The sequence below is a fragment of the Poecilia formosa genome, unplaced genomic scaffold (assembly GCF_000485575.1).
Source record: "Poecilia formosa unplaced genomic scaffold, Poecilia_formosa-5.1.2 Scaffold58, whole genome shotgun sequence".
Taxonomy (NCBI): domain Eukaryota; kingdom Metazoa; phylum Chordata; class Actinopteri; order Cyprinodontiformes; family Poeciliidae; genus Poecilia; species Poecilia formosa.
The window spans coordinates 782708-854063 of record NW_006799997.1 but is presented as its reverse complement, the minus strand read 5'-3'; the positions used below and the strand labels follow the sequence as shown (position 1 = coordinate 854063).

Genomic DNA, 71356 nt, shown 5'->3' with positions numbered 1-71356 from the left:
TTCATTTAGACTAATTACAGCTCTGATTGACTGGAGAGAGCAGCAATATGAAACACACTGGAGGGTGAAACACAGCCAACCTGCGTTAAAGCACAGTAGAGGTCCCGTGGTGATGCGGGCCTGCTTTGCTATCTCCAGTTTCCAGTGGAAAAAAATGTTTTAAAATGCAACAGGTAGGATTGTGTTTAATAACTCATCCAAAGTTATTAAAGTGGGATAAAGTTTACAAGTCTGCTTTGAAAAGGTTGTTTAAAGAGTATTAAAAGTTGAACTTTTTCTCAGATTTTTTTGGTGGAAATAATTTGTTTTTTTAACCCCTATCTACAGTTACATTTAAGTTTTTCTCCATAACTGGATGCTTGTCCAGGTTTTAATCAAGAAATTTGTATTTTATTATTTCTTACAGTAAGCAGCGTGGCTCCACAGCCAGCACTGACTTCAATAAACCTTTAGACGATTTAAATGTTTATGGGTGAAGCCCCTCAAAGTGTTTCTGAGCAGATTGCTGGTTGCCTGCAGGGCTAATAAAATGACGCAGCGTTTTAAAGGTCCTGCAGACAAAGTGGAGAATTATCCGCCCCTCGTGGGACAGAGGAGACCACAAAGAAATCTATAATTTATTTTTGGAGAGGCTGCGTTATCCCCCCTCCTCCCCCCGGTGTGGCAGGACTCCAGGTTTTCTCGTCATGCGAAGTGAACGGATGAGGAGACAGACGGTCGAACGTACCTGTTGAGAGATGGAGTAGCCGATGACCGTGTCACCCTGAGGGATGTTCCAGGTCACCATGGCTGAGTGCGCCCTCAGCTGGGTCACCGAGACGTTCACAGGTGCCGCTGGCACAGCTGTGGACACACACACAGACACACACACACACACACACACACGAGCTGTCAGGACGACAAGGAACAGGGACGCCGAGGCAACTTTTTATTGATGGGATTCATTGATGGAACACTCATGGTAAAAAGTCCTAAAGATGATAGATGAGGCAAAAGATTGGCTTTCAAAAGCAAGCAACAATTAAAAAAAAGCACTGAGAAAGACAAAAGCAAAAGTTAAAATGAATCAGTTATTATTTAAGCATGATTATTGATCTAGACTATTTTCAAACCAATGATATGCCTTACTTTATTTTCTAAGCAACAGTTACCCCTTAATTAAAGTGTACAGTTTGCATTTAAATGACTTCAAAAGTGTTGTGAAACAATGTTTGTCTCATGTAACTAAAATAATTGATAATTTAGTTTAACAAATTGAAGCCCCACTTGATTTTCAGGAATCATTAGCTAAACATTTAGTCTCTGTTAGGTACTCTTCTGAAAATGCAGTGATTTTCTCATGCTAACTTATGAAGTAGTGAATTCAAGTTCTTCCACATATTCCACATATGTCTGAACACCAGGTATTTCATAAATACACCAGAATGAGCACTAATAATAAGTATGATAATTCATTAACACACAAGTTTAACCTTAAAAGGTCAAAATATTAAGCCAATAAACCCTGAAGCTAAACTAGCAAAAATTTAACTAGCCAAAACGAGTAATGAATTTTTAGCGAAATACTCAAATCAACTAACAGAAGAAAGAGGAAATAATGAAGAATAACTTGGATAAATAACAGTAAAACATTAGAAAATAATAATATGGCCATATCACAATTCAGCATTGATATGTATGCGATGATAGCAAAGCTATCAAGGAATCAGCATTGCAAAATGGGAGGGGTGTATGCTAAGCTAAAGGCTAAAAGGATGGGAAAGTCAGAGACAGGAAAAAAAAAAATCCAAAAGGACAGAAGACGACACAAAGATTGTTTTGTACTTTTGGAAAATCATCTGTCCAAAGACAGAAAAGAAATAAAAATAAAAGCAAATACAAAACAGGGTGAAGCTATGAAAGAGCTTCCTCCCCATGTTGCCTAAGAGCACGGCCATGAATAAAGAATGAAAACATGCACTCCAACTGCAACTGCTTCTAAAAATCCTTAACGCTGAAATATCTGCAAAGTAACGACACAAATCATGATCTCAGTTCCTATGGCTGATTCCATATTTTCTGAAAACCCTCAATTATTTGACGCACCAACCACTTTGTTGCCAATTTCCAAACTCAGACCCGTCTTTGACCAATTTCTGCCAATTCAGTTTTTCTTAAGCGCTGTATTGTATGAAAACATTAAAACCATATCAAAAGAATATTATCTTTTATTAATTATTTATATAAAGAGCAGAGGCAACATCACACCTGATGAAGGACAAAAGTCACTGTAAAACTGTTTTTGCAAAAATGTTTTTTTTCTACTTTAAAAGAAGGAAATGATAATGGAATTGACATCTGTGACTGTATTTAGGATCTTAACGTACAAATTAGCGCAGTTAGCACAGCAGCTGTAACATCACTTAGTTTTTATTACGGGTCAATAATTACTGAATTGACATCTTTGACTGTTTTTAGCTTATTCAGTTACAAATTAGCACAGTTAGCATATCTGTTATAACATCTCATCACAAGACCAGTATTTACTTATTGACAATAAGTATTGAATTGATGTCTTTGATTATTTAGCATCCTAAATCACAAATTAGCACAGTTAGCATAGCAACTACAACATCTTATTTAGTTTTTACTATGGGTCAATAATTATTGAATTGACATTTGTATTTGGCTTCTTAAGTTACAAATTGACACAGTTAGCATAGGAATCAGTGATAACAGCAGTCTTATTCATCTTCTTGAGAGAGGAGATCCTTAGTTTTACTTTCAGATTTCCAGATGTTGCCAATTCCTACATAAGCACGATCTAAAACAGAAGTTTAAACCCAGTTAAGCCTTACTGTTATCAGCCTGTGCTTTGTTCTTTTAGCACAATGGTTCAAAGAGAAATAAAATTTAAAAACAGAGCATTATAAACCATTCAGATGATTTCTCCCCATCAGTGCACCCAACACATAAAACGTAACATTTAAGGCGAGATCCGACAGGAACAGAAAACACAAAAAATGAAAGCAAATACAAAAACAAAGGTGGACACAGGAGGAAAGCCTGCCGTTATGACAGGAAGGGCTGACTCTTCTTCAGTGACCTTCTTACTGCTATAAAAACTCATCACAGCATCAATCACTCGGTTTTTACAGAGGGTCAATACGTATCGATTGGTCCAGTTTATCCACTTCAGTTTCTTTTTCAGAGAGCGACGGGAACAGAATTGCATATTTCTCATTGGCTTCTCCAGCTGCAGAAGGCAATTAGTGAGTGCCTGATAGAAGTGTGTGTCCCTGTAATGTTTGTGTGTGAAGCAGAAGAAAGAGGCAGTCAAAGGGTCTGCGCTGCAGCCAATTAGGGCATCAACAGCAAAAAAACCCAATTAGTCAGGAAATTTGCATTGAGGTTAATTAGTGGAGAATGCTGCTCTTGGATTTTCTTTCCATCCATTTACCTCAAAATTCATTCAATAATTCATCTGTTTATCCATCCATCACTTGGGTTCTATGAAATTCCATTTTATTATTTTTTTCCCCAAAATTCCAGTTTTCGTTTTTCTGAATTCCATTTTAACTATATTTATTAACCCAAAACGGTAAGTAATTGTGGTGTGAATAAAAAAAAGAAAATCAATAGATAACTGGTCCACATTTCCTGTTATCACAAATGAAACGTAGTGCTGTGGTTCAACGGATCATTGGTTTTACTAAAATGTTAGAAGAAAATTTCTCTTTTTAAAATGATTGAGTTAAACACCAAATGCTTATCACATGAAAAACAAAAAACTCAATTCCACGATTCTGTTTTACACATTGTGACATTCATAAGACCCATTTCCTTCCTCAGTCCTTTTACATGACCATCCATTATGCCCAAATAGGATCATTACGGCTAAGTGCTTAAGGAAATGGAATGGTCGCCCCTTATTGCATCAGAATTATGTGTTTTTTTGTTTTTGTTTTGCTCCGAGAACAGATGAGTATGACTCATGTCCAGCCTGGCTAAGACACAAGTTCCACCACCCACACAAACTCACTAAATAGTCACACAGATCAGTTCAATTTAATTCCAAAGCTCCAAAACCCAACATGTCAGGCTAAGATCTCTGCCATCCTCTGCTCTCTGCATAAACCAGCTCCAGACTCATTAAAATAAAAAGCACGAGGTTCAACAGAAGTAAGTCCTAACCTCCGGGGGCTTCTAGTTCCTACAGATACTCCCAGAGCGCCGGCTGGCGGCTGACAGGAAAGGATTACCAAGTTCTCACGACCCGGATGTGCAGGTTGACTGAACGAAAGCGGGCCAGGAAGAAAGAAGAAAGCGGGCGGCCATTTTGAGGCCAACATTCTATTTTTCTGATATAGTGGAGGTAGAAATTGTGACATTTTCTCACTGTAAGACAATGCCTCTCTGGCTTATCATCTGGAGGATGAAACTTAACATCTTAGCAGCTTTCTTGTTGAGCCTATCTGTAAATGTTTTGGATCTGGGAGTGATTACATAACGCGTCGATGCAAAGACGTCAGATGGGAACAAGTGGTGATGCAAAAGGAGGCAAACGCACTTGCTGCGTCTACTGAAGGTTTTTTTTAATTGCACTCAAAAAATGAACCTTTGCTTAATTATTAATGAAGCAAACTTCAAAGCTGATTTATATTTACGACAAAAAGATGTGGCGAGCTGGAAACTTCTTCCTTCACAATCTTTTTTTCAAATTTCTCTGATCTTATACAAAAAATCCCACTTTTTTTTCTTTTTGTTAGCTTCAGAGCATGTTGTAGTCTTATCTCCTCATCACAAACACACCTGGAGTGTAGCTTTGATTCTTTCAGTCATGTTTGAGAAATCCTGTAGTCTCCTGTGGCAACCGTTAAAGTATGTAAAAACGCCTTGGCTCCTTCAGACTAGCTGGAAGCAATTAGCAAACACCATTTGGAGCTGCACATTATAGGAGCTACTTTTCAGTGCAACGAAAGAAGCCATGTTGTGATGACTTCCTGAAGGTGGCGTTTCAGGAAGAGCTGGAGTTTTTTTAAAGCGACAGAGACCCAATTTCGAGGCATTAAATTAGGAGTTATATTTGATATCTAGTCATATTTCTGTAGGAATCTGAACCAGAAGGTAGGATTTTGACCACATAGAAACTCCCAAACTGTTCCAAGTTTTTGTGTGTTTCTCACTCTGCCCACCATCGACCCTAGTAGAGGTCTCTGTTGTCATGTTAGCATGATTTAGCGTGGAGCACTTAAAAGCAGCAGATGACTAAACGTGTCCTTTAAAAGAAAATTAAAAATGGTTATAAATATGTAATTCAGACTAACAGAACAGAGAAGGACACACAGGAACAGAGTGTGCTCTGACGGCCATCTGAGCTGCTAGAAATCATCCCTCACATTCCTCTCCCTTTTTCTTTTCCCCACCAAGGTCCATTTGTCTGTCATCGCACTTTGCTCATCAAAACCAAAAAAGATTGAAAATCACCACCTCATCTACTGTGAATAATAGCTTTCTTTCCCTTTTTTCTGCCCTTCATTTGTTTCCCTTCCCATCATCTTCCGTCCACTTCCCTTTGTTCTCCATCTGTTTTTTCCTCCGTCTTACTGACTCCGTCTCAGCCTCTTCTCTCCTCGTGTGTGTCTGTATGTGTGTAATGTAATTGCAGAAGCCGATTCGGCGCTGCCAGATGAAAGGCGGTGGGCTGCAGCAACCGTAGCGTAGCGAGACTTCAGGGGGATCTCGTCTGTCGTTGGCAGGGAGCATGAAATGCGGCTCTGAGCGTGTAGGAGGAATGCCTTCTCGTCGCGCCTCTTTGCATTATGTGTACACATGTTTGTTTTTGTCAATCTCCGCATGTCCTCCATTTTCCTACAGAAATCTCCCCCTGGAGATGTAAAAATGTTAATGACACAAAGCCACTGTCGAAAGGCAGAGGCAGTCCTCTTTTGACCTTCATTTGTTTTCAGCTTGTACCAGTTTGGAGAAATTCCAGTACATGATGAGTTCAGCTGAAAGTTGCTTGGAGCAGGAGGAATTCAAAACTCCATTAAATCAACTCTGCTGCTCTGCGAATGCTATGCTTGGAGGCTCTAATTGGAAGGTGTTGATGTGCAATTCACAGCATCTTGTCCTTAGGATCACAACACAGCAGTAATGGTGTGTAAACACCATGCTAATGCTAGCAGCCCATTCAGGATGTCTGACTTGCCGACTATAAGAGTTTTTTTTACGTGACAAGTGCCGAGCTCTTGCTCTACTCAGGATGGAAAAGATGAGAATTTGAAAAATAAGATGACACCCCGTCCCATTGTCTTAGAGTTATGCATTTGTCGAAACTATTGATCCATCTGCCCATCTGAACTTTAATTTAATTTATTAATGAACTATAATAGATTCATTTTTTAAAATGATCTGAAAGGGCAGAAAATATGGAGGACCAAAATAGAAAGAATTAAGTGATTTATTAAACAAGTTAGTAGTATGTATTTTCCAGGCACATAATATAATTTTATAGCACAATCAAGTAATTGCTGCCTTATAAAAATGCTACATATATATCAAATATGACTTAAAAGACATTTGACTTTGCAATTTAGTGCTTTAAAATTGGGCCAATATCTCTTTAAGAAGCTCCTGCTCTTTCTAAAACTCTGCCTAGAGGAAGTCATTTCAACATGGCTCCTCTATTAACCCCATAGCAACATTTTTGCCAGCGTTGCACTAAGAAGTAGCTCCTATAATGAGCACAGCAGATGCGCAGTACAATCAGGTGATTGCTAATTGCTGCTGGCTAGTCTGAAGGAGCTGAGTGGAGGAGTCACAGGGGAAGAGCTGATCTGTGAGGTGGAAGCTTAGAAACTGCAGCTCCAAGGAGGAGCTTCGACCTTGAAGGCGGAGCTAAGTCCTACCGGGCGTTTTGCACAGCTGAATGGTTGCCATGGGAGATTAAGTTTTTTCAAACATGCATGACAGAATCAAAGCAATACTGAGGGAATAACATTATAACATGATGTAAAGCTAAAAAAAAGTCAATATTACATAATACTTCCCCTTTAAATTTACCAAAAAAAGTTGTATTGAAATGCAAATCAAACTTATAATAGCAGATGCAGATGATGCACATGATAATGTGTATTTTATTATGTTATGGTTTCTGTTCATTCCATTTCAGACAAATTGTTCAAGTTTGTGCTTACTGTATGTTTTTGTATAACACTGTTCCTTTAAAGTTATATGGTGCCACAAATAAATAAATAAATAAATAAATAAATAAATATATAAAATAAAATAAACAAGCCTGGTGGTGTTCCAAGAGACAAGTCCTTTTGCACTCTCAATATAAAGGACAACCAAAAACATTGCATAGGTGTGTGTGTGTGTGTGTGTGTGTGTGTGTGTGTGTGTGTGTTTTTAATAGTTGGATGGGCTTTAAATTATGTTTGTCAGATCTGGCAACCCTGCCAATTGGCGCCATGTTGTTTGTTACCTGCGAGAGCGAGGCGCATGCCGGATAGAGGGCGAGATACGGGAATATGAAACCAGCGTTCTGTAAAACTTCACACAGGTCAGCTGTACATCTTACCCACAAGCCCTACTGTTTAGCGTCTGTGTTTCCAAACGAAACCCAGCTTGAGATTTTCTGCTGCCCTCAACAACACTAAGGTGTTTAAACCCAAAATAAGCCTGGTGACAGCGGATGTTTACCTCTCCTCCCAGCGTAGAGTAATCTGTGACGTACAAGTGGAGTCAGACGATGGACTGTAGATCAGGTTGATGTAACAGTTGGCTAATAAACTTGGACAGCTTAATCTGGATAATGGCTTCCCACCATTTTCTGAAGATGGATGGATGTCTGCGCACGTGTTGGAGTCTGAGTGTCCATGCTGTACAACGTCCTGACAAACTATGAATACTGATGAAACACACTGATCCTGAGTGGATCATGAAAACATTCCAGCTCTCACAAGACACAAACTCCGTCCAAGTGTCTGCCGTCTGTTGAGTCAGTACTTTTTCAGTGACCGTCTGATGATCCCTTTTTTCTCTCGATGTTGTTAATTTCTGTAAATTTTGCATTTTATTAGTTTGTTTTAGCACATGTATCTTTTTATTGCCATTTTATTTTTAAGTTTGTCTTTTTGTGGCAATTTGGTATCGTCTGGTGGTCATTTTGCTTTAACATTTGGTTCCTCATTGTTCTGTTAGTTTTCACATTTGCCTCTTGCAATTGTTTTGCTTTCAAACCTCCATATTGGGGTCGTTTTCACATTTGTATATGTTGGTCAGTTGGCTTTCAAATGTGCCATTTGATGCAGATATATGCCTCTTAGTGGACTTTGTTCATCTAGAGTTGCTTTTTGTATTGCTACCACCTTCAGCTGCATTTCCATTACAAATGACGCAAAACTTGGTTAAGAATTAGAATCATATGTGAATAAGTTTGTTCACATGAGAAGTCATTAAAAAATATGCTGCACCATCATCCTCTGACTACTTCCTGTTGTCGTCTTCTTCGTCGTGGTTCAACAACTGGCAACGTGTCGGGTTGTTAAAAAAAAGGGTTTCCGTTAAAATTTTGCAAAATAAACCAATTTTGAAAAAAAGCAAAAAAGCATCTCATTCCAGCACCAAAGCATATCAAAAAATGTTTGTTTTTGTTTTTTTTCGCCCGAAATTTCCATGTTTCCATTAAGCGTTATGTGATCAATGGAAATGATTTGGTGCTTCTTTATTGCTTTTTTCATTAATAGTTTTTGTGCTCAATCAATGGCACATTTTCTACTGGATCATTTGTATTTTCTTCGTTATTTTGAAGCCTCCTTCCTCCCCCACATGCAGAACAAATTATGCACGTCAACTAAAATTTGCACTCATTTTATGCTTAATGGGCTTCTTCAGCACGTAACATTAACTCTGAAAATGCATTACTTTAAACGGAAATGAGCTGCAAAATCAACTTGACCTTGCAGTCAGGTGCACGTCCTAGAAGAGGCGAAGCAGTGATGCTGGCACAATTAACAAAAACACACAGGAGGGAAGGAGGATGCTCCAGCTTCTGGGTGTTACAGAGGAATAAAGATGGCGACAGCAACAGTGTGCAGAAGAGAGATTCAGAGCTCCACAGTGAGACAGAGAAACAAAAACCCTCTTCACCCTGCTGCGCATCAATACAACCCTCCTGCTTCCACAGCCGGTGCACATTTCTGATGTCTTCCCTTCTCCTTCCTAATGACATCTGCACAACAGCTTTCTCCTCATTTTAAGATTCTTCTGTGCCCTAGAAAACTGACTAACCAGATTTTTATAAATCCAGATATGTGTAATTGAACCACAACTATAAGGTAATACCTGGGAGTTTATTTAAATATTGGTGTTTTAGTTTACTGGTAACAGTTTGCTGAGTTTTTAGAATTCTGATTGTGACTTTTTTTTTCTTTTCCTCCAGAAGGCCACAGCCTGCGGGGTCGCTCCAAGCCCTTCCACAGCTTTAAATACACGCTTTTCATATTTCTAAAAAAAAACAACTCAATTCAGCTGTGTGCCGCTGCGTTCCAGCAGATGTTTGGGATTTATCGAACAGGGAAATAACACAGGTGGAAGAACACTTTTTTCTCTCTCTCTTTCCATTTGCACCAAAAGTGGTGGCGGGATGATAAGCCGCAGCAAGGTCGAGGCCTTTATCACGGCCCACGTGTGGGGAAAATGAAAAGCGCACTTTACTGCACAAATCGACGTGAAGTCTCATGAGCGTGATTGGCTTCGTCTTGTTCTGCCAAGACGAAGAGCGCTGATTTGGCATCGTCGTCCTAAAGTCTGATTAACAATGACCAACAAGCAGGAAGCCGGCCGCAGGTGATTAAAGCACACTACTGCTGCAGCTCATTAATCAGGGAAGAGGCCAGTCTGGACCACCTGATGGGCTGTTTGCTGTGGCCTTCACACTTTTCCCCAGATCACTTTGTCTGGTTGAAATATAAGGTGCAAACAGAAACTCCACTTGCATTAAAGCTGCAGGATGTGGCTTTTATAAAGAAAAAGATTATATCAAAGACTCCTGTTGTAAATGGTTTATGAATACATCCATCTTTAAAAAAAAATTGAATCCATTATTTTTAATAGAATTCTGCTGGTTTTCTCCTACGGTTGTATTCTTGAACCAGAATACTTAAAATGATCACAACTTCCTTTTTCTTCCTCCTAATCAGGTTTTTCTCGATTTCAAGACTAGAAAACAGAAAATAAAAAAATAAAGAAAAACTTACGCAACACACCGCCTAAGAAGATATTCAATTCTGAAAACATCACAACTACAAGTGAAGATATGAAAATGACCCAAAATTATGATACATTTGGATCATAAAGTTGCGACTGAAAGAAACTGATCACTTTTCTTTTGCACTCACATTTTCCTCAAGGGAAAGTCATTTTGAAGTCATATTTACCTCATTATATACAGTTGCCTCGTGGTTGAGGTTTTGAATTCACATTTGACTTCTAGTGGTCATTTTGTGCTTAGAGGCAAATGTGAACATCTAGGAAGCAGCAATCTGATCGTCAGTGATTTACATTTCTTTCCTTTAGTGTGTGGACTTTGAAAAAACAAAAACAAAAAAAACCTGGTTGAAAAATGTGTTAGTTAAAGTCTAAGAATATTTATTAACATTGGCACTTTTATTAATCCACCGAGGTGTTTTGTAAAACGTGTGACTAAAATAATAAAATCCTGGGTTTGGGTTAAGAAAAACAATATTTCGTACAAAAAACGAATAAAAACCCGGCCGACGGACTTGCTCCTCACAACCTAATAAATTCAGTCAAAACAGAAGAGAGACCATTCATCCGTGTGGCTCCGTGGTTTGTGCTTTGTGTTGGCTGAGGGTGGGTTGCTACAGTAGGGGAGAGCTGTTGCCTCGTGGGGGTTGGATTGGTTGTTAAAATCTGCATGTAGGTGGCAAGTGTCGGAATGAAATGCTTGCTAACGCCAGATGGATGCAGGTTCCCCCGGCGGAGTGTTAATAACTGCACCTGTAAGTGCTTCTGATTTCATTACACACAAGGGTGTCTACTGTTTAAATCTAGTTAAAGTCTTATATTAAAGTTCATTGCAGAACGTTGATGTTTGGAAAGATCTATGAGAGGAAAGTTTAGCGAGGAGAGCAGATAAAAGTTTGCTTTTGTTCATTTTATGTCTTTAATACCAGTTTCTAACCCTTTGCCAAGTTTATGAAACGCCACTAAATGAACAGAAGTTCTGTTCTGTAAAATTTCGATGCGGTCGTGACCAGCAGTTTCTGGACTTCTTCTGGTTTGTGATCTTTTTGATTTTAGAACTAATGTTTAGGAAATGTAAAGCTTAGTATTTCATGTAACTAAAAACAAGAAAACAGTAAAGAGAAGTTTTCATTCCACCCCAAGAATCAGAAGTGAAGGTGAGGAAACTTTGCTACTTGGCACCAAGAGTCGACAAGTGTGTCTGGTTAATATCCAGAGGAAAACAACAATTCATCCAATACGGCACGGATCTGCTCTGATTGCTCCGTTAGCGGTAAGGAGTCGCTGAGTCAAAATAAATTATTTGAGCATGTATTGTTATTATGCTTTAATGTCTGAAATATTCCTGTTTTCTCTGTTGATATCAGCGCTGTGCTCTCTTCCTTTTTATTACAACGGCTATGACAAGCTAAAGGACCGGTCTCACACAAAAAGACAAGTACAAAACTTCACAGCATCAGAACTTCTGGTCCTGCTCATGAAGTCCAGTTTGTCACAGCATGTGCAGTCATGCCACATGAACAAGTGTCACACTCACTCACAAATATCAGTGACTCAGTAGCGCCACTAATTTGAATTTAAAGCTGCACATAAAAGTGAACAGATAGAACATAAAAACATAAATATTGGATAGACGTTTCAGTGGTTGTCTTTTGATGCTTTGTGTGTTAAATTTTCATACATTTTCAGCCATAACACAAAATATGAAATATTGTACATGCCAATTTGTGACCTTAAAAGTCTGTAACTATCTTTGCACATTTAATGTTGCTTGTCAAGATGTTTGGGGTAAGAAAATAAAAGCTTACATGTGTCAATTTCTGCTCTGTTAAACTGAATAATATTTTCAACAACTACCAGAGCCTCAGCATTATTTTTTTTAGCCATTTCAATCTTGTAGGACTGTGGAAGTGCTGAGTTCTGTTTTATTTAACATTGGTAGTACTGAAAGCAAGATCGAGCTATGAGAATAACTTTATGTAGTTCAGTAAAAAACTTTTAAACGCACTCGGTACAATTTGCCATAACATGTAACGCTGTCAATGTCACACAAAGGAAATGTAGCATTTACATGTGCACAAAGTATGCACATCAAATGTAGATGTGCAAATGTATGCATTTCTCCATCTTAACAAAAAGAAGAAAAAAAAATCAGAATTATGTTAAAAACCACTTTTGTACTTCAGCACATGTAATTACTACCGATGTGACCATATTTACAATCACACAATGTTAATAAACAGAACTTGCTTAAATATGAAGTTGCAATTTAACTGGTATTATAATCTTGTTTTTCTTAGTCTTATTGAAATTTTCAGCAAAACGTACTTTAAAAAAATACATATCAAATTGAAATGATGTCAATATTATGTGTGCAACATCATTAGGTACCATAGATCAAAGTGAAGTTTTTATGTGAACTATTTAGTCACTTGGATGGTCTGTTTTGCTTTCATTTAATGTGGATCTTAGCAACCAAGATCAGACCAACAGAACAGAGCACCAGGCACATTGTGATGATGGAAAAGAAAAACTACAGAGAGAACAATGTGGGTTAAGAATCACAGCCATAAATCACATTATGTTTTCCTAATATTGTAAAACCCTACTGTGAGCTGAGAGGAAACTTTTTCTATCACACGTTTCCCACTTCCACTTAACTTTCCATTAATATATCTTGACTTACATCATTTTGCTAAGATGATAGCTATAATCTTCTAAAATTATTTAATTTTTTCTTTGCTTTAGCGATAATGGTATCGATGAAAACAAACACTTGAAACGTATGAGTTTAACATTTTGAATTAAATTAGTAAAAGAAATTAACTTTATGATATTCTGACTGAGCCTTTTTGTCGGTTAAAACAACAAATTCAACTGAATTAGGAATTAAAACCAGCTGCTACAGCGCGAACTATATTTGGAACAATGCATGATTCACAATTTTACGAAGACGAACTGACTTACTTCCACCGACCATCGCCGGTGTTCGCCAGCAGGCCAGCAGCAGCAGCAGCAGCCCGGGGTCCAGGTGATGAGACGCGGCCATCCCTGCTGCCTCCGCTCCGCCGCCTCCCTTTTGACTTCTGGCTCTGTTTCACTGGAGCTCTCCCCGCGGGGTCACCGCTGTGTCCACAACACCTTTCATCTCTTTAAAAACGCAGCCGCCTCAACGCTTTCACTCCCAACTAACACAAAGTAGGTCAGTAGGTATGTAGCACCAGCGGCGCCGTTCAGTGAATATCAGTCGGGGCGACACACGCTCGCGCAACCCCGGGGGAAGCAAACAGGTAGTCCCGCTCACCTCCGCTACGCCTGTGTCCACCGGGGGTAAAAATGCGCCTTTTCGCCGCTTCAGGTCAAGCTCACCGCTCGGGGAGCGAAGAAACGTCGGCTTTCGCTGAGAGAAATTACAGCAAATTGAGGCTGGGCTGTCTGTATCTACAGTGGGGATCCCTGAAGAGGAGAAAATGTCTGCAGGAGCTCTATTAACTCCTCCATTCAGCCTAAAAAAAAAAAAAAGAAGCACACAGCAGGTCTGCACTGAAATCCTGTCACCAAACACAGCATGGAGGATGAAGAGGATGAGGAGGAGCGAGAAAGAGGATGGACCAGTCGGTGTCACCTCCAGCCCCCCCACCCTCTCAAACAGCCAACTGTTGATTATATAATCAGGTGAATATGAAGATGCATTCAAACCTTTAGCAGGTCTGATGGCTTCTTCAGTATTTCTGAACATCGATGATTTATGATTCCATGGAACGTGACATCTTTTAGAAGGTGGGATGTAGAAGACGCTTACATAATTCAGATCAAAAAGTAAAAAATAAAATAAAAAACAAACTCATTTCACTATGCATTTATCCAGAGTGTTGTATTCAAGCAGTCCAACAGAAAGTTGATTGGTAGGAAAATCTGGCAGGAGAGCAGACAGGCATAACATGATGTAAACATACATAACACTGCCTATTTAATTTAATTTAATCTGATGAAATTTATCAACAAACAATCTTTGTTATGTTAATGATAAACATTTTTTTTACAATTAAGAAAAAAGTCAAAGGTTCCCTATGTCAAGATGTGATAATCTGTTTTTCACCAAAATGATGTCCTCTCCATGTGGCTGCCACAGAGCAATCCAATCAGTGGCCTCACAACAACCCCGCAGGGCTTCTTCAGCTTTCTCACAGGTTGTCTCTGAACACGATGTTTATACTTCAAGCACAGAAAAATCACCAGATATTTCCACAGATGCATTGAGGTGTCATGCCTGTAGCTTAGCAACAACTGACCTGATGACATCACTTGCATTGTCAGCAACAGCTGAGAGTGGAACGTAAGCAGCTGCCGAAATAACACAGCCAAACTTTATTCAGAAACTTACTGCTGAGAGTTTACTGGATTCCCTCGGTCTTGCTGAGTCCTTGGCGAGGCTTGAAGTTTGTCCAACTTGTTAGCTAATGATCTCACATTGTCCGTTGTGATCGATGGAAGAGATGGTTTGAAGTTCCTCCTTTCTTCCTGCTCTGTATCCATCATGTCGCCTTTTCAACTCCTCTGGCATTTGGAGCTTCAGCAGTGGTATTGTTTCAGCTTTTGCAGTGTTCATCACATGTCGTAAACCATTTTGTTGCTATGGTTATGCATAACAAATTTTAATGACAAAGTTTTAAAAAGAAAAAAACATCAAACCAGCTGCACAGCATTCAAAACTAGAAGGAACGTTTCCCCAAAACAGCTACAAAAAAAAGCTGGAAGATTTTTTTGGCCAGAAACAAAGGAATGAAAGTTTCACAAAAGAAACAAATCTGAATGAAAGTAGAGCTGCCTCCCTCCATGAGCGGTGCAAATTCTAGACAATGTTATTGATATTAAGTTACATTCTGATCTGGCAGCTGTGTAGCTGTGAAAAAGCGATCATCTTGACCTTGACTTTTATAATCTACTTTGAAAAGAAAGACATCCCCTGCTGCCTCCTGCAAAGCCCTTAACACCGTATTACATGGCATTTATCCAACATTTTTGTTTGGTGTCAAAGTAGAACACATGTTTCATAAGCTCCTCTCTCTGCATGCCTCCGTCTCTGGTTGAGGCGTTTGATTTCTTCTGATCTTTTTTCTTAAGCACTAGACATGGGAGACTTTAACATGACACCTTGAATCAAGATTGAAGAAGAGCGCGGAACTGAAACGGTGTACAATAGATCTTTCAGAAGGGAAAGATGTAAAAGATACCGCAAGATTGGTAAGAATTAAGATCTATAATGCCATTGGTACACCGAGAAAAGCTATTAGTTTAAATTTCATTTGTTTCTAAATGGTAACAATGATTAAAAACTCATGACAGAACTAAACTGTCATAAACAAGATGCTTTGTTTTCCCCAACACCTCCCCCCCGCCCCCAACAACTAAACATTGCATCAGCAAATAAATGTGCCTCATTATCGAGATATTGGGAACTAAACCATTACTTCTGTAAAACACGTTTTGGTGTGCGGAGGCTTTTAGCATTAAACCGTAACCTCAGCAACACAAGGCTCATCTCTTGTGATGAGCGAACTTAACAGTTTCCCCAGCAAGAAGCGCCTCAATCTCAACACAATGAAGTCACAGAACAAAAATATCTAAAGTAAGATGAGGTTTGTTAAGATTCCTGCAAGAGTTAATAAAGTAATATGAGAAAAAGGGCTTGTTTATTTCAAGATAACTTTATATTGATCAGAAATGTCTTAATCTACCCAAAATGTAGGCTGCCTTTTGCTGTTGAGGGATGTTTCTAAGCAAAGTTGATTAATTCAAATAGTTGAATCTGAGGCTTTGCATTGCTACCATCAGCATATTAAAATTGATTTTTTTGTTACTATTAATAATGACCTCAAAAACGAATCATGTTTCTTGTTTGTTTTTTTTAAATTTTATTTTCATTTTTCACAAACTCTGCAGAGAATCTACTTGGGAGGATTCTTGAATTAAAATACATTTTCATACGAAAAGGTTTTCGTGTGAGGAAAATCTGTCGAGTCCCACGTCACACAGAGGTAATGTTTTATTTTTGTTAAACAGATGCTGGCTGGGATGTGCTCAGACATCTGCTCGCGGCGCCTCCCTGTGGCGGCTCCTCTCAGTGAAGATGAAAGTAGAGCAGATGAAGAACGTCATGCTGGAGGGTTTAAAACGGCCCATCTGTTCTGGGTGCGTCGTGAGAGCCTCAAACGCCGCGTTGTCATCTTGAAAAAGCCGAAACTGTTGAAACTGTTTTTGATTTAGAGAAGGACTTTTCTGATCTACAGAAAGATGGAAAACCCTTCAACTCTGGAAGTTTTCCAGATGCTTCCTAATGGGCAAGTGCGAAAAATCAGAAAGGGACGATAGATGGACAAAGACAAATGAATAAATACATGGATGGATGTTACCTTCATTTATATATAAAAAAAATACAGCAAAAACTCCCTTATTACATTTATTTCCATAGCTAAACCTTAAAAGGGAAGTATTGTTTTCCAGCCATATAGTGTCATTATACAGCACAATCAAGTAACTATGTTACCTACAATTGTTACAAAAATGCTGCACATCAAATATGAATTAAAAAGAAGCTTCGCATCATAATTTACCATCTTAAAATTGGGCTTCTGTCTCTTTACGAAGCTTCCGCTTTCTGAAACTCCGCCTTCAGGAAGTCATCACATCACTCCTCTACTTACACTTCAGCAAAGTTTTTACCAGCATTTCACCGAGATGAAGCTCATATGAGCTTAGCAGTACGATCAGGTGTTTACTAATCGCTGCTGGCTAGTCTGAAGGAGCTGAGTGATTATCTGTCACACAAACAGACGACGTTCTGTGCACCACCAATCTGCAACCAGAAAACTGCAAAACAGCTGAAACACTGAGCTCCTCTAAATCAAGACCTAAAACACACCTGCTTAGAGTTGCCTTTTATTAGTAGGAAATGAAACCATAGCAATGTTTCCATTGACCAAGTAATTGCTCAAGTTGTAATTCCGAAAATAAATTTGCTTATTGGAAACGTACCAATCCTGAAAAAACTTCAGCTTTTTGTAAAAGGTTCTGCTCCAGGATGAGGCGTTTTATTTATGTATTTTTTTGGCCATATCGAAATTTGTATATTTTGAAAAGCTGCAATAAAAACACATTTCACATCACACGAGTCGCGTGATCAACAACCAGATTTTACTACTGGCGGAACAACAAAGAGGATGACAGGAAGTAGTTGGAGGATAGCGGCATAGCATGTTTATTAACGACTTATCGCATGAACAAACTTATTCACGTGTGATTTTAATTGCGCTTCTTATTCAATGGAAACACCGCAACTGCAAAATTGTGTTTTCAAAGTTATGAACACATTTTTAATGGAAACACAACTGCTGGTCACCATGTTTGATGTGCATTTGCTTGATAATTTTCATAATGACGTTTGACAAAATGTAATGTTTATTGCCGTTTCATAATCGACGACTATATAATATTATGATGTAAAGCACTTTGAACTACCCTTGTCGATGAATTAGAAACGTAGACATGTTCCCCAAATCTTAAGAGGTTCTGGCAAATAAAAACTTTTACCTCATTTTCTGCTTCAGGCTGAGTGAAAGGATTCCCTTCAGCTACCTGCAATATTTATTTAAAACAGATTCTTCTTCTAATCATCATAAACTGAGCCACTGCTACTTTCCTGTGAAGTCCAAAATGAAATCCTAAGATGTTTTACTAAGCACTTTATGCTGCTTTATGTAATTGGTTGGTATTTTTTTAAACGGATTTCCGGGTTGAATCACTTGGATTTTTCATGGTGTGCTTTGACCAGCAGGGGGAGCCAGCAGACCAGAGAAGAAGGTGAGTCAACCAGGCATTTCCAGCAGAGAAGGCCCTGAAAAGTGAAGCTGAAGTTCCTTATAAACCAGAACAGAACCTGGCCGTGTTTAGTTCTCACTAAATCCCATCGTAACCCACAGAGAACAACTGAAGTATCCTCTGAGAAACATGATTATTCATTTTTTTATCAAAAACTCAAATGTAGTTCACGTTTCAAAGCTGTCAGACACAAACAGTGTGGTATTATCATAGTGTCTGAAATGCACCCCCAAAACTACGATTATTCAACAAACTTCATTTTCCCTGTAGCGTTGAGTCATGGAAATTAAGCACGACCTGCAGGGTTCTGAGTCTTCGTAGCTCCCTTCAATGAGATGCATATGCAAATTTTTGCTCATAAAAGCTCAAAAACATAAATATAAAAACACTTTCCTTCTGGGGGTTGACAATTTATTTTCCATGTTTTAATACAAAAAAAACCCAACAAAAAAAACAACCCATCTCCCAGCTTCTTTTGTTTGAATCAGGTCGCTTCCAAATTCACGATGGACCACGTGGATATCTACTTAAGGGCAAACTCGATTTTTGTTGTTTTTTTTTTAATCCTAATTTGCTTTTATTTAACTCTCTGCTAATGATGGGAGCCAGCCATGCGTGGAGTAAAGTGGGCAGCTCTGCATATGGCGCCGCAGCCACGAGGAACGTCAATCTGAGCGACGCGCCCCACGTCCATCCTGCAGGACTCACCCGTCCAAGAAGCAGCAGCAGATGCAAAAGTCTCTAAAAATACTGTCGGAGTCAGACTCTGCTAGGTGGAAAAACAACAGATGCCATCTTATTATTATTTTTACTCATTATAATCAGAGACTCCTGCTGCGCTTGTAGAGGATTTTGTTTGAGTTATACGAGGTCACTGTATTGTGATTTGCCTCAATACCTATTTCTGTTTTGATGCTGATGTCCTGTGTCACTCTAAAATGTTTCTTAGCTACTCATCAATGATCTAAGTGTAAGATGACGAGTCGTAGTTTCACTCTAGACCAGATTGTTCGGTGCAGTAAATATTTTTTGTTCCTTTAGCATTCTCAAATTTATTCGCATTACAACTACAAGCTTTAAATTTACTAAAACAAAGTGGCTCTTCATGTATTCTCCAGGAAGTGAGCTTGTTTTCTGCTCACTTCCTGGTTTAATCCTCCTCTACCATCAAGAATTTCAACAAATTTTCCACTTCTAAATTTTTCAAAAGCCCGACATCGACCTTTTCTCTACATTTATTATCGACTGTGCCATGTAGTTCAGAAAAAAATTAAAATATATCTGCATTTCTATTATAGATGTGCGCAAAACTTTGTCAATATTCTACTGATGTAGAAAAAAAACAATTTCGCAAGTGCAGTGTTTCAATTAAATAAGAAACACAATTAAAACCATTTTTGAGTATGTTTGTTCATGTCACAATTGAGTACATTTTCAAAATGTTAAATTGCACAATTATATGGTTAATGAAAATACAGCTTATGATTCAAACTCATCAGTTTGATAGAAAATTTATTTAAATGCCTTTCTTTGCAATTTCAAAATTGTATGTGAGGAATCTGGGTTGAATTGCTCCAAGATAAATAGGTTATTTATCCACAAAGTGTCAGCTATGAAACATAAAAGAAGTTAAACTATTTGAACGCTTTCTGTCAGTACCTCCAAAACTGAAATAATAGGAAAGATAATATAATCTGGTTCTAGTTGTGGTGCGGCAGATCCGCTCCAAACACACCTGAAGCGTTTGTCAAAAGTTCCCATCTGACCAAAGCACATAATCCAGTAGAATTTAGGAATCTCTGTATGTTTACTTTGTCATGGTCTTACAAAAAATAAAAAAGATTTCTGGCATGCCTCCCAAACAACTTGAAGTAAATAACATCCGGTTGTTAGAAAAAGAAAAAAACCCCAAAAAAACAATGTCATTTGGGATCTTTGTGGACCCAAATTTCAGTTTTAAGCCAAGTTCAAGAGATAAATCATGGATTTCCCTTTATCAGTAGGTTCTACCCAATTTGACTGAAATCCTCAAATCATGCTTTGTACTTGTGAGCATCATTAGACACCTGTGTTCTATTTATGGCCCATGTGGGGGGTATTCCCTTTCACCTTCCTTTGACATAAACATAAAACAAGCATGCAGACACTCACACACATGCAAACACTGACACTTGGAGTATATTGAGGGCATCAAGGCTTCGTTTTCACCAACACCCAGGGGAACTTGTGTCCTTTGTCAAAGCAACTGGTTTTGTCATACTGGCAGCTTCAGCTAGGAGGCAGCCAGAGCAGCTTCAGTGGATCAGTGGCGGTGTTTAGATAGAGGAAAATACAAAAGAACTCGACGTGGATGTGAACATTTAGCCCTGTAATATCTCTCAGCAGTTTCAACAGATACACCTTCAGTTTGGATGATGCCAAATGAAGATAGGGAGCAGCACTTATGGTGTCTAGTTGGTGGGAAATTTCTCCCTGCAGGATTTGCAGCAGAAAATTTTGTTCACGTTGGGATGGATGTCCTTGATGGGCAAACAGACGTTTAGACATGTTGCTTGTTATGGTTTACATACGGAAATTTTGCATACACATACAACGCTGGAAGGCAAAGAGAGAGTTCTTTTAGTGCATTAACGTAGTAGAATGATTCAGTTAAAATGAAACCTGGAGATGTAGGTGTCATTAATTTACCGTAGTGACCCACAGAAAAGGAAAATAATGCAGAAAAAAAAAAGAACGGCTCAAAACCACTCAGATTCTCTCTACATCGGCCGCGTTGCACACAGAACCATTGGCATCGCAACTGACTCAACAGTTTCACTAACATATAGGGACTCAACACCAAAAAACACAAAAATGTTCAATTACAGTATTGTGTTTTCAGGCTTGATGTTTATTTTGTTATTGTGTGAGTTGCCTCACACCAACCTGTAGATATGCTGTGAATTTCGCAGCATATCTACAGGTTTAGATTGCCAAAGTCAAACTAGCATAGCTGGCCTGCTTCTCTCTCCCTCACTATTTTTTTAAATAAAACCTTTTCCTGACCTTGTTATCCAGTTGTCACGGTGTTGACATTTAGTAGCAAAGCACTGTGTCCCTTTCTCTTTTATATATCATGAAAACATTTAAGTTTTAGGACAATATGTTGACAATGTAGGAGCTAAAACCAATGGTAGTCATCGAAGGCTAGCAGGGATCTTGCGCACATGATGTAATGCTGCAACACAAGAATCAGAGGGATTATAGGTAACACCATCTATCTACTTTCATACATCCAGGTTACGGTAAATAGCCTTTAGCTACTTAGCATTTTATCTAGGGCTATATCCCACAAACTGGACAATTAAATCTTTACAAGGGAACCTGGTTTTGAAACAACCCAAGCAATCTCGGCCCTATTAGAATGTTTGTGTGCTCCACTGAAAAGTTCAGTCTGTGCCAGAAAACCCACCAAATTAAGATGTATTAATTCTACCAATTCTTGAAAAATTTGTTAGAATGTATTAAAGAACATCATGATAAATTAAAACTTTTGAGCACAGTTTTGGGAGTTGTCACTCAATTCTCAAAAGTACAAAATTAAAAGAATCTGCATGCCCATGATGAGTGGACGGACTATTTTGAATACTATTATTTGTAGTTGTCATTCTAAATGGAACATAAGACATTTCTCAATATTTAAGACTCATAAACCACTTTGTGGATTTATTTATTAATTAATGGATTTAATGTCTACAAGATGAAATTACAGCCTTCTGATGTTTCATAAATTCACTTTGTTGAAGTCGACTAAAGTCCTCAAGCTTCATCTTGTGTGTTTGGGGCCCTCTAACTTTGCTGGCATCAAAAAATGTCCCGAGGATCAGTGTTGTTCCTCCAAATCTGCATGTGTGTATGTGTGTGTGTGTGTGTGTGTGTCTCATCTCAAAGCCTCTGGGATGGTCAGGTCCAATTCTTATCACTGCTGTCGTTAAACAGGCTAAGAAAATGGTTCACTCCTCCTCTGAAATCCTCTTTTAACCGTTAAACCACTCATCCATAACCCTCATTCACTCATAAATTCAATCAATTAATATCCATAGTCATTCCCCCTGCAATGTAAATCGACAATCCAGATGTGTATTTTAGGACAGTCTTCCCTGCAGTTACCATGCCCATTGTTGTTCAGCAGACGGTTCATCATCTTCATCTGATTTCACAGTTGTATGTGCCCCACATCTTAACATGTCACGTTTCATCGGACGGTCCAGGCTCTAAATCTTTTGTGCGATTGTGTTGATGAGATGCGGTGATTAAAATAGACTCCCGTCACACAGTATTTGTTGGGACTCGATACGAGTGTTCTTCCCTGCATCACCAGGAGGTAATTCTTGGTTAGAGGAATTCAGAAAGTCGCAGCCATTGCTGATGTCTTTTTAGGGGAAGCTACACTCTATAATAAATAAATATGATCTTATTAAAGCAGAACAAGATGAGACAAGGGAATGTAGGTCAGATTTATCAGTTCAAGAGAAGATTCTTTTCAATCAGCCCTCAGGAAATGATTTGTAACAAACACTGATGACAGTACGAAACAGCAGGTCGGCTGTGTCGAGTTAACTCATCCGGATTTAGCTTCTACTTTCTGACGACTTTCATTCAATTCTTAACACGCTGCTGTCGAATTTAAAGTTTCTCTCCTTTGAGAAACCCCAATGAACTTCTTTATAGTGTAGTGGTTACACTATTTTTAAAATGATTACCTGTCACCCACAAGACAGTGGGAGAGAGTGAAGGGTTATGTGTCAGACAAGGTGGCAAGTGACTTTGGAGCACCGCAAGGGACTGTATTCTCACCACTTATTTTCACTACCTCGACACTAGGATGAAGTGGTTTTTTGGGGGTGGAACTGGTTTATTTCATAAAACTGCAATGGAAACACTTTTTTCACATCACACGAATCACTTGATCAACAACCAGAAGTTGACGTTGGTGTATTTGCTGCTGTAGGTCGTTTGAGCACCAGACAGAGGGCACCACTTAAGGATCATTCTTCTTTTTGTGGCAGTTGGTAAGCAACGTTTTGATATGTGTTGCTGCCATCTATTGGAATGGAGTGTGGCTCTGGATAGATATGTTCTCTACGTTAATTTTGTCTTCACAGGTTGGGATCTACTGTCAACTCAAACTGTCTTATTTCAAGTGTTTGGTAAAATTACCATCTCTTCTCACTGTGCAATAAGTTGTCCTTGCAGTAAAAGTAGTAAAACTTTTAATAGATAAGCCTTGTTCTTTATTGCATGTTTTACTTTTGTATCCAAACAAAGGACAGAGTTTGAATCCAGAGGAGCCAGCCATGGTTTTTTAGCTCCTCGCCCACTCGAAGCCTATTCATCATTGGTTTTTGCCAGGAGGCACCATGTTCCCATTACTGGCTGCATTGATCACATAAGCAGAGCGACTGAGGCGATATTTTCCATTAGGGATATGGAGTTGCTTTGTATAGAGCAGTTTTTAAGAGTTATGGGCATAGGCTTTTAGTGCATGCAACAAGCACACTTAGAGTTTTTATTGTTCCCAAAACACAAAAGTGCCCTGGTTAGAGCTTGAAGCAATAAACTCCTAACATTAAGTGCAGCTGGTTTGATATTGGAGGAAAGAAAAGGGTTGTTTTCAGAGGAAACTTGAGATTTTACATGGTCTGGAAAATGTAACTTCACGTTTTATTATTATTTTACTCTTTTCCATTTTCACCAAATAATTTAAACTCTTTCCTGTTGTTTTCTTATTTCATTTGGCCTGAAAATTTGGAAAGAGCCAGTTCAACCCTTTCACCCAAAATTACAGATATTATTTGCAGTCACTTATTAGACCACTGTCAGTGTTTTAGAATTTTGAATGTAATGTGGCGAGTTTTTATCTGCTGAACCTGAATACAGCGATGATATTAAATAATGTTCTACTCTGGAGTGAATGGTTGCTGTTGACAAAAACAATAAAATTGCGTTGCGGTGCACCTCAGGGCGCTATTCTCAGACCCTTTGAAATTTCATTCTGGTTAACTGATACTTTTAAAATCACAATATGTACCTTGCTTTCTTTTGTAACGTCTTATTTTCCCCCCCATGAATATTCTGTTATGCTATACAGGAAAAGAAACAAGGAGCCCTTGTTGGACTTCTCGCAAATAATTATTATATGAGGTCATTCATTTCTAATAACCATCAGAAATTCCTGCAGTATTTAAATGTGATGCCTTTGATCAGCTAATATTTGAAGATTCTTTATATATTAATTTACAGCTAAAAATGTGTCACTTTTTTTTAAATTAGATATTAGATTTTAATAATAAAAGCACGTTTTCTTTCCAGTCTCTTCTCCATAATGATGTCACTCTGTCTTTAATGTTTTTCGATTGATGTGAAGTAAAATTAGTAAAAAAGAGCTGCGGGCGAAAGAAATGTGCATAATCTCTGCGCAATTTTAGCTGCAAAATGGAAAGGCAACATGTTGAAGATAAGTGTTAAATCTCTGACATTTTCTCTATCTGCTGAATGCAATGGCAGGCGGCATCAGCAAGGGGAAGTTTAACGTATAATAAAGTTCAGTGAAACAAAGGAAACTGAAAAAGCAGCAATAAAGAAAGGAGAAAGAAGAATGGAAATGTGCGTTTCCCTTTCTGAATCTGTGAATATATTTTGTAAGATATACAGAAAAAATAGATGGAAAAATACAGCTAAACAGAGTTACATTAGGTTGTTTTATTTTTTGACAGACTGTTTTCATTGCCCTCTAAGAGTCAATGACTGCATGTGGTTTTTCACTGATGGAAATCTAACATTGATTACAGGCTGTGGTAGTATTAGCGTAAATCCAATATGACCTGTTAGTCTCCCATCTTACATCACACTCTGTTGAACAAATGCCCGTTGCTACATTTTATTTACTTTCCATTCGACTCATTTGTTTTCTACTATCCAGTTTTGAAATTTAAAGGCAGGAGTGAGTTAAATCTAAAAAAGTATTTTGATTTCGTTTTTTGTGTGTTCTTTCCATTTAACATTTTATTAAAGAGTAAAGTTGTACATATTTTCTACCCTTTTAGACTCAAATGAGTGCAAACCACCACCTTCCAACTCTACCAGAATCGCCCTGTAAGGGGGCTACTTTAATTAAACTCTTCCTTTTTTGAGCTAACTCAACAATCAGAAATTGACCATGTCTCCTTCATGCCCTTCTGCTTTCATTAGGAGCGTGGTACCCTGATAGGAAATGTGTGTAAAATGTCAGGAGGTAGCAACACAGAAGGGGTGGGGGCTTGTCCGGGACAAGCCTGGGTTCATCACCTTGCTGGAGGCCACACATGGATGGAAGAAGTAAATCAACTCATAGAGTGACAGAAACTACAGAGACTCCCCGTGGACTCATTAGCTGTCACCTTTCTCCTCGAGTCCCTGAGTGTCCTGATCAGAATTTCCTGTTCGCATTAGCTTGTGGACACTTTGAACATTGAACTGGAGATACAGTTGATTAATTGGACCAAAAAACACTTACAGAGGTCATTAAGGACAACTCATCAAACCTAGTGTCATGCAGCTAGCCCTGCTACTACAAATTTGAAATAGCAAAACTGCTGGCATTAGGAACATAGAAAACAAAACATATTTTCAGTCAAGCAAAACATTTCGTTTGCTTAACTATACTTCACACCTACTAGCCAAATTATTAGCTTGCCTCACGCTAATTAGAAAAAAGTCTGGTCTCATTTTAATATGACATAAGAAAAACCCTATAACAAAACTTAAGACTTATTTTTAGTTCAACTTCTGTAAATCTGGAGCTTCAAAATCTCAACTTTTAGTTTTGTTGGTTTGTCATGAAATAGTTGTAAAATCCAACAAAATGTCTTAAAAATCTTTTATGTTTTCTAGTAAGGCATGCAAAAATCTAAGACCTAAAATGATCCAAAACGCACCAGCAAGTCCAACTCCAAATGGCCGAAGAAAAACAAAATAAAGACTTTAGAGTGAGTCAGGTGGTCCAGGGGTCTTCTGAAACAAACAACTGCATATTGTATGTCAAAGAACTGTGGAGAGCGAGCATAAAGATTAAAGGAAGTTATTAGAAGCATTTCTTGTTTCCACTCTGACCAGTTTTCAAGAAGTTTTAATGTAGCAGCTTTTGTCTGGTGTGGCGAGCCACTCACTCTTTCTTTGCCTCTTTTGACTCAATGTGGAACACATTTAATGCTCTATTTGTATTCTCTCCCATGGGCCATTTTACAGTCGGGTGGATAGGTAAAGACATGATTACTATTCAGTGTTATAGAGGTGCACCAATTAAAAGCAGATACAGTCCTTAGCATCTGCGCTGAATGCAAACAATCAACAGCGAGGTTGTTCTCTATTGTCTGCATTGTCCCTAATCCAGACATCCTAACCCTTCCTACCGCTTTTCTGTTGCTGCCGTCCAACCCTAATGATGGCAGATTAAGCTCTGCACAACTGTCCATCTGACATGAGGGCTGGATTTGTGCTGGATTGGAAAAAAAAAATCTGGACGGGTGGCCTCCAAAGCTCTGTAATTCTGGACATACACGCTCTCAGAGGGAAGCAGATTAAAAAGCAGGAGATGGGAGTGAGCGCGCAGGTTTTAAGGCGCTCGTTTGCGCCAGAAAGTTGTGGTCGGGGCTTCTCTGATCTGGTTTTCTTTTTGTGTGTGTGTGTGTTGCTTGTCATTACCAATAACAAGGACGATGGCTTTCTGGATTCCAAATGTCCCTGGAGGCTAAAGTTCTGATTCAGACTGCCCCATCATCCCCAGACGTGCCCCCTGTAATGCCCGTGTGCCTCATTGGGCATGTCCCCCTTTTCTTTTTTTTTTTTTTTTGATGCATCAGAGGGAAAATTAAAGGGTGAGGGGCGGTGGGTATAGAGGGCAGTGGGTGATGGTCACCCAAACTACCCCTCTCTCAACATGCAGCCTGTTTGCAAAACGGTCTCTGGAAACAGTCGCAGCACGAACCTCGCTCGACGAGTATGCAAGTCGGTTTCGTCATATAAATTCGAGAAGCGTCACGTGTCGATTGGGTCGCTCACGTGACCCCCCCGGCTGGACGGGCCAATAGGGTGGCAGGGTTTTTTCCGATCAAAGGAAGAGAGAGGTGCGCGGGGGTGGCGGGGGGTGGAGAAATCATCTTCCCTTTGCGATTTTTAATCCTTCAGCGGCGATAGTGGTTGTCAGCTACTGTATCCTGCACCGCGAAAAGGTAAACTCTTTTTCTGCTCCTGATTACGGCCTCTTTTTTGTTGTCGTTTTAGAACAACGCTTTAGTTGGAAAGCCAACATTTAAATGCAATACTTGTTAAAAGTTTTTAGAAAGAAATGTTTTAAGTTCTTGCTTGGGTTGACGGAGTTGCGCAGGCTTTGAACTCTGGAAAACTTGAATTTCTAGATTCTTGGTGAGGATGTGGGGAAGCCATCAATAATTAATTGACTTACTAACTTACCCACTGACTTCTTTTTTGAACCCAATCATTTTAAATGCTTTCATTGGCAAACTCCAACATGATGAATTCGTACTGGGTGGGAATCTTTTTTTCGTTTTCCCTAAAGAACGCCATGGTTTGCAGTCAATCGATTTTGCTTTCAGGCATCTGGCAGTTGTCATTGTTTAACTGATTGTCTTTTGCTTCAAGCACGAGCGATTTCATTGTTTTGCAATTAGCTGCATTAGATGTAGAAAGGATTCGCTGACACACAATGGATAAGGTCGTTATTCTGATTACCTCCATGCGGACGCTAGCGCCATGGCTTGCCTTATTGTTGGGTAGTCGTACGAAAAGATAAATGTTGTGCGTCATTTTGTTGAAATCTGCCCTGATTTGTTCGGACTAAGCACTCAGATATGATGTCTGCGAAGCGACAAAACTAAAATGTGAAAAAGAAAGGGAAGCAGGAAAAGGAAATGGGGACATTCTTGTCTCGTTCCGCATCAGCGCTCGGGGGAAGCTTGGCGTATGGAAACCATGACTTTGTGACAACCAGTGATCTCACATTACAAACTGTGGCAAATCTAAAATGGCCGACTTGGTGCTGCTCTTCGGGGCGCAACATGGTGTGCCTCCGTTCCGACGACTTTTCCTCAGCACACTAGAAGCGCGTGAGCTAAAGCTGGAACCTCTCTGTGGTCGGGAGTCGTGTTGGTTGTTGGGTGCGTCCTCCAGTTTGAGGTAGTTGGAGCTTTGATTGTGATTTAGGTTGAGATGTCAGGATGCTGGTCTGCTGATGCGGACTGACAGCTCTTGAGAGGACTGTCATAGCGGCGCATAGGAAGGCCGACTGGGTGGACGCCCCCTGCCTCCGACCCCCCCTCTGCGCCGCATAAAACAAAAGCCAGACGAGACGAGAGCTGCTCATATACCAGGAAACCGAAGACGAACTCAGCTCCTCATATCTACTTGATCAGTTCCCTTCTCTGACAGCAGAGTAATTATTTGACCCCTTCCTGCTCCAAACTTTGAACTCTGAGAGCCTTTTCTCACATCTCCCGCCCCAAAGTGAGACTCTCCTGTGATACAGAGCATATGGCTCAAAGAGGTCACCCTCTGCGGTCCCCCTCTGTTGCCCTACATTCTCGCTAATTTCCCTTTTGTTCACCCCTAATTGGAGCACAAACACGTTCCAGAATCGGTTAAATGATGATGGACACAGACATCTAACTTTGGTTGTGTTAATTCGGCGGATGTAAATCTGCCACCATTTCAAGCATTTCTTTCAGAGAAATAAAGTAGGGATGCACCGATCCACTTTTTCTCACTTACAATATCATCCAGATATCTGAGGTTTAGTGCCAAACGATACCGATCCGATACAGAAAAACAGAGATGATGTTTTACAATGTGTATTTTTAAAACGTATAAATACATATACTGAATAACAAATGCACCTGATAACTCCTTACCAGTACGGCATATTTTGATACACCAATAGCTTCACAAGCTACAAACATGTAAAGACAATTTTAATTTGTTCAGTTAGTGCGATTAGCAGTATAACATAAAATGTAAAATAATTGATAAAGAAAGTGAAAATTGATAAAAACAATAGGTTGACTGTCTTGGTCAAAACTGAAACAAATCTTTCAAATGGTTCAGAAAGTGAAACTAGCAATTCTAAGTAATGTAAAACCAATAATAAGGCACGACTTCGTTCAAAGCAGAAATCATACAATTAGAATGAATAGATCTACACTTATGGATCAGACGTATTGTCACCGATACCCGATTTAGAATTTCGGGAATATCTTGAATATTGGGACCGATACCCATATTAATATCAGATCAGTGCGCCTCCAGAAAACTATGCAACCTTGTCGCTCACATTTGATTGAAAGGCAAAATCCAACAAAAATGATGCCTTCCACCTCCAATAGGCACATTTTTAAGGTACGAAAACCTGAAAACTTGAGACTTCAGGATTTAATTTGCCTCAGTAATGAAAACGTCTTAAGGCTGTTGTTTCGGATTGACAAAACTTATATTTTACTCAGGACAAACAGATGCTAGAGGCTTTGACCTGGTTTGAACAATTTTATCGATGTTCCTTACTAGATTTTACATCTGTTTCTCTCCCAGCCTTATTAACTCACCTCAGTATCTGAATTCACCAGACGATAGTTTGATATTTTCTCCAAATTGAATGAACAGATGTGCAGTAACCAACAAAATTTTGAATTCGCTTTGATTTCATTGTATATACAGAAACAGAACACCAAGACTGACTTTACATGGAAAAATAGCATCTCCTGAATGCATTAATTTACATTTTAAACAGTAAGAGGTATTCCTGTCACATTAAATAATAAATCAATTAATCGCATGAAAAATTAAAAGACAGTCAATTTTCATTGGCTGGATTTATTGTTTTTCTAATTTTTGTCTCTTTTTACCAAAAACTGATTCATAAAAGTCTTCAGTCTGGTGCTTTGGTCTCAACTATCCCTTTTTTTCTTTTTTTTTTAAAAGAAGATAATTTTGTTGACAGAGACTTCATAATTAATTTTATTTGTCGTTTCTGTTGTTTTCTTTCTTTATTTTGGATATTTCAAATGTCTTCCAGTTCATTAGATTCAAAGTTCAAAGTTTCAAAGTTCATTAGAATTTAAATCCTTGAGATCCTTGAGAATGTGTTCTTGAATTAATACTATTATATCACTTGAAAATGGTCTCAAAACAACAATATTATCGTTTATCGCAATAAGTTCTGGGACAGGCCTAATACTTAAGTGATAATATCTTTGATTTGCATAAAGAGACTAGAATCTGAGTTCCGTATGAAATCAAGATCTTAAACACGTTGTGATTACATTTGAATGAAAAAGCGGCTTGGAACACATGAGCCACTTTTGCTATTCATACACTTTCTAGACTCTTCTTTAAAAGTTCAAAGTAAAGTTTCTCGTCCATTTGAGATCCACAAACATCCTCCTTCCTTGTTCTCGCCACCATTTGCAGCAACTTTCCATCGTTCACACACTGACGGTTCTGCATACAGTGAGCAACTCCACTCAGTTGGCAGCAACTAAAGAGGAAAGAGGTCAAGGGATGGCAGAGTTTAGTGATTCGGGCTCTTCAAGAGCGACACTCGAGTCTTTTCTGCGGCCGAGGCGGAGGAGGACGGAGGAGGAGGGAGCCATTTTGTGCGCCGTGATGCCCAGCCGAGCGTAAAGCGTGATTAATTCAATAGCCGCCATCGAAGAGGAGGAGGAGGAGGCTAGCAGCGCTGCAGCGCTGAGCATGACCCACTTTCCCTGTCAGATGTCAGAAAAAATTCCCCGCCACGGCCCTGTCTGCGTTTTCGCTTTAAACGACTTCCCAGCGAAGCCCGGTCAAATCTAGTTTCATGATTTTTTTTGTTGCTTTTTCCCCCCTCCATGCATTATAAAAAAAAAATTTAAAAAAAGAGGTAAAATGCTGCAAGGAATTTTGGCGCCGGTGATTCACAGGCCCTTGACCTCATTCTTTTAGGATGCATGAGCAGAATGAAACTACTGAAATGCAGCTCCTACCATTTTTGAGGCCTGACAGACTCTTTTTCTTCTTTTAGTTGACCTAGATTAACAGCTGAGTTTGAGTCTTAATTGGAGAGTTTTTAATTTTTTCATTTTCCTCCATCAGGGTTTTAGAAATACATTTCCACCTTTAAGCACCATCTTGCCTCCAAGATGAAACCATTGATTTAATCCCAGCATAAATCTGTGTTTTTCTTTTTTTTATTTTTTTATTCCTCCCTCTATTCCTCCCGCCTGCCCCTGGAGAGGACCTGCACCGCTGGCTTGGGTTTTAAACCCGGATTAAGGCTTTTTACGTAATCTGGTCTCCTCTGGGAGATTGGGAGGGGACAGCTGGCGGCCGAATCCCTGCCGCTCATCTCCCGAACCTCTAAAACCGGCATCCGGCGGCGCAGATTGTGATACATTTACAGTCAGTAGAGCGCTATAAAATATGTATATAGTTTTTCATTTCGATACATGTCAGGGATTACAGGGAATCTATAAGCACTGTGTGTTATGGAGGAATCTGAACTGATGCTGATGAGATCATATTAAGCTAATATAAAACCCAAAATCAGAGGCTCGTTTGGATCTGTCGATGTTTAGCATCTGAAATATTTTCACTTCACGTTGTTGACGCCAAGAAGATACAAGCATGTATGAAAAACTAATTTTACCGTGATGTATACATTAAACTTTGTCTACAATGAATCTAAAACAAATTCTGTTCCTTCTTTCATTTATCGGAAAATAGATTTTTCTTTTTCTTTCTGTTACATATGTTTGAAAATGCTATGACGTCCGTCTGTTTGTTTATGAATTTCAGTTGCATCTTTTTGTTTTTCAAACATTTTCTATTTGTGTGCAAGTGGTGGTGCTTATACATTTCTATAATCAACACATATTTCTATGTCTATTAACTGAATTATAAAGGATGGCTTAGTTAAATCCAAACAAACTGGATGAAAAATAAAAGATGGAGACATTTATTTATATTCAAAAGACATCTAGTGATGTGAAAATAGTCATTTTCTTTATAATCAAAATGATGTCCATAAAGTCTAATTGAGGTTTAAAATAAATGTATTTTTGTTTTGTTTTTTAAAATCCCTAAATGTGGTTGAAAAGACGACCGATGAAGAAATCTTGTGATAGTGGCCCGAAAAGTAAAAGGTGAAACAGTAATTTTCCATTGTGGAAAAGAAATCTATAGGAAAATGTGTCGCTGATGACTTAAAGTGAATGAAAGATAAAACATGAAAATATGTGTTAGACTCATTAAGTTCATCTGTAGGTGTGTATCGACATAAATAGTGTCGACATTTCAAGGCAGAAAAAAATGTACATGATGACCTCTAGTGATATATCAATGTTGTCAATAAATACACACATAGATGTCCAAAGTGTGTATTTATGGCTGATAAATATGTCAGACTTTTAGATGACTGATGTCTAAAAGTCACAGAAAAGAACAAGGTAAAGCAATATTTCTATAGTTCAGAATAAACGTCTTTATAAAAACAAGTAAAGCCTTAATTTAGCCGAAACATAAAAACCAATGAAGAAAAGGTGTCTACTTGTATGTATACAGTAATTCAAAAGGGGAAAGATATCTGTCGCATGGTGGAGAAAAATAAACACAAAGACACCTAATTATATCAGTGTGTCTGAAAAGAAAAAGACGGAAAGACGTTTTTATGACGTAGAAAAGATAAGTAACTGGTACAAAAATATACAATAAGAAAATACATCTATTTAAATTCATCCCAAAATGGAGATGGAAGGAACAGAGTGAAAACACTTTCAATTTTCAAAGTAGAAAAGGCGTCTAGTCTACAAAGAAATATGTAACAATGGTCAAAAGGTACAGAGAGCAATGAATGCCAAATTAAAATAAACAACTTGTAAAATAATGATTTAAACAAGTCATACATTTTTTAAATAAGTTAGGGGGCGATGATGACAGGAGTTTGTCCTGTAATTGGCATCCTTTAGCCTGGAGGAAGCTGTCACACACTTCAGACAGCATCAACATTAGCCCCGCCCGCTAGCTAACACAGTTAGCGCATGTTAGAGATATTTCAAACCAATCTAGAGAATCTAGAGGCTGGAGTTGCTCACCCAGATTTTGTGGTAAATAAAACACAACACTTTAATTATGTTATCAAAGCTATTCCTGCACTTTCCAGGGAAGATACTAATAGGAAACTTGGAAGACTTTCCATTTGAAGCAGCCAATCAGGCATCAAGATCTCTATAGAAGCTACCCTAATCCCACCCACTGAGTTTAATGGGCGAATTTGACAGTTTAAATTAATTAATGATGTGCTTCAGCACAGGAGCACACAGTCATTTATTCAAATCATGAAATGATTATATCTAGTTTTGAAAATAAAAGCAATATGTTTGATTGCAGCACATATGTATAATTCCATATTTAATAAATTATTTCTGTAATTTATGACATGTAAAACAATTAATTACAGATTTAAATAATTATTTCACAAGTTATTTATTTGTTGGACTTTGGCACTCTTCACTCTCCATAGAAACATACAGAACTTTCAAAGATAGGAAATAAACATAGAAGTAATAAAAGTTTCTCATTAATCAAAAATATCTAAAAATAAGTTCCTCTTACAGATTACAACTTTCTAAAAAAAGAGGCATAGAGAGGCTCGCTCTTTACTCTCCGTTTTTTCTGGATGACACTGAAATTACGAGTTTGTCCTGTCGTGTCTGAATGATAACAATGGAAATATCTTTTATGTGTGTTTTTTTTATCAACTTCTGGCTTCACATGTTGCCATGTAAGAGTTCTTAGCCACACATAGGAGAGAAATGGATTTATTTCAGTTTCCACATGGCGACAGAGCCTGGGATTGACAGCGACTTTGTCTGTTCTGTCAAGGTCAGCCACTGCAGGAGCTTTTCCGCTCGCTCTGAAACCAAGGATCTAATAAAGCAGCAGATGGAAAATTTGTGTTTTAACACAAATCATCCCACAAATCATAATTTTATCCATTTTTTGTTTGTTTAGTAAAACAACAAACAAAAACACTTCTGGATTGAAGCTTTCGGCTTACTCGTGACTCTCTCTCCTAGTGTTTGGCAGAATGTCATCCTGATTAAAAAACAAAAGTCGAGCCGTGCTTTCAGTCCACGCTGCGATGTTTGGGAATTCTGTCAGAGAATCTGGCTGCAGATTAAAAACCCCGCAGCAGACCTCATGTGTACATTCACATCCATCCTTTTCAGAGTCAGGTTGTGGGCTGAGGCGCCCTCTAGTGTTTCCTCTGATAACTGCAAATCCTAAAGTCTGAGTCATGACATCAGATGTCAGGCAGAATTAGAGATAATCCAGATTTGATTAAAAAAATATGATTTTCATTCTTACACTATATTGTTTTTCATATATTGTTTGTTATCATGTTGAATAAGTCTTATAACAAACAACAGCACACATTCCTTTGCAAAGCTTTAGAAATCCATCATCCACAAACATAGAAAACATAGGATTGTATTCTACCAAAATAACTCTAATCGCACATTGGTAACACATCCAGGAGATCACAAAAGAACTCATAATATCTATAGCCGTGCAGGCCTCACTGCCTTAGCTGAGATCGATGTTGACCTAATTGATGCAACCACATCTGCTGTCCAGAGGAAAAATCCTCAACCAGAATATCTGGTCATCAGTTCAAGAGCTTAAGCTCGAGCGCCGGGACAGGGAGCCAACATACACTGGCCAGTCCACCTTCAAATAGCTCAAAAAACTAAAAACAAGTTTTGGAGTGGCCCAGGCGAATTCTGGATTTAAATCCGATTGAGATGGTTTTCAGGATGCTGAAAACCGGACCAGGTCAGATCAAAATTATAGCCTTGGGCAACACTACTAACCCAGCAGATTGAGCAGTCAGAGGTCTGGACCTCTCGCAGTCTAGGCATCATGTTCAGTAAGAGCGCGGCAGATGTCACAGTCAGACAGCGGGTAAATTGATGGGGGAGTCCTGTCAGACCAGCAGTTCCTGAAGTCACTGGAAGCCCCTCTTAGGACTGTGACATGGTTAAATTGGTAGCAGTTTAAAATGATGGACTCGGATCCCTAATTAGAGTTAATTATTTGGTTTGGATTGGGCTCGAACACAATGTCAATGGGCTCAGGTCATGTTGGATATTTTAGGTCTACAGTGACGTAAAAGATTTACAAGTGCAAACACTTGATGTCAGTTTGCGCCATCAAGAACGGTACAACCAGTTATTGGGTTTAGGGGACAATTACTCTGCCACAATGGGTTGGTTTGAATAGCTTCTTTTCCCTAAAAAGGGAGATCATTTGAAAGCTGCTTTCTGTATTTACCTTTGTCTGCTATTATTTGAGAAATCTATACTGGTGCTCCTGGTAGTCCAAAGAAAAGCTCCCTAGTTGGTACAAATTTTTATTCCAATGTTTGGCAAAATGACACAGTCTTCAACCACCTTAAATCTCTGTTTTCTTTTTTGTCGCCCAGCAGCTGACCGGTCAGCCGACTCCACCACCTCCTCTCTCACGAGACCATACCCCTTCCTTTCACTTCCAACCCCGACATGGAGCCCATCAAGGTTCAGTCAGAAGGTGGCCTAAACGTGACCCTCACCATCAGGCTGCTGATGCATGGAAAGGTACGAACAGCCATTTCTGCAAATCCTCTGGCTTTGAGATTGATCTTTAGCAGTAAGTTGAGATTAAACCTGCTTTGTCCTTCTCCTGCAGGAGGTGGGAAGCATCATAGGAAAGGTATTTATCACAAGCACAACAACTAGAGCTTTCCAAGTGGGATGTTGTCTCACTGCAAACATCTAACTGCTGTTTAATCTGCTTCTCAGAAAGGAGAGACTGTGAAGAAAATGCGCGAAGACGTAAGACCTTTTCTCATCAAGTTCATCGGTCTATTGGTATATTTTTAAGACGCCACTGCACATTTTCAGCTTTCCTTTTTTGTTCAGAGTGGCGCCCGCATCAACATCTCAGAAGGGAACTGTCCAGAGCGGATAGTGACCATCACCGGGCCGACAGACGCCATTTTCAAGGCATTCGCCATGATTGCCTACAAGTTTGAGGAGGTAAAGCTTTCAGTTGGATTCGCAATTAGATCCATAATGGACGTAATTACTGACCAGCGATCAGTATACACAAAGTCTGATTTGCAATAGGATGCACAGATTATGCTTTATGTTACTGTAAATATGTATGTAAAGCTATCAAAAAACAAAAGCTCCATCTTTTTCTGAGCGCCCCTGCTGGCTCATTGCCACCCAGAATACAAAGCAGGCTCGGTTGTCTTATGTAGGACAGAAATGTGCTGATCTCACCTTGCAGCACCCTCTGAAAGTGGGCCAGTACCGTGTTTTCATTTGGGTGTTCAATCGCCGCACAAGACTGTTTACGCTGCAGATGGACCGACCTGCCAACAGATCGCTTAATCTTTGCAGGAAATAGTTTCTGCAGAAAAAGACAAACAAGAGAAGATTTCTGAATTGAACTGAAACTGTTGCTTTGAACCAGTTAATTAGTCAGATTTGGGAGGCAGTAGATGAGGTAATTACATCATTTGGGAATATTCAAGCCAGGAAGTTAAAACTTGGGCATATGTTGGTCTTCCAAATGGGCACCAGCTGCGTTTCCATTAACTACATGAATGCACAATCAAATATACCTTTGATTTCGATTTGTAAAAGTTGCAAAAGTTTAAAGTTTATGCCTTATATTGCCAAATATGTGAAAAAAAGAACAACTTTTTAATAAAACATGGCGTGTCCTCGCTTCCCGTCCAGGACATAATCAACTCCATGAGTAACAGTCCGGCCACCAGTAAGCCTCCAGTAACCCTGAGGCTCGTCGTTCCTGCCAGCCAGTGTGGCTCCCTGATCGGCAAAGGCGGTTCCAAAATCAAAGAAATGAGAGAGGCAAGCAGAACTTTTGTTACCTACATCATCTCCATATGCAATAATGAAAAAATTTCCATACATGTTCTCCAAATCCAGGATTAATGGATATCAAATAATTCCCTTTTAACCTCTTCCCTCTGCATAATCCCAAAAGCGTGATCATGAAACCTCTTCTGCCACAACTCTCTCACTGTGAATATATTTAAAGACGACTGAAAGGTCACGTTCTGGTTTTATGTTTGCTCCCGCACCAGTCGACGGGAGCTCAGGTCCAGGTGGCGGGCGACATGCTGCCCAACTCCACAGAGAGAGCGGTGACCATCTCCGGGGCGCCTGAAGCCATCATCCAGTGTGTCAAACAGATATGTGTGGTGATGCTGGAGGTACAGTGGGGAAGGGGAAGGGAGGGACACACACTTAAAGTCTTCACTCACAAAACCTAACATAGAGGAAAGCATGACATTGGCTTTTCGGCTAGAAATCTGTAGCATCAAAAAGTTCAACGTCTGTAGAACTTCCTACTGACCAATGAGAGTGGGCAGAGCAAATAGGGATGAAGGCTGTTCTCCTCCAGACTGCTAATGAAATGTTACTGTAACATTTCTACATATAAAATAAATTAGTTTCTATATCTAAAATAAATGAGTGCATTAAAATAAATCTCTGTATTTCTAAAAGAGATGCATCGATCCAACTTTTTTCACTTTTGATACCGATATCGATATCTGAGGCCGATACTGATCAGATACAGACGGTGCTGACTTAAAATATTTCTTTTTTTAAACACAGACATAAATGCACAGAATTCATTTGATAACTCTGCACCAGTACAGCACACTTAAATACACCAATATTTCCACAAGCTTGGTCAAATATGTAAAAACAACTTTAATTTGTTCAGTCACAATAACCAATGTCAAATAAATAATACAGAAACTGACAATAATTGTCCAATACCTTGTCCAGCATGTAAAGAGCAAACAACCTTCTTCCAAATGGTTCATAAAAAGAGATTAGGTCTTCTAAATATATCTTAAAATCAATAATAAAGCATGACGTTGCTCAGAGCACAAAGCGTTCTTAAAATTAGACTGAATAGATCTGCCCTTACAAATTGGGCAAGTTGTCACTGGCCTGGAATTTTTTTCAAAATCAGAACCAATACAGATATTGATATCGGATCAATGCATCTCTAATGTCTCTTTTTGGTCAACTCAGATTACTGGTGTAGACTGCATTCAAAATGTTGATATTCTTATATCATTTAGCAACTTTTAGGACAGACATAGCAACTTTCTCAGGTGATGGATTTGACGAGCGAGCACCTTTGTATTTTTCCTCCTCCTCAGTATGCATTTAGGCACTCTGTATCAAAACAGAACAATCTACCCAGTCCTATTTATTCTTCACCACTGTTCTCACATGTCAGAGTTCTATGTCGGATCTTCTTCTTGCACCATTAATTTTAACTATCTGCACAGCCAGTTCTCCATTGGGCCTTCATGATGGCACCAGCCATGGATGCTAGGACTTTTGTGACATGACTGTAAGTCTCCAGAATACGGACCGAGAAATATATTTAAAGTGCAAGTATGTTGAGTCGTCATTATCCAGTTGAAAGTGGTTTTTCCAGGTAAATCCAGGTCTAGTTGTGCACTCAACCACAGTTTGGACATTTTATGTCAGCATGAACACACAGTGAAGAGCACTTTCGTGTGTCACAGGTTGTCTTCCCCCAACGGCACCGTCCCCTTCTGGTCTCACTTTATGCAACTTCTGTCTCTCTTCTCTTCTGCTCTAACACTTTCTCCACATCTCCCCCCTTCCTACCTCCCGTCCCCCCACTCTCTCCTCCTTTGCTCTCCTCAGTCCCCACCGAAAGGTGCCACCATCCCCTACCGCCCAAAGCCTGCCTCCACCCCTGTCATTTTTTCAGGTGGCCAGGTAAGAGCAGACCCACTGGGGGCGTCCACAGCCAACCTCAGCCTCTTACTGCAGCACCAGCCACTGCCTGTTAGTGTCGCACCAGGTTTTACTCACTCTTCCTCCAGACCCTCACTCCCCCGTTTCCCTGACCCCCCCTGGCCCTCGACTAGCATGAAACCACCACCGCTGTTTACTGTCACCCACCAGCCTGAGCCGCTTGAATCAGAACTGAGATAAATATTACCAGAAAATGATTATGCTTCTTATTTCCTTCAGACTAAAAAGAAAATCTCAAACCAATGGTTTCAGATTGGGTTTGGTTAGTGGGGATGATTATTGGATTTATGAAACAAATTTTTTGCAACCGTTTTCAGGATTTCCCTCAGAGAACTTGCCAGACCCAATGGTAGGGATGCTACCAGTTGCCCCACTGTGCTTTTGTACTAATAAATGTTAAGATTTGACAAGAAATTTTGAAAATAAAGCATCAACAGAAAAGAAAACACAACACTAGACTAGTAGAATGAGTTGCATGTCATAACAAACTTTACTGCTAAACAGGGTGTGATCAGGACAGGATCTTCAATGATTTTCAAAAGATCAGGTATTTTTGGGTTGTGTCTGCTCTTGCAGTGTATAGATAGGGCAAAATACTCTAAACTCTGGTGGCTAATCATTAATAACGTGATGATAAAATATGTATTTGTATGTTATTTGTGTCACCATGTTTTTTACGCAATCGTACGGTAGATATGTCACTGAGCATTCAGATTCTCAACGCATTTGCACCAAAAAAACTGTGCATCCTGCTGTTTATGGTTTAGAACGAGTCATTCATATACATCTTATTATTGGTATTAGCAGCTTGCCATAAGGCTTTGATATTTGACTTGTATGTTAATGCAATATTCTCCAAATCGAGCCTCTTCTGTGAGAACTCCGCACTGTACTCGGCAATTAGTACTGAGTACAGTGTGTCAACTATAAACCTAGCTGGAGTATGTAAAAAAAAATTAAATAACTAAGCAAATAATACTTAGCCTGGAGGTGGGGCAAGTAGAGCCTGGAGACCCACCAGGCACACTGGGGGAGCACTGCATTTTTCATATAATTTATTTCTGCACTAGATCACAAAGCAAATAAATACATGAAAAAAAGTTAAATAAAAATCATCTTTGAATCTGATTAGGAACAATAGAGACAAGTCAAACTGCACAGTTTGACTTAAAACTGTATTCAATTTAATACCCGACTGAATGTAAGTTTCAGTAACCCTGACTTAGAGTTTCCAATGTTAATCATGTGAATAACCATTAAAAGAAAAGCCAAGCAGTTATTACAGAGTCGATGTTTGTAACTTTCATTTTCTCAACTCTGATTTGATTCCCTAAAAAATAAAGAAATCACTTCTTGGAGAGAGAAGTTTACTTTCACAAGCCACATTCTTGGCTACCTGCCTTCTCTTTTGCTTCAAATCTCATGAGGCTTGGCCTGAAGGGAAACTTTGATAATTTACCAGTGGTTATGCAAATGTTAAGTAATCAGTAGCAAAATCAAAAGGAGTCCTTATTAGAAAGTGTCAGATCTCAGTCAAGAAATCACGTAAATAAGCCTATGACATAAATCATAAATTTTTAGGTAAAGATTGAACCTTTTTTCCTCTAAAATCAGTTTTCCTGTATGTGCGGTTGAGGCCTTTTCCTTTTAAAATCTAATTTAGCTCACTTCTGACCTCTGCGGCCTTAAAAGTGCAACACAACCAGTGAACCAATCACCCCGCTCCTGTCAGGGTTCCTTCTCTGGTTTTCTCCACACTCTCCCAGTCACCACCCTGCTGTCTGAGTCGTTCCTTATTGATTTGAGTTCAACTGGATCTGACTGATGAATAGAAGCAGGACTGATTTGAGTCTAAGTGCATGACTTTACGTCATACGGCTACAAATATAAATCAATTTCAGCTTTTCGGTTTGTTTGTACTCTTTGCATTTCGATGTGGTTTTTGTGTCTGGTCAGTCAAAGTAACGTAATAACGACTGGCTCCTTTCTTCGTGTTCACAGGCTTACACCATTCAAGGACAGTACGCCATCCCTCATCCAGATGTGAGTGCTAACCCCACGAGGCAGTCAACGCTGCACTCTCCATCAATCTTTCTATCCACCCTATTAATATTAATTAATAATATTAATATTTTTCTTATGGATGTGCATTTCCTCTCTACTGGCTTTATAGCTCCTTGGCTACCTGCCTTCTCTTTTGCTTCAAATCTCATGAGGCTTGGCCTGAAGGGAAACTTTGATAATTTACCAGTGGTTATGCGAACATTAAGTAATCAGTAGCAAAATCAAAAGTGGTCTTTATTAGAAATACATCTATTTCTGTTTATTTAGAAGTAAAATGAAGACACTTCTATCAAGGATTATACAAAAAAACAACATGGAACTAAACAATAATAAGTTTCACTATGGAATACCTATAGAACAAGTATTCCAAAGTGAAACTAAATATAGTCACAACTCTATAGTCACAACTCTCACCGTATGAATTTGTTCAAAGAGCTATTGTATTTTGTTTTTTCAATAAATTTTGGACTTTTCAAATTTGAAAAATTCAAAATTTCTTTTTAAATACAACTTTTCTAAGATTTATTACAATTTGTTTTTGTTTTTTGGTAGAAATTTATTCCTTTCTACATCCATCTACAATGGCCCTAATACACCGTTGTTTTATCCACACTTCCATTGACCTCATTTTCCATAAAATCTGTATTTTGGTGTCTTGAATACATTGGAGTTGAGAAACATTGCTGTAACCATCTCCTTACACTGCAACAATGGGCTTACACAAAGAGCAGAGAAACACTACACTTTGCCTAAAGTCAGTCTTGCACAGGATGTATACACACATCCTGTGCATACACATTATGTATATGATTTTATCTCCCTTTGTTTCAGTTACTGAAATTTTGATTCAGCACCCTTCCCTTATCAAGGAGGCTATGCATCACACCAGCAGCTAAAAGGAAAATGTTTCCAAATTGTAAACAAAGAAGAAAAGCTTTAAAAAGAATACATTGCTAGGAATACAACAGAGCTCTTGCCACAGCTTGTGTGGTACCATTCTAGAGAAAACAACTAAATGTCCTACCAACTCACACAACCAAGGATACTCCAATCAGGCCAAGTCCAATGCTCCTTCTCTCCAATTTGTTTTGCTCTCTGTCTCTTTTGGTTTTTGTTCTTTGCCTCTTTACTTCTCCTCAGCTCCTTTCTTTTCTTTTGTGCCATTTCCAGCAGACCTCTGTATAACTCTCTATGTCTGTCTGTGTGTGTGTGTTTGTGTGCGAGCCGGAGTGGGTTTTTAATGATGACCTCATAGCTCTGCTGTCCTCCTCCTCCCCCCCTCAGCAGTTGAGCAAGCTCCACCAGTTGGCTATGCAGCAAACCCCCTTTACCCCCCTCGGACAGACCACCCCTGCCTTCCCCGGTACGTACCCACCTACACAATGACCCTCTTTACCGAAGATCCTTCTCTCGTTTTTACCTGTAGAGAAAAACACTTTCTCTTCCTCCTTTATTTTCTCTCTCACTCTCTCTCTCTTCTTTGGCTGGATCTGTCCTCTCTCTTTATTCTTCATTCTTGTTCTTCTTGTCGTTTTTTTCCTATTGGTCTTTGTGGTGCACTGCAATTGACATGGCCTGCTGGTGGTCTGCTCTTGTTGATGTTGAGGTTTCTTTCGATGTCTGGTTTTCCCTTAGTAATTCTTTTGGAATAATACAAACTAATATAGATTTTTGTTTTGAGTTAACTGTACTCAAGGTCCTCAGGCAATGACGTATGTGGGCTTTGCTTAGGCCTGAGCCACGCTTGTGTGATTCAGTTACTGCTAGAAGTCTGTAAAGAGAGTTCACGACTTGTTCCCTCAACATGCCAAACTGTTTTGTCCTTTTGCTTTCCCCCTTTTCTTTGTCTGCTTCCTGTGTTCAGCAGCAGGTCTGGATGCCAGTAACCAGGCCAGTACTCATGAACTCACCATTCCCAATGATGTGAGTATAGATTTATGATAATGTGCACGTCAATAGCTGTGTTTCCATTGACCATAAAATTGTGCAAATTGGAGTTATGGAAATAAATTCACTTAGAGGAAACACGCCAGAAGACTCGTTTTCCAATAAATCATTTTCACAGTAGAATGAAGTGGTTTTCCAGCCATATTGAAATTGATGTATTTTGCAAAACTGCAATAGAGACAAATTTTCACATCATGCCGGTTTGCATTCAGCAGCAGTGCCATAAACTGTAGACACTAGTCTCCTTGATCAATGCACAGCTATCTCCACCAGAATTTGTCATTTTAAACCGGTGAATCCATAGCTCTTCTGTAAAATCGGCCACTACAATTTCCCTAGAACGGCAATAGTAATAGTCTCTTCTGATGGCAGAGGATGAGCACTGGTGCAGTGGCTGAGACATGATATAACTCATATTTACGCCAATGGCCGTCATAAGTTTTCATGACTTATGTCAACAAGATCATTCATATGTGATTTTAAACTCAATTGTGAAATTGTGTATTTTTTTTTTGTTTGTTTTTTTTGTCGTCGTCTGGGAGTTTTAAAACAGGGGTGTCCAAAGTGTGGCCCAGGGACCTTGAGCACTTTCATACTGAAAATTTTGTCCGAATGACAAAATGTTTGGACACTCTTGTTTTAAAAGAGAGTATTGTTACAGAAGCCAATTCTTGTACTCATGTAGAAAGTGTTAGGACTTTCAAAGCTCTAGCCATCCTAATTCCTGCCCCATTTTCTTCCCAGCTAATAGGCTGCATAATCGGACGCCAGGGAACCAAAATCAACGAGATCCGTCAGATGTCTGGGGCGCAGATCAAAATTGCTAATGCCATGGAAGGGTCATCGGAGCGCCAGATCACCATCACAGGGACCCCCGCCAACATCAGCCTGGCTCAGTATCTCATTAATGCAAGGTCCGAGAGCTCAGTATTAAAAGTTTCTACTATTTTTGAGCAAAGGGTGAAAAAAACAAAAAACAAAAAAAAATCTAACTTGCAATCAACCTATAGGTTCAGAGACGTGGCTGCCATGTGGAACGACCCATCATCCATGACCACATCCTGAGATCCCTGACTGGCTCCTCCGTTTGGCCCTTTCCAATGACCGACTACCGCAGACAACCCTGATGAAGCCCCTCGGACTCTGGCTCTGGCTCTCCGAAATCCCTGACCGCCTCACTGCTCTGGTTTACCCTAGATCAGAGAGGTTTTGGTGGCCGCTTATATTTCAGAAAGCCAAATTAAATCAAAGATTAAAAAAAAAAAAAAAAAAAGACATACAAAAAACTGTTGATTAGTTTTTTTTTAGAGAACTGTTAAAGCATGTTGAATGTTTATTAGGAGAACAATCTGTGTTCATTTTTCTTGGTTTTCTTTTCGTCTATTGCTTTTCTAAATATCTTTCATTGCTGCGTCATAGAACAACATTTAAAAAGTATTAGCAAACGACTGAAGATTTCTGTAGAACGTAGGTATCTGTATATTACTAAACAGCTGCTCAGTGATGCTATCGGCAGAGTGTGTGGTGGGATGTAGCCAAATGACTCGAGCTTAATTACATAGTTTCAAAAGTAAAAAAAAAATAAAAAATTTGGACTGTTCCTTGTCAAATCTCTGCCCAAGACTCTTTGCTGCATCACATGACCCTTTGAAGCCAATGGCATCACTCCTCCAGCCTCCCTTCTCATGTTAATTTCCTCTATTTACAATATTGATTATACTGCATGTGTTCAGTGTTGTGTTGTTGCGTATTTGAGTAGAAAAAAAACAAAAAACAAACCTGCTCCGTGTTTGTGCTTCATGTAATGTTGTTGTCATATCTTTGTGACCCCGTTTCTTTTCCATAAACTTTTGCAGCATTTTCGACCGTTCACGTCCAGTCCTACTCCCCGCCCAGACAGAACAACTTTCCAACATCGCCTCCTCTGAAAACCGATTAATCGTAGTTATATACTGTAGATGCATGGATGAGAATTAGTGAAAATCAGTGACTTAAAACACTGACGGGAAAATTTTTATGATTGTTTACTACCTTATGTTTTTTTTGTACAAGGACTATTGTGACTTGTCACATAAGTCGACTACGCGGCGCTCATGCAATAGACTACTCAACACTTTACTCTGGACTGCCTCTGGTGTGGGAGGATTAGTTGGACTTCAAAGTCAGGTGCTGTCCAAACGTTTAGGGTTTTTCGGCCAACTTCGAAGAGGCTTAAATGTTTGGACACATGGTACTTTTGGGGCCAAGGAATGTTCAGGGGTTCATTTGGGGGGAACCCACAGGGCCTGGGCGGACGTGACCACTCAGTCTCTTTTTCACGATTGTTCATCTTGTCATGTTTTGTCATCGTCACGCAGTTGATTTGACGCTTTAGTTTTGAATGTCTTTTCATTGTCACAACCACGTCGGCAACTTAATTGTTTTTGTAAAGGACAAGTTGGATGACAATTTCTGCTTTGCTGGTTTTTCATTAAGCCAAGATGTATTTATCTATAGTGTTGTGATGCACATATATTTTTTTTGTTCGCTAAGTTAAGTTTGTTTTTGCTGTATTGTACCTAATATGAGAAGGAGGTGTTGGTGATATTTGGTCAACTTAAGTAATTCAACTATCCTTTGAATATGATAATAGTTCAGGATGCTCTACAGATGCTAAACAACTTGGGTGATCTCCTTTTAGAGCTTCTGTGCTAAGCTCAGTTCAGCATTGAACAATTCTTGAATGTTGTTGTTGAAGCACATCAACTCTAATCTAACACAAACGCTTTGCATTTGCAGTAGATTTATTCCTACACACACCAATATTGTTTTATTTCTAGTGGTAAATTTATTACAAAAATAAAAATCTGACCCTTTGGGAACACTGTTACTGCTACATCAGTCACTGCTAGCTCTCAGCTAAATTGGTATTACACCGGAAATAGAAAATGGCTATCAAATTTGTTAATCTACATCTAATTATTTTTAGGCTAACTAATGTTAGGCTACCCAACACCAAGTCTGAAAGCCAGAAACTGTAATTTAATGTTTTATAAGCTATTGAATTTCTGTGATCACTTTTTATTTTAAACTAGTCAAGCATCACACTGAATATGAATCATTTCCTTTAATATGAATGGTTGTTAGGGATAGTGGGAGTGGAATAAATCCATCATAAGAAATTTTTGAATTTTCATAAGTTGTTACAGTTTTGCGAATATTTTTAACTAATTAAACAGCATATTAAAAGTCATCACCATTCTTAAACAACATTAGTGCTTATTGGCTACCATAGAAATTAAAATTAGCTTTAGCTCCAAGTTTGTTGCACTTTTATTTAGAAAAATTCTAAATTAAAATCCATTAAAAGTTCTGATAGTTACATCTTGTGAATTATATGAACAAAATTAATATTAATAACTTTCCAAAATAACATCAACACTTGCTAGAAAAATGTCTCTGTTGGCTGGCTAGTTTAAACTGGCCCTGACCAAGCTAAAGCCAGGAAAGTCCAAATTCTAAAACTTGTAAAATTTGTTTTAAAAGTTTTCTTCTACCATCATATAATAATAATACCATCAGCATTAATGTTTCTAAAGCAATTTCACTCCTTGAAAAATTTTCCTCTAATGGCCAGCTAGCATAATAGTTAGCACTGGCATTGGCTAAGCTATGTTAGCTTGATTAAAACCCAGAAAGGTCTACATTTAAACCTAAGTTTGGATTTTTGTGTTTTACAAGTTTAATATTCTAGTGAATACTACAGCATCAGATCAAATACTGACAAATTTTGAAAGTATTTTGACAGCAATCTGTTAGCTGCCTTACTTGTCATCATTGGTAGTAGTTATGCCAAGTTGCCAGAGAACTAAAAGTAATGTCCAGCTCGAAACATTATTTTCCAAACTCACTTTTCCTCTCAATCTTCAGTGCTTTGATAACAAAATGTGACTATGTACATGGACCAAATACTGTTTAAATCTACTAAAAGATACACAGTCAATGATTATTCTGCAATAACTCTTTATTTTTTTAATGTTTAATCAAGTAGTCGTGGTAGTCTTGAATGGATTTGTGTTTCTTTTCATTTTTCTTGTAATTTCTTGTATTTAAGTGGGAATGTTTGTCTAATCTTTTAAAAAAAAGAAATTATGTTTTTAGGACAGTTTGCTAATACCAGACAGGGATTTCTTTTTGCGTTACACGTAAACAGAGAATACCCTGGAGGCTGATGTGGCTTTTTTTTTTTACAACGGTTTTTAGTGCATGTGTACGATTGAAATGTTCGCTTTAACAATCAGTACTGATTAGCTGTTTCTATCACAGCTGAGTGTGCATTAAACAAATGGTTTTGTTGTATATTTTGAAACTGATTGCAAAGCATAGCTATTAAGTTGTAAGGCTAAGTCACGGCAGTGCGAGTTCAATAACATCAGTATTCATGTGTTACTCAGTGTTTGAAAATTGTATTTACATTTGTGTATATGCCTGAGTATGCCACAACTTTGAAACAAACTGCAACTAATGCAATAATAGGGTGCAATGTGCAATTATTTAATCGGTTATTTCTTTATTTGCTTGGTAGATACAGAAGAGCTGTGTAGCCTGTTGAAAATGCTTTTATTTTATCAACGTTTAGAGTGGCAGTAACGGCTGGAAAAAAAACAAAAAGATTCATCAGATTTTTTTTGTTAGTTTTGTTCATGTGTATTGCAGTTTGGGGGGGAAGAAGGTTGGGTGATGGAACTTTGTAACTATTTTCAATTGATTTATTTGCCATGTGCAGATCTATATTAGTTGTGAGTAATTGCATAGCTTTTAATTTAAAAGTGTTGGTAAGAATAAAAATCAAATAAAGTTTAAATTTTTTCCTTCTGAGATTTGTTTTTCTCTGGGGGCGACAGGGGTTCACTGTAAATACTAATTAAGCTAACAGCAAGGTAATAAGCTAAAATCTTACTACAAATTTTTGTATCTCAACAAGTAAAAATTCATCACAAAAATATTTATGCTAATGGCACATACAACAATAACAACTGAGTTGTTATTGCTTATTTGAATCAACTTGAACTTGAATTAAACATAATTTGGCCTCAAGGGAGAAGAATCTCACCTGTAGTCGGATTATTATTATCCTGAAATCTTTGTTAATTATCATAATTTCACTCATGTTAGTACATTGGAACAATTAATTAACTATGCTAAGCTGTACTAATGTCTCACAATGTATCCAAATTAATCAGGAATTATGCGAGATGTTTTTTTTTGCATTTCTTTGGATTAAAATTATACGGAGACATTGGAAGAACGAAAATTATGTCTAATCGTTTTCTCTTTATGTCTTTACTAAAAAAGGGCAACAATATGCAAAGAATACCGACCTTACCCTGTACAGAATAATCCAGTTGATTTTTTTTTATTTGATTTTATTTAAATGAGTTGCAAAAAGTCCTTTCTGCGTTTTGGTCCCTTAATGATTTTGCCCACACATTCTCCCCGGAGAAAAAGACAAAAGCAACGTTTTCTTTGTTAAACATTCGGGTCAGAGGTTTGGGAATTTAACCTGCCAGTGCACAGGTAGTGATGTGTCGCAAATTGAGGCCAATGTTTCTCATTTTCCCTGCAAACTGATGTCAAGAGGGGAGCAAACGGTGTGAAGGAGACTGAAAACGCTGCGGGAGAGGAGAGGGGGAAAGCAATCTGGCGCACTCAAGGAAAGTTTCTGGAGAGAAGAAAATGTTCATCAAAATGGCTCATACTGAGCAAACAGTAAGCCTTTGTTGAGGAGAAGGAGCATCAACTAAAGCTAAAGTAAAAATAATGGAAAAAAACTACACAGAAATTACATTTATCTCACAAATAAATGAATTGTAGCTGAGGTTTATTGTGCAAACCCAGCAACTGAAAATACAGAACACTTTTATGGAAAAAACACAAAAATACTCAGACGATTTTATGTACAAGCCCAAACAAGTCAAACATTTAGAAAAAAAAGCATAAGGAAATAAAACCCTTTCCAAGTGAACTGAAGGCACATTTTTCTCGTCAAGACACAGAAAGGGTTTTTTGTTCAGTGAAAACAAAATGACGGTTTAATCAGAATGACAAGTGGTGTGGGGGCTGTGTAGCAGAAAATAGTCATAAATGATGACGCGCACATGTACATTGAAGTACATTGCCTTTTACTCTGTCTTTTTGAATTTTAAACCAACATACAACCACAGGTATAAAGCACATTTAAGTGAAAATAAAAGCAGTTATCTGGTAAATGCAGGAGATAATGGTGCAACTATGTCGTCTCCTTTTGGCAGAAATGTCAAGAACCTCAATTCACAAAGTAAACATTCATTATTTTAACTTGGCTCAGATAGGCGTCTCCTTACTAACCGATTCTCAACAACACTAGTATGAATCACCTGTTTCTTCCAGCCATCCAAAGGCAAACGCTTTGCTACATTTGCCTTGAAAGTTGGCTCTGAGTAGGAGTTGGAGCAGCTCCACGCTTTCACTCATCAGTGCCAGAAGCTACTTAGTGACAACCTTCTTCGTCAGGCAGAGGACTGATGTCAAAGCAATAAAGAAAGCAAAGCTCTAAAAGTTGTTTTGAAGATTTAAAAGTAAACAGAGCGAGAAATTTACTGTTTCATAAAAGCATTGGCAGTCCTTGAACTTTGGAACATTTAGTATTAATGTTTATTACGCAGAGGATTCCCAGTAATCACACAAACAGGGACCACAACACCTCATGAGTAGCTGAAACTCGCAAATTATAGAGACCCACTCTAAAAACTGTACATTAATATGCAATAATACCCACAGTGGAAACAGCCTTAGCACTACTGCAGAATGTATGCAGGTATTCCAGCTTCCTAAGCTGCGTTGTCTTTGAAATATTTTAAATGTGCTCTAAAAAGAAAATGTAAATATGCAAATTTCCTTCTAATAATTTGGAGTTGCATCCCAAAGACAAATCTAAAACGATGAGTCTGGAAACGGGCGAGGGTCCACCGTATCGTGATATTTTGTGGTAGTATTGTGATAACGATAAAAGTGATAAGAGCTACTTCTATTTTAGGCAACCGCATGGCTGATACAGCAATCATTGCCCCACAAACACAAATAATACTCTTAGAAAAAAAACAAAAACATTTGCAATATCATTCTTTAGGACAGCAAATGACACTTAAAGAAGTGTGATTTGTGTCACTAAAGTGCTCACAGTAACTGCATTTAATATTTTCAAATGAATTGATATGACCTTTATTGAGCAAACAGTTGAGGAAAAAGGGGCAAAAATAACAATCCTGACAATATGGAGAGTTTTAGGGGTTTTAAACATCATTAATTGGAGTTTATCCTATCAACAACAAATCAATGTCTTATCATAAGAAACTTATCACAATAAATGATCAACGATACAATACCTGCCCACCCTTTAGATCCATTCAGTTCAATTTATTTATATAGCATCGATCCACAACACACGTTCCTCCTTGTTTGCAGACAAACATCCCAACAGCATAACGCTGCCACCACCATTTTTTAACCATAGGGATGGCATCTTTTCTTAAAATCCCTAATAAGAGTTGTTTTTATATTGGATAAAAAGCTGCATGTCTCACCCTTCTGTAGAGAGCACCACCCACTACGTTTCCATTTTCTCCAAACATCCCCGCAGCATCATTCTGCCGCCACCACTTTTCGCTATGAGGTTGATCCCTCTGTTTTTTGTTTTAGGTGTTTTGCTTATACACACACACATATTTAAAACAAAAACTTTTAATTTTATATGACTACATATCAAGCCATGCAACTTTCCTGAGCGGTGCCATGCATCTATGTAATTGCCAAATACATTCACGCTTTGACAGAAGCTGCTTCTTCTACTAATAACTTCTGGTGGGCTGTAGGCTGGCTTAGCATAATGTTGCCCCCTACTGACCTTGTTTTTTGGTTTTTTTTTTTACATCAATAAGCAATGCACCTTATTTAAATAGATGTTCATCTGAGATATGGTTTCTGATTAAATATTTTTTCCAGATGTTGGCTAAATAATTTCAAAATCGTATATCTTGTTTTAAAGAGTCGACTGTTTTTGGTCTCATTTAGAGTATTGATGTCACAGCCTTACATTTTCGCTTAGTACTTTTTATTTCCAGCTATATTACTGGTTGTCATCGTTTGGTCTAAAAATTCCTATGTTTTTTCATAGGACACAATAGCAAAACTTGTATTGAAAAAATTCAATGGTTGCAAATTCTACTTTAACGTGCTGTATATCCAGTGGCTTCTTCAGTCACCAAGTCCTTTTGGATGTTGGGGGAGGGTAAGGGATCACAATGATGAAACGTTTGGCGTCCTCCCTCTCGGGCCAAAGCAGAGTGAGCAAAAAACCCAATGTCAGTCGAGCTCTGCAGCAGCCGTGCTTTAATAGACCCCTAAAGAGGTCAACATTCGTTGGAGGGGAGCTGCTTTCACAAAGTGACTGCAGAAAGTCAATAGAGAGGGTAGAACGAAGACAGCCTCTTTGTCCAGGGGAAATAATGCGATCTGCCATGATTCATTGCTCATACCGCAAACACATTTCATACATTACCTAGTATTACAGAGATTACTCTGCTGAAAAACACTGGACTGGACTGGCTCAGCTCCATATTCTTGTGATCCGGCAGGGTGGCGGCGTATGAATTTATCTGAGATGAGCTGCTGGAAGTTAGCCAGGAGTCTGACAGGAGGAGTTAAACTGATCAATGATCAAACCAGGGCAACCAGTGGCAAGAAGAAACAGCTGGTGTCCAGCCACTGGAACGCCAACAAGTTCCAGTCTCATTGCTCAATGCAAGCAATGTCTTTCAGAAAGCTGACAAGGCTTAATCATGCTAATGCTTCGAGAAGCGCTGCCTGCTTTTAATATGCAGGTATGGCTTCGAAGGCGTTTGGTAGAGCAGTATTCATAAACATTGACGGCTGTAATCAAAGTTTGTGAAGAGTGAGAGGAAGAACAATCAGTCATAGACAGAAGCATGAGAACAGGACAGCTATAGATTTACTCTAACAGGGTGTGTACGGAAAGCCGCTTCGCTCCGGGGCGCGTTCTGTCCAATCTCACAAAGTACTTATTGTTCTGTTGTTTTTGCACTTCGTAATCTGTCAGCATGCATGAGATAAACCTACAAACGGAAAGAAAGGTTGCATTGAATCAAAAGTGCAAGCGCAGCAAAACAGGCAGAGAAGCTCCAGGATAAAGGTTTTTTTCAGCAGATCGAGCCGGCGCTGACTTTGAGTCCGATAGTGTAGCTGAAAAGACATGACATATTTTCAAGTCTGTCAATCCCTTCTTTCTTTATAAATTCTGAAGTTGTAATTTAGATAAATTAGCGGGTAAATTCATTGAGGATACGATAAGACTTTCACATACTGGCTAATAGACTAGGTTAGTTATCTCTGTAGTTATCCCACTTGAGGAAAAACTGATCACTTTTCCTGACTTTCTTTTTAATATAAGAATAATAGTTTCTTGAATGATCTGTGGATCTTCAAAAATTTTAAAATTCATCCTCTCTACACATATTTTCACACAGTTTGGAGCTTCAAACTGTTTTTGACTGTTTTTTAATAAATCACACATATTGTTTGTGAGCTATTACGCATAGTAATTTTCTTCTTTAGTGCATCTCTGATGCAAAGTTTAATGACAATAAAGATAATCTGAATCTGAGATTTTCAAAGTTGAGTCAAGCATGATTGAAAGCGCTAAGCCCCTCCCCCTGGCTCTGATTGGTTGTTTTTGGTCAGGAGCAGAGCATTTCTTCGGACAGCAATAGCAGCTCAGGTACGCAGAGGAGATCGATCTATTCACAGATTATCTGTCTCATATCATACTGTCAAGACATGGTAGTTTAAATATGTGTAAAAAATGTAATTATGAAAGTTTGATACCGCAGCATAAATGTCCATCCTGATATGAAGATGCTGTCAGAAACGTTTTCCTGCCAAAGTCAAGAGCCTCACAGCTGCAGGGTTTCAACCTGCAGGAAGCCAGAGTTGAGACCCATCTGCGCGCCAATACACACACCCATCCGCCTCCCGCACACCTACACACACACACACACACACGCTTCTATTGTGTGCCCACCCAGAGACGCACCGCTGCTGCAAAGCTGCTGCCCAACAGGAGGTCAAACAGCTGGATGCTGCCTCCTGGAGAGGCTGCAGCTCCTGAGGAGGACAGCGACCGGCGACAAGCCCAGAGAGGAGGCTGACCGTCCGCTGGGGAACGCACGCCGATCCGGAGCTGCCAGGTAGGCTGATTTATATTAGTCTTTTTAATGTACTTTAGCAGCATTTTTTTATGTTTTACAATGGTGTCCTTATTTAAAAACTAACTTTACTCTGAAACAAATAATCATGTTCATATTTTTACTACAAAAGTAAAGACCAAGCTTTTTTTTATTCTGAAAAGGTAAAATTTTATAAAAAAGCCTTTTTGTGTTACTTCATTTTTCAACTTTTACACATAAAACCACATTTTACTAAATTATCTCTGATGCATTTAGAAGCGGTTTGCAAAAATACCCACATCCTTTCAAGTATTTTTCTTTTATTCAACTCTCCATGAATGTTTATGGTTGTTGTCCAGCTGACTGCTCTCGACTTTTGTAGCCTTTATTCATTTTATTTTACAGTGTCAAAAGTCATTCTATCATCATTCATCATCATTCTATCAACTGTTACCAGCTTACTTGTCTCTGCTGAAGAAAAGCATCTCCAGGTTAAGATGCTGCCACAAGCATGTTTGACTGTGATGATGATGATGATGTCTCCACAGTGACCAGAGCACCTTCCTCCACATTATCTCATAAATCTATTTACTAGTTAGAGTACTTTAGTAACAGTTAGTTGCACTTGATTTTATTCATGGGTATCAGAGTAAATGTGCTGAATAAAAAAAAAAAAACATTCCAGGCTTAAAATTTTTATTTGTGGAAAAAAAGTTAATATGTAGAATTTTCTTTCTACTTCAGTATTAAGGGGGAAGTATTATGCATTTTCCAGCCACATAATACTGCACATATATCAAATATGACTTAAAATAAATTTGACTTTGTAATTTAACATCTTGAAATTGAGGCTCTGTCTCTTTAAGAAACTCCTGCTCTTTCTGAAACTCCGCCTTAAGGAAGTCATCACAACATGGATCCCTTATAAACTGTTTAACGTTTTACCAGCATTTCACTGAGACGTAGCTCATGTAATAAACTCAACAGCTGTGCGGTTTCACCAGGTGTTTGCTAATTGCTGCTGGCTAGTCTGAAGGATCTGAGTAGTTGAGTTGTGAGGGAAAGGTGCTCTGTAGTGTGGAATCTTCGTCCTTGAAGCCGGAGCTAGGTCCATTTTAGTGTTTTGTACAGCTGAACGGTTGCCACGGGAGATTAAAGGATTTCTCAAACATGCATGGACGAATCAAGGCAACACTCTTTAAAATGTCTCTGTATTCTCAGTGGCCAGCAGGGGGCACAAAATTTAACATAAAAGGTACAGAAAATCTGTTCAAAGAGCAACACAGAGATATTTTCACCCTCTCCACTGTCTATTGCTGCCCTGGGCAATCACCATATAAATCATTCTGCAAACAGCAACTGGCTGAAGGGATGTGAATACTTTTGTAAAGCCCTTGGTGTTTTGCCTGGTTATCAATCATTTACCTCATTTATATTCTTGTCATTTTCACCGTGAAATCATTTCGCTTGACATCCATCATCTCCGTCAGATCTGTTCTCCACACTCGCAAATGAGGCGCGTGCCTTGTAGTGATTTTATTCGCTCCCTGACCTTCGTTGGTCGCAAACGTCCCGGTTAATCTCACAGATTACCCACAGCTTTGTACTCCAACACAAATCACTGTTTTTAAAGTTCATCAGCTGCATATTGATGAGCCCATGCCTTATTTAATCGGATGTAATTTCCAAAGAGCATGGTATTATTATGATAATACTGAACTTTACTGGCCTCTCCCACCCATTGGAGAAAGACAATATGGTGAGAATTTTTTTGCTCAACATGGAAAATGAATTACAAATTCATTGTCACCCTTTGTGTCTCTTTCATTTTCAGGTTTCTTCTGGTTGGTGGAGACCAACCCTGAAGTCACAACCATGGCTCAACCTGTCAAAGCGATTCCCTCTCTCTTCCCAGGGGCAATCGTTGCTCCTTTATTTCTCATTTAGAGAGTATGCAAAGAAGGAATGTCCAGGTGAATCTTAAAAGGACTCTTTGGATCTTTGACTCTACAGCTCATGGGGGTTTCTCAAAGGCGCAGAAGCTCCATACAACATCCTTCCCAAGGTTCTTATTTCTTTGCAGGAACTTTGCTGTTACTTTGTTTTGTTGCAGCGAAGGGTTGCCCAAAGATCTGCCACTGCTCAGACAGAAGTGGCATGGTGGTACAGTGCACCTCGCGCAATCTGGAGAACATCCCGGCCAACCTGCCAAGGGACACCGTTGTTCTCTTGCTGTCGTCAAACCGGATCAGGCACATCCCGAAGGAGGCCTTCGCAGACCTGCAGCGCCTCAGGGAGCTGGATTTATCACACAACTTGCTCGAAAGTGTGGACGACGACTCCTTCCTGGGAGTTTTGGACAGCCTGCGGACCTTGGATCTTTCCAACAACCAGCTCAGCGGCCTCCCAAGGGGAACCTTCGCCAAGCTGCACGCCCGGATCCGCCTCTCCAACAACCCCTGGCACTGCGAGTGCTCCCTCCAGGAGGTTTTGAGGGAACTGAGGCTGGATCCGGAGACGGTCAACGAGGTCAGCTGCCACACATCTGTCCAGGAGGAGTATGTGGGACAGCCCGTGATCCAGGTCTTGGACTCGGGCATCAACTTTTGCAATTTCCACCACAAAACAACGGATGTGGCTATGTTCGTAGCAATGTTCTGCTGGTTCTTCATGGTAACGGCTTACATTGTGTATTATATCAAACACAACCAGGAGGATGCCAGGAGGCACATGGAGTACCTAAAGTCCTTGCCCAGTACGTCCCATATAAGCAAGGACTACGACACAGCCAGCAGTGTGTTTTAGAGTCGGAATAAATCATAGGAAGTGCACATAAAAATGCATTTCTGTCGAGTTATGTATTTGGGATGCACCAATCTGCTACACTAATACCTTCACAGGGTTGGTCAAATATGTAAAAACAAAACAACTTTACTTTGTTCTGTGAGTGCAATTAGCAGTAAACGGCCAAAGTAAAATAAATAATGAAGCCTGAAGTCGCACAAAGACAAGAATTAGACCGAGTAGATCTGCCGTTATTGATCGGGTACATTGTCTCTGATGCCCAAACTAGAATGTCTTTTCATATCAGAACCAATACAAATATTAATTTGGGATCGGTGCATCTCTATTATGTACAGGGCTGTGAAAATGCAGATTTTTACCTTTTTTGCTTATTTGTTGCGCATTTCAAATTTGAATATTAGAAAGACAATATAAATAAAAACAAAAAGGACTGTTCATGAAGTAGGCTAAAAATCCACATAAAGCAACAAAGGACCCCAAGACAGAAAAATATGAGAACAAATTAAAAACAAAGTTATTCACATCCATCAGCCTAGAAAGGGTCAGTAAGCCATTTCTGAGTGTCCAGTGAGCTGTAGTGAAAGTTATTATCCACAAGTTCTCCAATGTGGCTGGATTAAAAGACAAATGGGTCGAAATAGTTGCCAACAAAAGGTAGCAAAAACAGATATTTGATGTAGAGCGTAGTTGGTTATTTAACAAAGGATTTAGTTGGTTTCGAGAGCTTTTTTATTAGTAAATGAAGACATGATTTCAAAACAGTTTTTTGTAGCTGCTCAGGTGTCATTGATATTAAAATATCTTGTAGAAGAAAACTGGAAATAATGAAGACGTAACAGTTATCATCCTGAACTTTAAATACAAATGGGGGGAAGGGGGAATACAGAATTAGTTGTTTGGCAAACCAGGGAATGAACTCACTGTATTCTGTCTTCATCCACAGATAAATATTGACAGTATATTAAGTATAAGAGTTTGTAAGCTGAATGACTTGTCAATTGAAGTTGAAGTTACATGTTACAGTAGAATGCCTAATGTTTCGCGTTAGACGGGAGAAACTTTAGTCACTTTTGGAAATAAAAAAAGATAAAATACTCTAAGACTTGGTTATTGTTTCTTTGGTAGAAGAGAATCTGATTCACGAGGTGAAATATGTGGTCTTTTACTATTTCACACAGGGTCAAAATTATGAATAAATTGTACAAATATGTCCATGTACCTCCCATTAATATTTGTTCCTCCCGTTAATATCTGATATTAATGGGAGGTACATGGACATATGCCTTTTGAGCCCATCAACAAACTTTACAAATAATTCTGACTAGATATTTACACTCAATCTCCTTTATAGAGTTGACATAATAGTTGGGTTCCATGCAAATACCTTGCTTGACAATAAGTTGTCTCTCCACCATTTGCACACTGAGCAGAACATACACAAGGTTGACTGACAGTGCTAAGACCCTCCCCCTGGCTCTGATTGGTTGATTTTGGTCGGGAGCAGTGGTAATAGTACTGGAAGGAGGTGAAGGAGATCAGCCTTTTTACAGATTATCTGCCTCATATTACACTGTGACAGTTTTCAGAAATGTAAAAAAAGAATAAAAAAAAAACATTATTTTTTTTTACAGAATTTCAACCAGGTGAAACTAAAACTACTTGAGAATTTCTAGGTAGAACTATTTTAAAGAAGAGGGTGTTTTTTATCTTACAAAATGGCTCAATTACTGCTCTGAGTGTATTATTTATGCAGGAAATTTACTTTTTGCAGTCTGTACGCCAGTATACAATTAATAGGTTACTAAATTTGTTTACTACAATAAATGATTCACCATGATTCATCGGATTAATCGTTTCAACCTCGATTTCAAATGAATGAGACAAATTCAGAAAGAATCTCACACAGCACAAATCAGTCAGACCTGCACCCTGTGTTATCAAAATATTTGCATAAAAAAAGGTCTTCTACGATAAATTAAAGAAGCATTTTTATGGCTTCTCTTCTAATAGGTGGCAAAGTGAGTAACAGGTCAGAAGCATGTCGAGCCCACCACAGTAATATATTCAGCTGCATTTGTTAAGAGAATGTAGGGCGAGACCTTATTCGCCATAAAGCCGACATGGAGCCCGGTGGAGCCGTAAAGTCGCAAATGCAGGAGTTGATACTTTGTATCAGCTCCTGCGGTGAGATCTGGATGGAGGAAGGCAGATCTGTTTCAGGGGTAGGGTGATTTTACAGCAACAAAAACCCTGAACGGGTTAGCATAGGAGCATGTGTTGCAATCTAATTAGCAAGGGCTCTTTGACAAACTGGGACAGCAAATGTGTGTGTTGCGTATGTCAAAGAATACATTTCTCCAAGCGCTTTCAAAGGTGACAAACTTTTTCCTTATTAATAAACTCAAAAGGACTCAAAAGGAATGCTCTGATGAGGCAAACCAGTTATGGGTGATTAAATAATTCAACGAGTTGGCACAAATTGAACAGGCCGGGAGGTGTTTGCACCACAAATGCAGTGGTAAAGTTACCAGTCAGTTGTCATGGAGACCAACTATTTACAGTCCATCTTCTGCTAAACTACAGTCGGACCAAGTGAATATCCAAACAGAACCATTCTATTCAAGTGTCTAATGGTTTTTGTTGATTAATCAGTTTAGAAAAGGAAATCTGAATTTGAAATGGTGGTTTTTATAAATGTTTGCAAAATTGTCAATGTTGGCGCTAATGTCGGTAAAACAATTTCCCATATGCAGCGTTTCTGTTTAATGAGAAACGCAATTAAAATCAAAGTGCAATTTTGCAAAATAAACCAAGTGCAACACGGCCAAAAAACCATCTCATCCTAGCACCAAAACTTTTAATCAAATACAAGAGTTCCATTAAGTGAAGTGATTTTCAAAATGTCAAATTGCGTAAACACATGGTCAAAGAAACTGTAGCTACTGTTACCAGGATGTGAGCTTGTGATCATGTTACTTTAGAATAATTAAGCCGTTTTCAGAATAAATCACACTCAGGGGTCTTCTTATCTCAAGATAGTAAAATAAGTATATATTCTAAAAAAAACAAGATATTTTTATTTCCACGTAATGAGATCAGGAAACTGTTACAAGGACAAATTCAGAATGCAATATTATCTTGATATAGAAATGTAATGAAACTCATCAAACTCTAAATAATTTTTTGCCTCCAGATGATGCAATTAAGAAATCAGAAAAGTCCAAGTTACAAATATTCTAAATTTTTATTCAATGAATGCTTCATAGCTTTACATTTTTGCCTTCTATCTTGATCCTTATCTGCAGCCACACCAGATTCTTCCAGATATTTATTCCTTCAGATTTCATTGGGCCAGATATGGAAGCCATACGTCTTCAGTAGTACAGATGTGGATGAATATTAGTATCTGTCCCACAGTCTTAAAATAGCTCTCTTCCACCAACAGTGTAAGTCCATAAATCTAATGAGTCATTGAGAAGGGCATTACAAGGATGGTAGACTTAGTATCTCATGACAGTATCCATTTATACAATTCTTTAATTACATGATTTATCCATTTATGCCATCTCACTGGTCGCCTGAACATTATATATGCCTGCCAGAGGCTCACATGTTGTATAATAATACATTTCTGACCTAATGGTTTCTAGAGTAAACCTTGAGCTGCCCCACGACAATAATTAAAGCCTGCATTACTTAAAAGTCCTGAAGGCTGCAGTCGACATCATAATCAAGTGAATAATTGGCCGTGAAAGCGGAGCTGCTCGTCATTAGTTTCCACTGCAACATGCTTCGCAATGTTAAAATGGTCGACTTGTAATTGAAACTAAATGTTGGAAGCTACTGAGATAATAACAGTTATTCTTTTTACTTCAAGAACCACCTCTCTACGGTTCGGCCGCCCTGTCACTGATACTCCACCTAAAATTTTATTCAACAGTCGTTCCGATACAGACATTAATATCGGATCGGTGCATCTCCAGTTCACAATACTCTAACAACCAGCTAGTAAAATTGTAGTTTTACTAGCTATACTTATTAATGTAAAGGAAGAGTTTAACTATATCCAAACGCCAAGAAAAGCTGCTTTGTCTGGTGTAATAATATGAACCACAACATTTTTCTATTTAGCCGATGTGCTTTATACACATTCAGCCAAGCAAAAGCAGTATTTCTTTACTCTGTCTCTCGGCCGTTTGCAGAATGTTCACAGAATACCTAAAGCTCCTTCAGTCGCCCTTTGTCTCCATGTGCGTACAGTGACCTTCGGCTAAATAGGAAATGCCAGGTGATGGAGGTTTATGCTTCGTAGTTTCAGTTTCTCTCGTCATCATCTTCAAGGTGAATCTATCTAGGAAGAGCTCATGGCAGAACTCTTCACTGAAACCAGGCTGGAATCAAGTGTTGTAGTTGTATTTAACTACAACGTAGTTACATAAAAAAAACTAACTACATTGTAACGCATGCAGTCAGTGAACCCCTCTACAGAGTTAAGGTACAATGAGAACTCTGTAGCGATACATTTTTGTCAACCAAGACTATTTTGTCTAATTACAATATAGTGGTGTATGATCATAAGCACCTGTCACGTTTCTCTTAAAACTGACTTTAATTTATTTATTATAAAGCAATGTCATGTTCCTAATGCTGAATTCAACACTGAACATCTGCCTGGCTGACACAAATTGCTGCTCTGACACGGCAGAACACCCACCAAGGTTACCAGAGAAGAAGCCCAAGTTTATTTAAATCATCTAGCTTTTGCAATTTACCCACAGTAGAGTCAAATCTCACCTTTAGAGGTCACATCGGAGGCATGGAGCTGTCTTTTTATGGATCACTGTTCCAAGGATGAGACATCTGCAGCAAAATGTTTATACAGAGATTTCCTTCAACTCCAACCTCTATTTTTGCAACGTGCTCGCCCACTTTAGATAGTGACCTATTATTATTATTAAAATCATGTGATTATTTTAGTCTTATGCGGAGTCAAGGACGTCACCGGTATAGCGCTTAAATGTCTTTAATGTTGAATATAACACTAACATATTCAGGGTGCAGAACAGTGTGTTGCCAGCTCTAAAATCTCTCAAGTGTGTACGTCACTTCCCGATTCTACTCAGACGTAACCCTACACATAAAATAGTTCCATTACGTTACAATTATAATCATACATGTTAAGCCTACAGTGATGCACGCACTGTTCTGCAAAGTGTTGAAATTTAGTGTATTTTTTCTAAAATATTTCCAATTCAATGAAGGCAAGAGTTGCTTCACAATGCAGATGTATTTCAACATGAACAATATTCGTCACAACACATCCTTTTCAACAATATCAGAAGATATAGTTTATGTTCAAATGAGCTTTCAGATATGAACATGAAATTAGAGTAAATATTAAAATATTAAATATCAAATTAAAATAAAATAAAATAAAAAGTATTGAACTTATAACACTATCATCCGTTTCCTCTGCAGGGAAACAGTCACTTATGGGTTCTGGTTACGAGGCCCATTAGTGCTATGGCGGGCCAAATTTGGCCCGGGGGGCCTTGAATTTGACAATTCATTTTCAATGAGCTGAATCATCTAGCATCTCACGACACTTTTCATTAAAAGCAGTTCTATACCATGCTCTCGATTATATTAATCCTAATAATATTGACTCAATAAATAATCTTACCTGTCCACTCTGGAGACGTAGCTTTCTTCTGACTAGAAGAGAGTCTAGGGCAGGGGTGGGCAATCCTGGTCCTCGAGGGCTGATGTCCTGCAACTCTTGGATGTCTCCCTGGTCCAACACACTTGAATCCAACAGCTGAATCACCTCCTAAGTGCAGTCAAGTTCTCCAGAGTCCTGCTAGCGACCTCATTATTTGACTCAGGTGTGTTGAAGAAGAGATGCATCTAAAAGTTGCAGGACACCGGCCCTCGAGGCCTGGAGTTCCCCACCCCTGGTCTATGGGCAAAGCGTCATAAAAATATTTAACTTTATTTTAATCAAATAAAAATGATTAAAATAAAACATTATTTTATATGCCACACAATGCATTGACTTGACTGAACAGTTGTTTGACTTACCCGTTTCGTCGTCCTCATTCGACGTTAGTAATGGCGAGTTCTTTTTTGTGAAAAAAGTTGCCAGCTCTATGTTGCTCCAGTATGGCCATGAAATTCATGTTTATGTCACTAATGAGAGGAGACCGATACGACTCGGGTCTGTCTACTGCCTGCCGCTCGAAGAAAATTATGACTCCAGCAGTCTGGGCTCTTTCCTACGGAGCCCTCTAGGGGACATGGGGAGAAAATGTTCTTTTGCGTTACCTCGCAATATGCTTACTGCAATATTTGCTGGTCTATTTTGTATGCAGTCACAATAAAGTCAATTTTAAATTTCGAATGTATACACATTTAAAGAGTCTCAGTGAAAACGTGTTTATTATTAACTCTTTGGTGCAAAAAAAAAACAAAAAACTGAAAATTAATTTATTCACTACATGTTTATGTCTGTTTGTGTAAGGTTCAGATGGAACTGCACATAAAAACAGGCACTTTAAATTTTAAAAATAATCAGATTGAATTGGATATGTTTGAATTGGGTATATCTGTAAAGATATATGTTTTTTGTATAGCTAATTTTTGGAGATTTGGCCTTCTTTGCAGACAAACCTGAAATTGTGTAGAGATAATTTTACCAACTTGGAGCAGCTCAGGGCCATGTGTTTGGCCCTTACCAGTTCTTTTTGAGCTTCTGTAAATAAAAATCTAAATTTAGTTTGTCAGCCTCTCGATATAAAACTTTAAAAAAAGGCTTTTTTCACCATGTTGTATTCAACTCATGTCTTCACATCTTTGTCATCCACCCATCTATGAACGCCTGATACAGAAGGACTTATATGTTTGAGTAGCAATACAGTGTCCATGGAATAAGGTTTGACAGCGACATTCTTTATGTGCAAGTGTAAAGAATAAACCAAATAAGTGTAAAAAAAAGAAAAGAAAAAAAGTGAGACTTTTGGGTGCTTTCATTCACTAACTGTATATTTTATAATTCTATCATACATTTTTGAAAACAGATTTCTCCATAGTTCAGGGCCATCGACTGGATAAAACTAGAAAACAACTTTGATTAGTCACTAATTTGTCTCCTAAGGACATGAAATTCTACAAAAAATTTGACTCCATTTTTTATGTAACAATTTTGAGATATGTTAACACAATTGTTTATTAACCAACAAAAGGCGTGAAATAGAAGATCTAATTGGATTAATATGAAGCATTTTTCCAGAGTCTAAACTTCTGCTGAGCTAATCATTGCTCAGTGGGCTTGCCATACCATGTGTAATCAGGAACATTATTAATGACTGTGCTTGAAGTGTTCTTCTGCTCGTCCTGCTAATACATGTCAAGCTGCTGTGAAAAAATAAGCCCATTATGAGGTCCGAGTACAAGACAAGAGTCATATTAATAAGCCTGCAGTCTACTCACAGTGAATAAGCTCATTCTTCTAGGATAACTATAGAATCCACGAGCCAGACATTTTGATTAATGCACTCCTTTAATTATTCCTGGCAGATCTTTAAATAAAAGTGGGAGGGGAAAACATTCCTTGGCATTCTCCACTGCTCTTCTTCTCCTTCACTTGTCTAAAAGGCCAAAACAAACATTAAAAGGATGTTTCTGTGAAGGCTAACCCATGGTGCTTTATTTGTACAAAATCAGATAAAGAAATTTGTTTTTCCCCTTTTAAAACTCGTTAGGTTGTGGTTTTTAAAAAAATTCGTATTCACATTAGTGTTATTTATGTGTTCAATCACATGGCTGCTATCTGCTAAAAATAATCCAAGAAAAACCACTTTGAATAAAATTTAATCGTAATTGAGTTTACGAGCAGGAAAAAAGTAAATACATAAATACAGTCAAATATAAAAACAAAGTACATTGGTATACTTGTAAACATAAGAACTAAGAACTTATTTCCCTTATTTATTTATAATTTTTTAAATGGTAGAATTATCTGCCGTCCGGTAGCTCTGACGCTCCTGGGCAGCGTTACCGGATGGTCTCTGGCCCTTCTGTGCTCGAGAACTGTTGGAGAGCGCCGGGCTGCGGCGCTGCCCGTCTAGCCCCAGATGTGTGCTGATCTGAGATGATTGAAGGCTGCCCATATGGCCTCTGGCACAGGACTCGTACAGCTCAAATGATGTCTTTCTATACCTGCAAAAATACTGGCTGTTACTGCACAACATACTGAAAAGAAAACATTATTTTTTTTAAATGACAGTAAACAAAATGATACACAAAGCAGTGCATCATCTTTGATTTGAAGGAAAATAACGTAGATTTCAAAATGTTTTGTGAATCTGCCATTTCAGCCTTCTTTTCTCTGATTCCGCTAAATTTTCTAGATTATAATTTTGCAAGGTGGCAAAATTAGGACAAAAACTATAAAAACAAGTAGTTATGACTCACGTCCTCAGGAGCAGAGAGGACAGAACCACTGACAGAGAAGAGGCGGCCATGGCAGCTGATCCCATCCAAGGCTGCAGGACAAGGCCAACGGGCATAAACACACCTAAACACACACCGTCGGATAAGTTCGCTGCACTTCCACTTAATCCAGAACATGAATTCTGACAGACAGTTTCAGCCCTCACCTGCAGCCACCGGAATCCCTAGCAGGTTGTAGATCAGAGCGAAAACAAAGTTAATCCTGATCCTGCGCACCGTCTTCTTGGAGAGCTCGATGCTGGCCACCACGTCCAGCAGGTCGTTCTGCATGGTGGACAAACCCTCAGGTTGAGACCCCTCCAATCCACCAATGTGAATCCACACCGCCGGCCACCCACCCTGATCAGAACGATGTCGGCCGCTTCGATGGCTACGTCCGTGCCGGTGCCGATGGCGATGCCGACGTCAGCGCAGGCCAAGGCGGGTGAGTCGTTGACGCCGTCCCCCACCATGGCCACTCGACGCCCTCGGCCCTGCAGCTCCTGAACTTTGGCCACCTTATGCGATGGCAGCACCTCTGCAAACACTTTCCTGATCCCCACCTGCAGTCACGTGTAAAACCAAAAACTAAACTGTAATCAAAAACACAATCCTGGTACACACTTTAGTTGTCTGCTGGTGTCTGTATGAGAGTTTCACCTGTGCTGCTATGGCTTTGGCCGTTCGCCTGTTATCGCCGGTTATCATGGCCACCTCGATGCCCATGCTGCTCAGGGTGTGCACCGCTAATGCTGACTCCGCTTTCACGCTATCTGCGATGGCCAACATGGCACACAGAACGCCTGCGGAAAGCACAGACAAAGTCAGTGTGGTGAAAAGACGTGGTGAAGCTTGTTAGTCCGTACCTCACCATCTATCGCCACCAATATGGCGGTCTGTCCTTTGGTTTCGTGGCTCGACATGGCGGCATCAACATCTGCTTTGATGTGGTGGCCGTTTCTCCTCATCCATTCTCTGTTTCCGATCAGGACAGTGTACGATGCCCACTCAGCTAGAAACACACGGAAGGAAATGTGTTTGCATATTTTAAAAACAAAATGAAGATAATATGAAGATATTCAGATGTGTGCTGATGATACACCAAGGTGGAAAGACAACAGTAGGGACCTAAGAGAAGAAATTTTCGCTGTTTATGAATTTGGGAAGGGTTATAAGGCCAATTTGAAGTCCATCATTCTACACACAGAAGGATTATTCACAAGAGATAAAAATTTTAAAAAATGTCAGAGTTGTACCAAAGTTTATATAGGCTGCTAAAGTTCATAATTAAAATTTTCAGCCATTGTTTATGTCTGGATTTACCTCGTCTGGCTTCTTCTGGTGCAGAATTATGATGCATTAATGACATAAAAAGTCGGATGAAATGTGACATGACCATTCAAACTTCGCTTTGAAAACAAGTGGCACAGATCACATTTTTGGGGGGGAGGGTAAAAAAGATCGGAATTTGACCCTCAAGACTGGAATGAAAAAGTTGGACATGGGTCACATATGAAAAAATGGCAAATTTGGGTCACCTTCTCCTTGATAATTAATTGACAATTAATCGTAGGTCCATAATGTAAGAGCATCTACAACAACCATTCATAAAGCAGAAGATAATCAGTTTGTATATATATTTTTTGTGTATATATATATATTTTTCTATTGGTTCTGCTCTGTCCTCTGTACTGCTGTAATGTAAATAGCCCTTTCCATCAAGAAAAACGGACATGGTATTTCAACACAAAGCCAATTAATTGGTTTAAAGCCTTCCTTAACCTTCCTGGTTACAACAGGTTTACGGTTTGGTACATCTTCTAAACCTTTAAATGATGGGAAAAAGAAAAATAGTTCAAATCTAATTTTAAGTTATTTTATAGAAGGTTAAAAAATTTTGACAATAATTGATTCAATCTCTGTTTTTGTTTCTACAAGTGGCCGGTATGGAACTAACTAAAAAGTTTTAGTTTGACTTAAAGGATAAGTGGAAATATTTCTCAAAAATTAGGTGGAACTGAACCTAATTTGTGCTTCAGAGTGAGGTGGATTGACCTGTAGGGGTGGCCTCTTCAGCAGACAAAAGCCTGCTTTCATCTGTGGTTACTCCCGGAAGGAAAAAAGCCTCGTCGCTCCGCTGCAGCAGATGTTCCACGTTGGACACTCGGCAGCTGATCCCGCAGCCGGGAACCGCTTGGAAGTCCTGGCAGTATCCCAGAGCGTCCGAGCCCAACTCCTGTTGAATGCACACACGTTTTATTTGGACGCAGAGCAACTCAGGCTGTCAGGTGGAGCACATGTGCAAAAAAATCTTACATCTTTGCAGTATTTAGCAACTGCCGTGCCCAGCGGATGCTCACTGCTGACCTCTGCAGTGCCAACCAGCGCCAGGATCTTTCTCAGGGGCATGCGGGCCATTTCCCACAACACCAGCACGCGAGTCACCTTTGGCACGCCATTTGTTATCGTGCCAGTCTTATCAAACATCACTACATCGATCTGTAGTCAATCAGGGAGGAGAAAACTCAAGGACACTATACTTTTTAAGCAGAAAAAAATATTTAAAATGTAGACAAAAAACTTGTTCCTGAAATGAAACATAAATGAAGCAGTGTTGATGAGATTGGGGGGGAAACGGTAGTTTTATTTGTGAAGATCTGTGTGAGAAATGATCTAGTGATAAAGAAGTTAACTAATGTAATTGAGAGACTAAGGAACACAGAATAATAATAAAAACCAGAATCAGTAAATCAAAACCCCTAACAACCCAAAACAATCCAGATCCTGACAAAATCAATATAACACCCTGCATAAATCATTGCTTTGATACCACCTGCTGCAGATTTTTAAACTTTTGTTGTCCTTAAAATCCTTTCACCACAGATGTCCGTGTGTTAGTTCTTTACCTTGTGCGCCATCTCCAGTGGCTCCCCTCCTTTGATGAGGATTCCGTTTTGAGCCCCGACTCCTGTTCCCACCATTACAGCTGTCGGGGTTGCCAACCCCAGAGAGCAGGGGCAGGCGATGGACAAAACCGTGATGGACGCCTGAAAGGCGAAGCGGATGATGACTTCCGCTTTGGAGATGTTCTGGTTGTAGCCCTGCACGGAGGTCAAAAGTTAGAGATTTGTGGAATCTGCTTGTGTATTGGCAAGTGAAACTATACAAAATCCCACAAACCGGAAAGTGCTCCTTCACTACGTCAAAGTTGACAAATCCTACAGAAATCCAAGCCACCAGCGTCAGCATGGATGCGAAAATAATGAAGGGCACAAAGTAGCCGCTGATTTTGTCCGCAAACTGTTGAATCGGGGCCTGCACAAAAAAACAATTGACAACACCCACAAAAAGCAGCAATTGCTTGAAAAGCTTTTGTCAAAAGGTAAACTCAAATGTACCGTGATACCTTTGATGTTTGTGCCTCTTCGACGAGTTTAACTATCTGAGACAGAGTGGTTTCAGCACCGACATGCGTGGCTTCCACCAGGAGAGCACCGTGAGCGTTAATGGAGCCTGCAATCACCAAGCTGCCCACCTTCTTGCTGACGGGCATCGGCTCACCTGGTAAAGAGGAAACGATGATGTGTTGATGAAGCAGCAACACCTGCACACACAACTGTTCTTCATGTACCTGTAATTAAGGACTCGTCCGCCATAGAACTCCCCTCAATCACTTTTCCATCAATGGGAAACTTTCCTCCAGGGAAGACTTTGACGATGTCGCCCCGCTGGACCAGCTCCACCTCTACCTGCTCCTCGCTGCAAAGCACAAATGCGTCATTGCAGGTTATGCAGCTGGGTTATTGCTGTGCAGAGTTTCATATCGAGGACTTTACCTGACAACACAGCGATCGGGTCCTAACGTGACCACTGTGGCGTCGGTGGCTTGGAGTGACATTAATTTGGCCAAAGCTTCTGAGGTTTTGCTCTGAAAACGTAGAATGGACATCCGCTCAATGAGGAAGACATTTGACTTCATTGTTAAACTAAATTAAAGCATATAAATTGATTTGACTCATTGGGGACAAATTCACATTTGTTTTCTGAAACAAATGTGATGACTCTTATAAAGAAAAACCAGCCAGAAAAGACAATCACATTAGTAATTACATTCATACATAGTTTGAGTAGAAAGAGGGGAAAAAAAACAGTACAGTAGGGAAAATGCTCAGAATGTTTTTTAGCATCTTAAGCTCATAACATAACAGTGATAGCAAAACCCAAAATATATTTTTATCTTTAACCTTTGCAATGTGCTCCAGCCATCGTCCGAGAGCGATAAACACAAAGAGCATGGGCGGAGTGTCGAAAAAGGTGACGGGACTCTGGGCGGCTTGCTCTGCTATGGCCACGACGAGGACCACACAGGAGTAGATGTAGGCGATGGAGGTGGCCAACACGATCAGCACGTCCATGTTGGCCGTGCGGTGTTTTAGTGAGCGATATGCCTGGACGTAGAAGTATCGTCCTCCGAAAATCTGAGCAGAGAAACCCCAGAACCTCATAGCAGATTGAAACAGGAACGATCGGCTGCTAAATATGTAAAGAGAAACCTTAAATCTGGATCTGTTTTCCTTGTACCTGCACAGGTGTACAAAGCAGGAAAAAGGCCAGATTGAGGAGGGAAAGACCCGGCAGCACATTCAGTTCCTCAGGCATGGAGCCTCCGTGCTGTTTGTGTTGGATGTCCATTATCATCATGTAGATCATGAGGCCCATGACTGGCAGGCCGAAGACCAGGCTGAACAGGAAGGAGTTCTTCCATCTAGGGAAAAACAGTAGATAAATATAAAACCACTTTATAATGCATATTTCAGTCTTTTGATGTAAAAATGTACATTTTCAGTGAATGAAGGGTGTCAGAGAATTGGATTAAAAAATTCCTACAAGGCCTAAACCAGGGATGAATGGCTGAACTTTCAACATAAAACTCACAGGTACTTTAAAAAAAAGAAGAATCTTGAATTAAATGTCAGGTACAACATTTAATTTCCCTCTGGGATCAATAACATATTTATTAAAGTGAATTGAAATAGGGCTCTCACTCTTTAGTATGACATTTTATCATAAATTCTGGTTCTGAATAAACTATCTTGAGATTCAAGTTGAAATTCAAGAAATCTCAAGATAATTTTCAAAATAATTATCCATTTGAACTATCAATTTTTTTTCAATAAGGTTTTAGTCAGAATACTCACTGTCGGATTTCCTCAGAGTGGTCGAGGTTATTTTTGAACCCAGCTTTCTCCAGACTGGCCTCAAATCCAAGGCTCTGTGATTCCAAACAAGAAGTTCCAGTCAAGATGTTACATTTCAAATCAATCAAAAACACAAAACAAGACCTTAGATTATGAACACCTGAATTATCCTGACAATATCACGAGCTCCAAGGATCTCTGGGTCAAACTTGATGTGAGCTTTTTGGGTGGCCAGTGCCACTGAGGCTGAGTGGATGCCTTTGGTTGTGATGAGTTTGGACTCAATTTTGTGCACGCATGACGCGCACGTCATTCCCGTTATCTGCAGATCCAGCTTCCCGTGTGCCGCTGCGTTGTCTTCTAACAGCTTAGCACCAAAGCCTAAATCATCTATGAGCTGAGTCACTCCGGATGGATCGATGAGATTTGGATCGTACTTCACCTCCGCCTTTCCGGCCATCAGAGACACCAGGATTGCAACGATTCCTGCAACAAAAAGTTAAGTCTATCACTAATGATAGAAACACCGTTTTAGAAGCAGGATTGCTCCAACTTACCCTTGTGTTTGAGGATGTGCTTCTCAATGTTGGCCACGCAGGAGGCGCAGGTCATTCCTGTCACATGAATGAAGCATTTCTCTGCTTTCATTTCAGGGGAGCTGATGTGGGACCTCAACGGGGTTACCTGAGATTCAGCACCGTTGCTCATTCCCAACCTGCTGATTGAGCTCAGGTTTGCAAGGTCTTGTTTTTCCTGTGTCTGAAGAGGCTCTTCAAGAAAAAGGAAGTAATTTCAAACCAGCTATACCTTTACTGAGTAATACCTGAAAAATTTAACTGGAAAATTCAACCCTGACAGCAAAAAATAGTAAAAAAAACAAAAAAAAAACAAACACTACTCATAATTTGTGCACAACATGCACAAATTATGAGACTTCCTATTTGAATAGTAGGGATTGAACTATCAGAGTGTTGTCAAGCCTAAAGAAATTCAAGAATTTTATAGTATTTTTGCAAGTATTCAGGCCTGGCAAAATGCTGAGCCGGACAGTTAATTCTGGAAGGTGACACTTTTTTATTTAGATGTTGCATTTATTAAACTGTTCACCCTGCAAACCTAATACTTTGAAGATTATATCAGATTCTTGGCAGGTTTTGTATCAAACATGGGCAGAGATTACGCTTGAAGAAATTATTTTGGTGACAGCATTTAAAAGACAATCTGTAACAAGTAGATTCAATCACCATCACTTGCTCTGAACAAAGAATGCTTGAGGTTATAAACCAAATTCAATCTGTTTTCCATTTACCAAGTTGAAGGTTGTCTGATTACAAATAAGAATGAATTTTATGAACATACCGACTAAGCAAATCATAACATGAAGCAGATGACACCAAATCAGAAGGTGGTTAATGACACATTCAGGTTGTTTTACTCCAAATTATATACTTCAGTTGACTGGCAAATATCAACCCTACAATGTTGCTACCAAATCTAAATTGAAAGAAGACCT

At 39.1% G+C, this 71356-nt stretch overlaps 4 protein-coding genes across 14 annotated transcripts in view; 2 read left to right on the top strand and 2 right to left on the bottom strand.

The window, feature by feature from the left end:
* The window catches only part of LOC103139211 (fibronectin type III domain-containing protein 4-like), a 23014-nt gene extending 9101 nt beyond the window's left edge, over positions 1-13913 (bottom strand). The window contains exons 1-2 of the mRNA XM_007553716.2: positions 13222-13913; positions 728-843 (exon numbers count right to left, since the gene is read on the bottom strand). Of these exons, the coding sequence (XP_007553778.1) occupies positions 728-843; positions 13222-13303 (198 nt within the window). The 5' untranslated portion in view covers positions 13304-13913. The remainder of the gene's footprint in view (positions 1-727; positions 844-13221) is intronic.
* Positions 13914-27158: 13245 nt separating this feature from the next.
* Positions 27159-47945, top strand: LOC103139210 (poly(rC)-binding protein 3-like). 11 transcript variants are annotated; one of them, XM_007553712.2, is made up of 13 exons: positions 27279-27380; positions 35684-35831; positions 35923-35946; positions 36036-36068; positions 36156-36272; positions 36984-37115; positions 37352-37480; positions 38967-39110; positions 41082-41123; positions 42429-42507; positions 43009-43067; positions 43836-44005; positions 44102-47945. In XM_007553712.2, exons 2-13 carry the CDS (start codon positions 35757-35759, stop codon positions 44154-44156), a joined length of 1059 nt encoding a protein of 352 aa, XP_007553774.1. In that variant the 5' UTR covers positions 27279-27380; positions 35684-35756; the 3' UTR covers positions 44157-47945. The 11 variants fall into 11 exon arrangements, with proteins under 11 accessions (XP_016527800.1, XP_016527799.1, XP_016527802.1 ...); XM_016672309.1 differs by having other exon boundaries at positions 27280-27380; positions 35681-35831; positions 42432-42507; positions 43012-43067; XM_016672307.1 differs by having other exon boundaries at positions 27280-27380; positions 35681-35831; positions 42432-42507.
* Positions 47946-53165: 5220 nt separating this feature from the next.
* Positions 53166-56524, top strand: LOC103139209 (leucine-rich repeat-containing protein 3-like). Its single transcript, XM_007553710.2, has 2 exons — positions 53166-53371; positions 55185-56524. The coding sequence occupies exon 2, from the start codon at positions 55367-55369 to the stop codon at positions 56153-56155; it is 789 nt and encodes a 262-aa protein (XP_007553772.1). The 5' UTR covers positions 53166-53371; positions 55185-55366; the 3' UTR covers positions 56156-56524.
* Positions 56525-64008: 7484 nt separating this feature from the next.
* Positions 64009-71356, bottom strand: part of atp7b (ATPase copper transporting beta) — a 12953-nt gene continuing 5605 nt past the window's right edge. The window contains exons 3-20 of the mRNA XM_007553709.2: positions 70401-70613; positions 70004-70329; positions 69844-69917; positions 69227-69410; positions 68890-69123; positions 68482-68573; positions 68277-68404; positions 68052-68206; positions 67826-67960; positions 67552-67746; positions 66962-67144; positions 66701-66881; positions 65517-65657; positions 65306-65448; positions 65005-65208; positions 64813-64930; positions 64628-64730; positions 64009-64372 (exon numbers count right to left, since the gene is read on the bottom strand). Coding sequence (XP_007553771.1) covers positions 64156-64372; positions 64628-64730; positions 64813-64930; positions 65005-65208; positions 65306-65448; positions 65517-65657; positions 66701-66881; positions 66962-67144; positions 67552-67746; positions 67826-67960; positions 68052-68206; positions 68277-68404; positions 68482-68573; positions 68890-69123; positions 69227-69410; positions 69844-69917; positions 70004-70329; positions 70401-70613 — 3026 coding nt within the window. The 3' untranslated portion in view covers positions 64009-64155. The remainder of the gene's footprint in view (positions 64373-64627; positions 64731-64812; positions 64931-65004; positions 65209-65305; positions 65449-65516; positions 65658-66700; positions 66882-66961; positions 67145-67551; positions 67747-67825; positions 67961-68051; positions 68207-68276; positions 68405-68481; positions 68574-68889; positions 69124-69226; positions 69411-69843; positions 69918-70003; positions 70330-70400; positions 70614-71356) is intronic.

Coding starts and splice junctions, on each gene's coding strand:
- LOC103139210 (XM_007553712.2), top strand. CDS start 35,757: ATGGAGCCCATCAAGGTTCAGTCAGAAGGTGGCCTAAACGTGACCCTC. Junction 39,111..41,081: donor TGCAGCACCAGCCACTGCCT/GTTAGTGTCGCA, acceptor TCGTGTTCACAG/GCTTACACCATTCAAGGACA. Junction 42,508..43,008: donor GACCACCCCTGCCTTCCCCG/GTACGTACCCAC, acceptor TCCTGTGTTCAG/CAGCAGGTCTGGATGCCAGT.
- LOC103139209 (XM_007553710.2), top strand. CDS start 55,367: ATGGGGGTTTCTCAAAGGCGCAGAAGCTCCATACAACATCCTTCCCAA.